The following is a 72,089-nucleotide window of genomic DNA, read 5'->3' on the forward strand; positions in this document are numbered from 1 at the left end:
TTATGATTATTTCCCCTTAACCATTAATGTTTAGAAGGAGATAGTATACATATTAATCTAGTTTTCGTAAATCTTCAGATTGATTTGTGTTTAATAACCTATAAAATCTCCTAATTCAGTACCATTAGAATTAAATAAATATTGCGTTCGTATATCATTATATTTACAACATATAAAGAATGCATGCTATTCACAGTCTAAAACAAAAATGTTAATATTATCTAGACAAAACCGGCAAACGCGTTCTTCTCTTGGGATATTATTTTGCCTACCAGTTTCAATTAACATTTTTTTATTTAAACATCTAAATTTGCTAAAAGCTAATTTGTGTTTGTAAGGTATGTCTAAAGATAAATAACGTTCCATATTAAGCAAAGTTTTGTATTCTTTATAATAAAAACACGGACTGGAACTGTTAATAGATCGTGCCAGTTTTGTTGAAACAATCAATAATTCTCCGTTTAAAAACACTGATAAATATAGATATATCGCCAACATCTTGAGATATCCAGATATAACCGAAGCCATACATTAAAAGCATATTCTTAATATAAGTTGCCCAGCAAGTGCGTCCAACTTCATCCAACGACTTGAGCATTAAGTAACATTGTTTAGGTATCTATTATTAGAAAGTTGTAATAATTTGCAATAATATCTTATACAATTAGAAAAATAATTTATACATAAAGGCAATCTTCCACATTCACCAAGAATCATACATGTATTAGTGCTTTTATTAACACCAATATGCTTCCTACAGAAATCGTTTTGTACATATTCAATCTTAGGACAGAATGTATAGCCCCATATCTGGGACTCATAACATAGAATAGGTTTTATCAGAGTGTCAAACATTTTAAACAGTTCTTTTGTTGGAAAATAACCAAAAGGTTTCTGGTTACGTTTAATAGCAAAAATAGCTTTTTGAGCTTGAGCTGCTAGTTTGTCTTGTGCTGGCGTCCCTGACAACTGTGGACTAAACAATATACCAATGTATTTATAAACAGATGTTGTTTTTATATTTACGTCACGAAAGAACCATTTCTCATTATTTCGTAAAGGGCCACCATTTCTAAAAACAATTATTTCAGTCTTATCAAGATTGACCTCCATACCGGTATTTTAACAAAAATATCTATTACGTTTATTTGTTGTTGCAATTTAAAAACCGTTTCCGCACAATAAGCTACGTCATCTGCAAACATTAGGCAAATAATATCTGGCATGTTATTAGTAATGAAAATCCCAGAACCACAATTTTCTCGTAAAAGGGCTGATAACTCATTAATGAATAGGACAAAAATTGTCGAACTTGACTTGTCTCCTTGTCTTGTACCGACATTACATGGGAACAAGTTTGTTGCACCATCTGGTGTTTTAACACATGAATTTAAATCATGATACATAGCTTTAAGAACTCTTAAAAAATTACCATGTATACCTATATTTTGGAGTGATTGGAACAGTTTAACGTGGTTTATTTGGTCAAAAGCCTTACGAAAGTCTACGTATAAACAGTAGAAGCGCCCTCCCTTTTTTGATAGATATTTTTGCACCATGGCTTGTAAACAGAATAGGTTATCGACTGTCGAGTAATTACGACGAAACCCAGCTTGACATTCATCAATTTTATGGTTGTCTTCAGCCCAATTATATAGCCTTTTATTAATGACACCTGAAAATATTTTGTACATTGTATTAGTTATAGATTTCCCCCCGGTAGTTCCCCGGTACAGTATTGGGTCCAGATTTGTACACAGGACATTTGATACTTTGCCCCCAAGACTCGGGAAAAATGCCAGTCGACAGAATGCTATCAAATAAGTGTAACAAAAAAGGTCCTATATCAGAACAAGTGTATTTATAAAACTCGGAAGGGATTCCATCTAATCCACAGCTTTTATAATTTACAAGATTAGAAGTAGCAAGTTCTATCTCATTTAAGGTAAACGGATCGTTAAGTGGGCTAGCACTATGATCAATTGAACTGTGAATATTTTCAGTATTGGGATCAACTAACACTGCGTTATCGTCATATAGTAAACTTTTGAAATAATCAAACCACTCATTTGGAGAGATACTACACACAGTCTTTGGTTTCTTTATACCAAGTTTCAGTTGTTTCTAAAAAGAGTTGGGATTAGGACTGTTTACAAGGTTCAATCTGTTTCTACGTTGATAGTCGTACTGTTTCACACAGCAACAGGTCTTAAACGCATTGCGTTTATCTTTGTATATTCTTAAGTCATACATATTATTTGAACAGTGAAATGAGCGTAAAGCAGAATTTTTGTGTTGTTTTAAGGTGTAACACTCGTCATCCCACCACGGAGGTTGATCTGACACATATTTTGTTCTAAATTTCATACATTCCTCAGCTTCATAATATAGTGCTGTTAACTTATTTATATATTGGTTAACACCCTCATTCAAAGACTGTAATATTTCATGTGTGTGCAATTGTAGTAAATGCCGGACATTGTTAGCAAAAATATCCTTAAACGAACTCCGCCAACAGTATGTTTCTGTTTTCGTTCTACAACTTCTACTACTTATATCATCTAACAGTTCTCCTCTAGTTAGTGCATTAAGGTATGCCATCCATTATTAGAAAGCAAAGATGTGTTAGTGCATATAGGTTAGCCATCCATCATAAGGATGCAAAGATGTGTTAGTGCATTAAGGGAAGCCATCCATCATAAGGATGCAAATATTTGCTAGTGCATTAAGGGAAGCCATCCATCATAAGGATGCAAAGATGTGTTCGTGCATTTATGTAAGCCATCCATCATAAGGCTGTAAAGATGTATTAGTGCATTAAGGTAACCTATCCATCATTGGGATGCAAAGATGTATTAGTACATTTTAGATTTTAACATCGAGATTATTTCTATGTTAAAAATTAAAGGGAGGTAATAAAATAAAAATTAAATATGACTATTCAGCAATTTTAAAATTTATTTCTTAAATAAGATCATCTCTATATTAAAATGCTCTAACTAAAAAATACTTAAACTTAACGTTTTGTAACTTTCAAACAAAGCTTTACCAGTAGCAGTTTGTTGCATTTATGTTGGATGGATTAGTTTAATGAACTTTGTATATAACATCTTGCTGTTTACTGAATCTATATTATACATTTTGAAACAGATTATAAGGTAACATGTGCCAAACATCACAAATATACTTGTATGCATCATGCTATTGCTTCAAGAAATCATTAAATTCAAACATTGCGGAATGTTGTTACAATTTATAAAATTCAGCAATTTACACTTTTCCAAAAAGTTCAACCTTATGTTATGGACAAAGGTTGACCGGCGTAGTGTTTGAGATGATATTTTGTCTATTTGCCCAGCCACTGTTTAAACCTACTGATTCACATGATTTAAATCAATAATAATCAAAATAAATGTATGGCAGATTTGAGGAATTATATCATCCCATTGGATAAAATATAATTTCAAACACTAATTGTTTGTTGTTACTTAAACATCAGTTATGAATAGATATTATATGCTGTGCGATGTGAAACTTACGATTTTTACGCAATGTGCTTTTTCAGAGAGGTGCTTTTATATGATGTTTTAGATATTTGTAGAATAATTTTATGGATTAAAATTAACTCACAGAATTGTTGTTTGAGATTTTTCAGAAATTACCATATTCAATTATTGGTATTTATAGTCTAGTCATATAGTTAACTGTCTGTATTGTTTAATTGTTGGATATGGTGTTATGTACATATTTACATGTTTTAATATTTTAAAAGATTGTAAAACTGAAAAAACAGTTTCAATGAGATGTTTAAAATATATAAGTCTGGTGATGTGTGGTTTAATTTCAGAGTTTTTAAAAATTATCCTGTATTGATTGATATTTTTAGCATTTCAAAACATTCTGGTCCGTTTCCTTGGATACGTCTTGTGTTTGTCAGTAACTAATTTGATATTGAATAAAACATCAAAATATTTGTAGAGTTGTGTTTAAAACTGCATGCATTTGTGGATAAGTGAAGTTCACATGTTACTTATCCAACGATACATAACATCAATCCTTATTATGAAGAAGAAACATAATCTATATTTCAGGAACATGTTCATTGTATATCACTGTTTGACGATTAAGAAACAGAATCTATAATTCTGGAACATGTTCACTGTATATCACTGGTAGATGATTAAGAAACAGAATCTATAATTCTGGAACATGTACATTGTAAATCACTGGTTGGTGATTAAGAAACAGAATCTATAATTCTGGAACATGTACATTGTATATCACTGGTTGATGATTAAGAAACAGAATCTATAATTCTGGAACATGTACATTGTATATCACTGGTTGATGATTAAGAAACAGAATCTATAATTCTGGAACATGTACATTGTATATCACTGGTTGATGATTAAGAAACAGAATCTATAATTCTGGAACATGTACTCTGTATATCACTGGTTGATGATTAAGAAACAGAAAGAATAATTCTGTAACATGTACATTGTATATCACTGGTTGATAATTTAGAAACAGAATCTATATTTCTGGAACATGTACACTGTATATCACTGGTTGATGATTAAGAAACATAATCTATAACTCTGTAACATGTACATTGAATATCACTGGTTGATGATTAAGAAACAGAATGAATAATTCTGTAACATGTACATTGTATATCACTGGTTGGTGATTAAGAAACAGAATCTATAATTCTGGAACATGTACACTGTATATCAGTGGTTGATGATTAAGGAACAGCACATTGAAAGGGGTACATTGGAGTCACCCTGTGGCCGCTTTGTCGCTTGGTCGGTCCGTTGCAATTGTCCTTGTGTGAAGATAACCCTGAAAACTACTATACTAGATATAATTTAATTAAACTTCGTACAATGATAGAACATACTGAAAGGAAGTGCGGTGTACAGGAACACTAGCTCTATTTCAGTTCATTACAGAGTTATTACCATTAGTTACTTTTTCTTGTGTTTTAACTGTTGAAATTGAGTAATGACACGTTCAAAGCAAATCTAACAGTCCATGAATCTCACGTGAATCGATGGTTTACCCCACCTTGCACGTCCAGCAGAATTAGGAAAGCTTGCTTAAAAGAAAACCAGCCAAGTTTATTTCCCGGGTGGCGATCACACAGGGTTTGTCAAAATTCTGCATGTCGGAAATCAACTGTTTAATATTCCCCATATGCAACCCCTCCATCCCTAACCATACCTCGGTACGTGCATTTTATCTAACCAGATTAGTTAATGGAATTAAACTTTGTAGTACCGCCTGTGTAGAACGGGACTGCAAATCGTATTTGGTCTAGATACGCCCCTGGTCACATCTGATATTAAACATCGCAGTAAATTATAATTATGGCAATCGCGCTAACTACGTATCAATGGTCAATATTCCATTCTTCAGCTATAAAACATTATAATAAAAAATCATGCATAAATATACTTAACAAAAATATAATTGTAAGGTGTTTCAAATACATTACATATAAATGTCAATTACGCTCTAACTCTTAATTCAAGTATCACAACAAAACTAAGACGTGTTTTAGTGCCATTGTATTCAAACAAAGCCTTTTAGCCCATTGACACATCCACATATAGGATTGAGCGACATACGACCAGCCATGTACGTTAATCGGTCAGCCCTGCATGTACATTGTTTAGTGGAAGGCGGGAAGAGAGACATGGACCTTTCAAAATGGCGGCCATCGAACCAACTTACCTTATGCATGTATGTTTTGTGTGTTTTACATTCATTAGCCCGGCTGATATTAAAATGAAATGTTTTGTGGGATTTCTCTAAAAGGACATGCGCAGTAGTTAAGTACCAACTTGAGTCATTTACAATTATATATATATAAGATATCCAACAGTTGATTTTTCTTATTATTTGCAAAGCTTATTTCTTAAGTTCACTTATGTTTGATGGGGGGGGGGGGGGTGCCCTTGTCACCTGAAGTGACGGTCCACCCATGAGCTGCCATGGTACGAAATAAACAAAAACAAGAGGAAAATAAACCGAAGGAAAATATCATTTATTGAAATAGCACTCTTGCTTTAATTTAATTGAAAAAAAAACACGAGAAATTTAAAAAAAATAAATATGATTAAAACTTAATGATTAAAATTATAATAATGATGATTAATATAGATGCTGAATATGGTTCTGGTGGTGATGATGCAGTTGTTGTTATTTTAAAGGATATTCCCAGGATCTAAGCTATCGTATGAGGCCATGATATAGTCGCTGATATCTCTTCCCCGACTACTTGACGTACTCCCACGCACCTGTATTTCTTCGCGCCAACTGCCGTCGACAAAACAACAACCAAACATAAGTTCCATTTCGCTTACTTCTGTGCAAAATAACGTATTTTAAGCAAATATATATATTTTGTATTTTTAGTTTTAACGGATGTTGATGGTTTTGCACTATGAGGATGCACTTTTGTTCGAAAGCCTGTCTGGTTAAAACGATTTATTTCTTTATAAATAAGTACTTTAAATTAAAAAAAAACCAAAAACACAACAATAACACATTTTAATCTCTTAAAACAGAAGTTTTAATTATCTAAACAATCCGAATTTAGGAAAAACACGAATATCGGCATTTTCTGTTGGTTTTAGAAATTTTACAGTGAGAGTGTAAAAGCTGCCAGCATTTTCCCCAAGATTTCTTTAACCAAACCCGGGTAGCAGAAAATGTTTATCTCATTTTCGTGTATACTAATATAAAATTATATAATATTGCACATTTGTGCAGACATTTGATGATAACGGTAGGTTGCTTCGTCTGTATTGGGATTAATGATAATATCTAGAATGGAAATAGTAAATGTCTTCACAAGTGGATAGTCTGATGAAGTACACGCATAGTTTACATGTTTCAGCGTCTATGGTACCGGAAGTGTCCCTCCATGCAACCGGAAGTGGCTGAAGTGATGCTGCGCCAGTGAGCAGCTATGGTATAAATTTAACAACACATAGCTGGATTCAATAGCTGGAATATCATTGATGCAACAAAGATGTAAGATACAATTATATTCGAAGTTCATGATTAATATTATAATTACGATTGAATAAGTGATAAAGATGAGGATAACGGTGGTACCTTTGCTGCTGCTGCTGCTGCTAATATTGTTGTTATTACATAGGATAATGATGGTGGTATATTAGGTTATCTGAATGTTAGCAGGGACATAATATTAAACATTAATAAAAGCCTTTTTTATTTGGCAGAAAACATCCCCACAGAGCCGTCTTCCCAACACAGCTATTATGGAGTTTGCCAGCAAGGAGTGACATCTCTCTTATGACACGATGGGCGTATCGTGGCGACGCCTCAACGATGACGACACCTCACCGATGACGACACCTCACCGATGACGACACCTCACCGATAAAGCAATGGGAGATACCTCACCGATGACGCAATGGGCGACTTCTCACCGATGACGACACTTCACCGATGACGCTATTGGCGACACCTCACCGATGACGCTATGGGTGATACCTCATTAATAACAGCCAATTTTATTTAGCAGAAAACGCCCCACAGACTCGTCTTCCCCACAGAGAGATTATGGAGTTTGCCAGCAACGAGTGATACATTTCTTCAGCACGATGGGAGACATCTCACCGATGAAGCAAATGGCGACACCTCACCAATGACGTAATGGGCGACACCTTACCGATGACGAAATGGGCGACACCTCACCGATGAAGGAAATTGCGACGCCTCACCAATGACGTAATGGGCGACACCTCATCGATGACGAAATGGGCGACACCTCACTGATGACGCAATGGGCGACACCTAACCGATGACGCAATGGGCGGCACCTCACCGATGACGAAATGGGAGACACCTCACCGATCCCGACACCTCACCGATGACGCAATTGGCGACGCCTCAACGATGACGATACCTCACCGATGACGCAATGGGCGACACCTCACCGATGACGCAATGGGCAATACCCCACCGATGACGAAATGGGCGACGCCTCAACGATGACGATACCTCACTGATGACGCTAGGGGCGACACCTCACCGATGATGCAATGGACAATGCCTCACCGATGACGGTACCTCACCGATAACGCAATTGGCGATACCTCACCGATGACGCAATGGGCGATACCTCACCGATGACGATACCTCAAAGATGACGCTATGGGTGACACCTCATCGATGCCGCTATTGCGGCACCTCACCGATGAACGCAATTGGTGACGCCTAACCGATGATGCTATGGGTGATACCTCAACGATGTCGCTATGGGCGCCTCATCAACGATGAGGCAATGGGCGACGCCGCACCGATGACTCTATGGACAAAACATCACGGATGACGCAATGGGTGATACCTCAACGATGACGCTATGGACAACACCTCACAGATGACTCAATGGGTAACACCTCACCGATGACAAAATGGGTGATACCTCAACGATGACGCTATGGACAACACCTCACCGATGACGCTATGGGTAACACCTCACCGATGACGCAATGGTTGAAACCTCACCGATGACACAATTGGTAACACCTCACCAATGGTGACACTTTACCGATGACGCAATGGGCGGCACATCAACGATGAACGCTTTGGGTGACACCTCACCGATGACGCAATGGGTGATACCTCACCGATGACGCTATGGGCAACACCTCACCGATGATGCAATTGGCGACGTCTCAGCGATGACGCCATTGGCGACGCCTCACCGATGACGCCATGGGCGACACCTAACCGATGACGTAATGGGCGACACCTCGCCGATGACGCTATGGGCGACACCTCACCGATGACGACGCCTCACTGATGACGCTATGGGCGACACCTCACCGATGACGCTATGGGCGACACCTCACTGATGACGACGCCTCACCGATGACGCTATGGGCGATTCCTCACCGATTACGACACCTCACCGAATGACTCACCGATGACGACGCCTCGACGATGACGCTATGGGCGACCCCTCACCGATGACGATACCTCGACGATTACGCTATGGGCGACGCCAAACCGATGACGATATGGGCGACGCCTCACTGATGACGACACCTCGACGATGACGCTATGGGCGACACCTCACTGATGACGACACCTCGACGATAACGCTATGGGCGACGCCTCACCGATGACGCTATGGGCGACGCCTCACTGATGACGACACCTCGACGATGACGCTATGGGCGACACCTCACCGATGACGCTATGGGCGACGCCTCACTGATGACGACACCTCGACGATGACGCTATGGGCGACGCCTCACTGATGACGACACCTCGACGATAACGCTATGGGCGACGCCTCACTGATGACGACACCTCGACGATGACGCTATGGGCAACGCCTCAATGATGACCAGATCTCGACGATGACGCTATTAGCGACGCCTCACCGATGACGATACCTCACCGATGACGCTATCGTGTTATCAGAAATTAATATTTTCCATATATGCATTATCTAAGAAGTCGTGAAGTGTTTATCACTCAAAATGTATCTGGATATACACGCGTATGTATTGGTTTTAAATACAAGTGTCATTTTAAATTTGTTTTCATTAAAAAAAAATCGGTGAATTGCTTTGTAGTGTTATGTTGATATTTTTTATTTATAAAATGGTCAAATTTAAAGAATCAAATGATAAAACAGTGTTTTATAATAAATGATAATAATTGACATGGAACAGTGTATAAGGTTCTTGAAGAACGTTGGCTGTGTCTGCAATTTGTTTGGTTTGACGCCTGGTCAATCGTTCCAACTCGGCCATCACCGGCAAGCTACGAGATAGACCTCGTAAATAGTAGTACGATGATAGATGTGACCGCCTTCTGGTAGTAAAATGGTCTGGTAGTAGATGTGTCCGACGGTCCCCAAAGTATTCATTCATGTAAACGTAATCAGATGCTTTTCGGAGCCTACTAGAATCTTCTCCCGTAAAGTGTGTATTTGTTGACAAAACATTTTTCCTGACTTTTGCTTAAATAAGAAATACTTTGCCTTGCATGATTATTTTGATATAACATACTTCTCTTGCCCAAATCATGAGTGTGATGTATGATTTTTACGTATCTTACTTCAAGATAAAGTCAACATTTAGTATCCAGCCTTAAATTTGACTTCTTAGTGATATACTATTAGCTCATCATCATCATCATCATCATCATCATCCCACCACCACCATCACCATCACCACAACCACCACCAACAATACCATCATCATCATCGACGTCGACGTCGTTGTAGTCGTCGTCGTCACCACCACCACAAGTATCATCATCATCATAATCATCATCATTATAATCATTATCATCATCGTCATCATAATCATCAACCATAACACCATCGCCGCCGCCGCCGTCGTCATCATCATCATCATCATCATCATCATCATCATCACTATCACATCATCATTATTAGCAACATCATTATCATCAGCGTCACAACCACCACCACCATAATCACCATCATCACTGACGTCTACATCGTTGTCGTCGTCATTATCATCATCATCATCATCATCATCATCGACGTCGTCGCCGTGTTTGTAATCGTCATTGTCACCACCACCACCATCATCATCATCATCATCATCATCATCATCATCATCATCATCATCATCATCATTCTTATACTCATCATTCTAACACATTTTCATCCTCATCATATTAAATACAAATCAAACAATATTTTCAACGTTTAATCATATCTTCTTCAATAATACTCCAATTGTGTGACATGTTATATTATAGGCCATTGTATATTATATCATTTAGGTAACTAAATGTGTTTATTGTTTGGGTATTTCCTTTGAAGCATTTGTCGATAACGCACCAGTCAATTATAACCACGCCTCTCCTCCAGGTCCGGAGAATAGCGGGGACTTTAACTTTTGTTCCAGCAAAGCCCGGGTAAAATCCCCGTTTTGCGGGGACGAATCGCTGGTAAGATCCCCGTTCAATGCCCCCGCACCCCAGGGACCCTAGGTAAGGTCCATTCATCGCTAGTTTGGGCGCGAAGACAAAACCACCGCATTCACCCGGCACTGCGGGGCCACCTGGAAGGTAAAAACACGGCCCATTTCCCCGGCTACCCCCGGACCTGGGGGCCGTGGTTACAATTGACTGGTGCATAAAAGATATCATAGTTTTGTAGATAGCATTATAATAATGTTAAATTTATGTAATAGATCATTAAAATAAAAAAAAATCAACGTGTTATGAGTATATTTCTCTAATACAGAATATAGAAAAAAATCTGAGCTAGAATGCCATTGTGAATTAAGAAAAAGCTAAATATTCCCCATCAATTAATAAATCCTAAGCATTTAACAATCCTTAACATTTATCAAATGATATCACATTAAACTAGGAAATGAGTTGATTTATTAAGATTCTTTTAAAAAAGTCGATCAGGTTAAACCGTCTGTTTCACGTGTTGATTACGGACTGTTGTGTTATAATTAAAAAAGAAAGTTTTCATCCAAGTTAGATACATTAAATAACACCTGCCCCAACGACATTGTTATGTACAGTTAAATCTATTTTAGGATGCATGGAAATACACAACATAAATCAAATTAATTGAATACACAGAAAGTGGTCGATGATAATTAGTTCGTGTAAAAGTAACACACACCATATATCTATAATTAGAATGACACTTTCATTGATTGCTTCACTGTTTTTCATCAAACATGAATTCCCATAATCGATGCTAACATTCAACTTATTGTTCACATTTTGGTGAATTCGAAATCAAGCCATTCACTCGTATATTTAAATTCGAGAACCTCGAATGACGGCGAACTGTTCATATGTTTACGGAGGTTTTTCATCTCACTGGCAGGTTTCACCGTGCAGGCCCACATCTGGCATGTAATGGTGTGTGGTATGTTCTTCATCGTCTCTATCAGACTCCGCACCGCCTCCGCTGTCATTGTCACAAACCAAAGTTCAATATGGATGATTGAGGCTGGAGGGCGGAAGTGGAGCTCACCTAGATTTGTATGATATATTTCAAGGCTTTGTAACGGAGGGAGACGTGGTAGTGTATCCACAAGTAACTGGATATTCTCAACGCAAGCTAAAACAACACGTTGTAGTTTACTCCACCTTTGATGGTGTTTAAAACATCTAAATATGTACATTTCAACATTCGATGATACACTATCTAAGTGACATGTTGTAATATTTGTTGGATCAACCTGCACACGTGTTGTATTGTTTCCCGCTATATGCAGATATTCCAGCCTGTGACACTGGGACAGGTCATACTGTCCATCACGGAACACCAGTCTCACTGCTTTGAGGGAGTCGGAGGAGGATGTGATCACCTCCTGCAGCTCTTCCCCATTAATGTGATCATTGCATTCACGGATGTATAGTGACTGAATACGTTCCTTGTTTATCATCATCAGCTTTTTAAACACTACGACATCCTCGTCACTATCCTCACTATCAATATAGAAGTGTGCGAGATAGAGCGGTATGTCACCATAGTTGTTCGCCCTGGCTTCACGGTACCCGGAGACAATCAGGTCCTGAAGTGGTTTAACATCCCTCTCGTCGATTTGTGTTTTTGTTATAGAACTATTGATCCATGAAGACATTTGTACACCGAGCTCGGGCTTCATTCCGCATATGAAAATAAATGTCTGAGAAACATCTCCCAAGATATTTTCCTTATTATCTTGTTCGTACTTGATTGATAGCTGACTGTAGTCGTTTTCATTTAAACATAAATGAAGAGCCGCTAAAAACTCTTGAAGTGTTTTATGAAAGAATGAAAAGTGAGATAATCTCTTGATCAATGAGTTGGATTTCTTCTCCGTGAGTAAGCCGGACTTCAATGCAAATTCAACCTGTTCCTTGCTTAACAAAGCGTTGACTGTTTTGTTGCTGAAAACAACAGACGAAGCTCTGCACTCGGAATACAAAGTTGTGTATGCTAACTTTGCCAGCGCAAGGTAAATCATGGGATTTTGCATGAAGCATTCATGTTCCTTTAATACAGATGGCAGTTCAATTTTCGGAATTTTACTCCCGCTTTGCATACAACTTAGTCTACATGATAGCATGTTTATCATGCCAGCATAAATGTCACACTTTGAATCGGTTAACGATTTTCCTTCGAACCACAGGCACACGAGCTGGGTGATACTGATAGGTGCTGACAATAATCCTTTAAGACCTTTCGCTGACACCATTTTCATGAAAGCCTCTGGTGTCCGTTTATCCTTATTTCCCTCATTAAGGATGGTGATGATATTTTCCACGAGTTGCTCTGGGTCTGCAGCTCCTTCTATTTCAAGATATTTGTCGATCTTTGAATCCTGCACTCTGAACTGTGACATTCGCCAGGGACGCGTTGTCGTGAGGAGTGTGGCCTTGTTGGCCGAATTTCGGAAATGGGTGACTTTTTCCTCAGTGTTGCAGGTACAGTTTACGTTTTCTGGTTGGGTCCATTCGTCAAGGCCGTCAGCTATGATTAAACATGTTTCACTTTCCAGCACCGTTTGTAATAGCCGGTAACCATCATCGGCATCCTTCTCGTGGTAGATTTTACGTATAAGTTGATCCATGATCATTTTTGGTAGATCAAACGTTTTACCTGAATCTCGTAGGGTGACACGAAACAAAAATGCAAACCTTTTGAAGAATTCTGGGTCGGCATAGCTTGTTTTTATACCAACGTTTTCCTCCGCTGGTAAATATTGGTGAGTCCATTCCAGGGCACACATTACGGAGAATGTGGATTTTCCCTGGCCCGGTTTACCAACGAGGAAAACATTTCTGAGCAACTGGTCTTCTTTCAAGAAAACATCTGAAAACTTTGCAACATTTTGACCTTTTTCTCCCTTGTCAATATTGCCGATTTGTCTATGATCTTTCTCCACAATTTTCGCTGTCACGTAGAATTTCCTGAGTTTGGCGTTCTTTTCTCCAAGAATGGGAGATATCGGCATGTCGGCCAAGGTGGTTCGGTAATGGTTTGTCAAACGTAGTCGCAGTCCTGTAGTAATGTAAAAATATATCTTTCAAAACATTAAAGTTAAGAACATATACGTATGCATTATCACAAAACACTTGGTGAGAAAACAGGAATCAGTTTTGTGACAAAACGCTTGGTACAAAAGATAAAAATCAGCAATATCACCACACGCTTGATCCAGACGATAAGTAAAAGCAATATCGCCATACGCTCAGTACAGAAGATAAGGAGCTGAGTTATCACAAGACGTTTGTTGCAAAAGATAAGTAGCATCCTTTAACAAGAGGCTTGGTAAAAATGATAAGAAGCAGCATTATCACACGACGCTTGTTGCAGAAGATAAAAAGCAGCCTTTACCAAGACGTTTGGTACAGAAAGTAATTAACAGCATTGTCACAAGACGCTTGGTAAAGAAGATAAGAAGAAGCATTATCATAAAACAAGTACAAGATCAGGAGCAGAATTATCACAAGACGCTTGTTGCAGAAGATAAGTAGCACCAGTGTCACAAGACGCTTGTTACAGACAATGAAAAGCTTGATGCAGAAGATCAGTAGCACCAGTGTCACAAGACGCTTGTTATAGACAACATAAACAGCATTGTCACAAGACGCTTGTTGCAGAAGATAAGAAGTAGCATTATCACAAGATGCTTAGTACAGATGATAAGTAGCAGAAAAATCACAAGACGCTTGTTGCAGAAAATAAGTAGCAGCAGTGCCACAAGACGCTTGTTGCAGAAGATAAGTAGCAGCAGTGCCCCACGACGCTTGTTGGTTGCAGAAAATAAGAAGCAGCAGTGCCACATGGCGCTTGTTGCAGAAGATAAGTAGCAGCAGTGTCACAAGCTGCTTAGTACAGTACATAAGTAGTAGAATTATAAGTAAATATCGTGTGTTTCCGGTACGTGTTAAAGGGGCTGTTTCACGTATTGGCACCAAAACAAGTTTTTTTCTGTAACGAATCTCAGGACAATTATCTAATGTGTTACGCTTTGATATCATAATTGTAAAAAAAAAGTACCAAAATGTAAAAAAAAATAGTGTCGGAGATCGGGCTATTTTATCATACGTGAAACAGCCCCTTTCATAATATCTGTCATGTGTTTCCGTTTCGATTAGAAAAATCCGACCCGAGGGAACCTGCGTTGCCAGGTAACGAGGCTTTCCGAGTTACCGACTACGCAGCGTGCCCGAGTTTTCTAACACACCGGATAGGCATTTCCTGTGAATAAAGCCGTGCTGGAAAACTCAATCTGGCATCCACCCCATGTCAGATGAGTCACGCGCTGTGACGAAATACTTTTAAATTTCTTTTATTTTACACTTTATGTAACCATAATTATGAGATTTCAATTATAGATGAGTTCCATAATCATTAACTTCGTAAAAATATACCTCCATAACTAAACAAAATAACCATTAAAAGACGTGATACTGAAGGAACTTCTCGACGAATGCAGTAACTACAAATTACTGCGCATCATGACGTCAAATCGTTTTTTATGTATTTTCTTCACAAAAAAATGTAATTTAAGGTATGCTAGAAAAATATATATCATGTGGGTCCGTTCCGGATAGAAAAATCCGACCCTCGGGCACGCTGCGTATCCGATAACTCGGCAAGCCTCGTAACATGCCAACGCAGGTGCCCTCGGGTCGGATTAATAATAATATCTGTCATGTGCTTGCCGAGTTACCTTTTAATACTTTTAATAAACCTTACAATTGAAGAAATAAAAGTGGCGCGTGGATGCGCGTGACTCATCTTACTTAGGGGGTGTAGCACGGTTTTTTCCAGCATTGGTCATATGACCGGAAACACGTCAAGTATGTAGGAATATCATAAGACGCTTGGTACAGAAGATAAGAAGATGCATTATCACAAGACGCTTGGTAAGCATCTCTTACCTTCCTTCAACATCTCCACTTCGTTCTCAGCACTGAGCTTGAAATCGTCTGTTTGCAACTGTCAACAAAACAGATGAAGACATTGAGCATCCAATAATTCAAAGGCTATTTTATAAAAATAATATAAAAACAAAGTTTTAACGGAAAACGGTTTTATTGCATTAGACTTTTTTATGTACGATGTCATAGACAGAGGCGTAGCCAGATTTAAATGAATGTTACGCACGAAAGGGGTAGGGGAATATCCCTGTAGCCATAGGGGGGGGGGGGGTCGGGGTGGCCGGGGGGGGGGGGGGTCCCCGGGGCAGCAAATAAAATGGAACGATCTAGTTGAGCACTGATATGTATTTGGCGGGATTAATAGGTTCGAGGCCGCGCCGTTTTTGTAGTTACCAAGTGATTGATTTAAGCTCAGTTAGCCGTATCTTGCACAGAGAAACAATGCTTTCTATAGCTGATCTTCCCTTTATTCTGATATCAATAACTAGCTTAGCCCTCTACTTTGATGCCACTTTTTGGTCATATATTTTTTTCATTTTTCAAATTGATGATTCGCACGTGTGTAAGTGCGTAACGCTGGCTACGCCCCTGATAGAGGTGACGTGTGTGAATAAATATCTCGTGATCACGACTTACTTACTCGTTCCCACGACTTGCATGTTGTTGACTTACTTAATAATCTCGAGGCCACCACTTCGTACGTTTTAGACGTGGTAGGGCTCAGACCAGTTAACAATTTGTGTCATGGGTCTGTCATGGGTCATGACCCATTGGTATGAAACCTAAGTTTGTCCTTGCATCTACTAAGTACAAATAGGGACCCCCCCCACACTGAAGTCCGGTGATCTAATTAGGTGCAAGGTCAAATATGGACCCCCACCTACACTAAAGCCCGGTGATCTAATTAGGTGCAAGATCAAATAGGGACCCCCACCTACACTAAAGTCCGGTGATCTAATTAGGTGCAAGGTCAAATAGGGACCCCCACCTACGCTCAAGTCCGGTGATCTAATTAGGTGCAAGATCAAATAGGGACCCCCACCTACACTAAAGTCCGGTGATCTAATTAGGTGCAAGGTCAAATAGGGACCCCCACCTACACTAAAGTCCGGTGATCTAATTAGGTGCAAGGTCAAATAGGGACCCCCACCTACACTAAAGCCCGGTGATCTAATTAGGTGCAAGATCAAATAGGGACCCCCACCTACACTAAAGTCCGGTGATCTAATTAGGTGCAAGATCAAATAGGGACGCCCACTTACACTAAAGTCCGGTGATCTAATTAGGTGCAAGATCAAATAGGGACGCCCGCCTACACTAAAGTCCGGTGATCTAATAAGGTGCAAGGTCAAATATGGACCTTATCTACACTAAAGTCCGGTGATCTAATTAGGTACATGGTCAAATAGGGAACCCCACCTACACTAAAGTCCGGTGATCTAATTAGGTGCAAGATAAAATAGGGACGCCCATTTACACTAAAGTCTGGTGATCTAATTAGGTGCAAGATCAAATAGGGACGCCCACTTACACTAAAGTCCGGTGATCTAATTAGGTGCAAGGTCAAATAGGGACCCCACCTACACTAAAGTCCGGTGATCAAATTAGGTGCAAGATCAAATAGGGATGCCCATTTACACTAAAGTCTGGTGATCTAATTAGGTGCAAGATCAAATAGGGACGCCCACTTACACTAAAGTCCGGTGATCTAATTAGGTGCAAGATCAAATAGGGACCTTACCTACACTAAAGTCCGGTGATCTAATAAGGTGCAAGGTCAAATATGGATACCTCCTTTTTAAGCTCTTCTACGGCGTGTTGAGTCTTTGGTCGGTATTCTAGTTCATATGGGTCCTCTAAGATATAAATTTATACCTGTTTAATCTGTTCCACGGCATGTTGCGCCTTGGGTCGGTATGCCATTTCAGTTGTGTCTACTATCATGTAAAGTTATACCTGTTTAATCTGTGCTAAGACGTGTGTTGCCTAAGGTCGGTTTGCTAGTTCAGCAAGTGTCTTCAATCATGTAAATTAGTACCTTCTTAAGCTGTTCCACGGCTTGTTGTGCCTTTGGCCAGTATGCTAGTTCAATTTTGCCATCTCTCTTGTAAAGGCATACCTGTATAATCTGTTTAGTCTGCTATCATGTAAATTCGCACCTCCTCAAGCTGTTCCACGGCGTGTTGTGCCTCGGGTCGGTTTGCTAGTTCAGCAAGTGTCATCAATCATGTAAATTAGTACCTTCTTAAGCTGTTCCAAGGCCTGTTGTGCCTCGGATCGGTTTGCTAGTTCAGTATTATCCTTCAGAAGGGTCCGAAGCTTAACCAGGAAGTCCACCAGATCCGTGTCCTCGACCTTATTGTTAGGGGAGTGACGTAATCGTCGTCCAATGTCTCGAACCTTAAATGTAATGTTTGAATTTGGTTTTACTAAAAAAGTTTGTTGTTGTAGTGAACATCGACTTAATTGAAAGGCAAACACTATGTAGAAATGTATACATGCAATTTAAGACTCGTTGGTTGATGGGCTAAGAGTAGCGAATGCACAATATAATCAATAAGGTACTGTATTTTTAATTGTTGTGATTGTATTAAATGAGTACACGAAGGAACTTCAAAAATAAGCTGAAAAGTTCTCCATTAATTATGAACATTCTTTTTTTAAATTTCATCGAAATCGATTAATCTTATCATAGTTACCTCTGTCAATAAATTTGGCTGTGTCGCAACGTTAAACGACAGCTTGTTCTGGAAATCCTCGCAATTTATCATGACGCTGATCACTCCGTTGAAGTCACTGTCTTTGATGGAGGACACGGTCTTGTAGCCATCAGGAGGCAGGAAACACTTGCCTATCTCCCAGGGTTCGGTTCTCCATTTGTCGGCATTCGTATTCTTCCATGATGGTCCCGAAAACCTGTGATGTCGAACTATTTCATCACGGACGCCTTCACAAATCCCGACTGGACAAGGAACATACTGTTTTGAAGGACCGTTATGAAATTTGCAGTTTTCAGTTCTTGTGCATATCTTAGGAGTGGAGCACTTCAAAACGTTCTCGGTGAAACAATGCGCACATTCTGCCCCGGATGGAAGACCCTTGGATGTTCTAACGGTGCTATAGATGTCCCGGTGAACGCATGTCAGCACGTCATCTACCAGACCCTTTAGACCCTCCTTGGTTAGGTTGAGGGCGAGGGCTGCCTTGACCCAGTTCTGGGCCCCCTTATCCGTCAATAATGCCCGATGAGAGGCCATTGTTTTGCCATGAGATTGTATTCAATACCTGGTAAAAGAAACAAGTCACTCAGTATTGCTAATAAATAATAATACAAAGGTCCCCTTCGGGTTCTTATACAGCATGATGACTATTTGAAATTACTAGCATAAATTTATAAACACACACAATATTAAATAGCAGCCACATTTTTGTACAACACAAACTTAAAATATTATTCACCTGCATAATCTCCCATTGCCCTCTATTTGCATACAACATAACATGAGGCAAACATCCAGTTAAGAGAATGGTATATGCACTGCTATAGCAGCCAAATATATTATAGGTGCTGTAAAAAGCAGCGTTATAGTCCTTTGATATTATTTTTGCTGTCACAATAGGACTCTATTCAAGTGTAGTGAATTTATTCTTTTTGTTGTCATATCAACCACATTTCGTCTGGCGCTTTCTACATATGAAGTTTCTAAACACTTTTTAGTTATGTAAAGATCGAATTTAAGTATGGTAACCACAATTTTGTCGAACAGTGAATAAAATTATGTGCATGATATTCGGACCGACATCCCCTACGGTAAAATTGGAAGGGGATTATAATTATTACATATTATACAGCATAAAATTATTGAAGTAAAAACCTTTTGTTATGGTTCACAGTTATTATATTGTTTACCAAAATAAACAATTTAATGAGATGCAGTCGCAGAGCTCTTTGGTTTGGTAAATCCATACTAAGAACCCTTAAACCAGCTTAGTATTGAAGACTATATTGTGTCTACTGGTCCAGCCCCTATAGCAGCTGACTGGTAATTTTCCTGAATTAATGTACTGCAAATTTTTACAAGAGCTGTCACAGAGACAGCGCGCTCGACTATTCCGCCGCTTTTCAGTGTAAGGATTGAAATGTTTTGGTGAAACATGCATGGATCACTATTAGATTAGATTTCAATAAAATATATGATGTGCTGAGATATTAACATAAATGTGGTTACATTTTAAAAGTCGCATAATAAAGGGGCACAAATTATATAATATAAGATATAGAGTAATCTTACTTGATTAAAGGAGAAGGTTAAATGGTTGGGAGCCTGTGTGTAAAGTTTTATTGCAATACATGATGTATTCGCTGAGGTATTGACTTAAAAGTGGTTACATGCAAAACCTTAACCAGAATATCAATGTCAAAAAAGGGGCCATTATTTGAATTTAATGCAAACTAGAGTTATCTAACTTGGTTAATTAAGTAGGTTGTATGGTTGAGTACCATTGTATCGAGTACAAAGTCTCAATGCAATACCTCAAGTAGTTGCTGAGATATTAACCTATGTGTGCTTACACACAAAACCTTAACCAGAATTTCTAAGTTGAATAATAAATGGCAATTATTTACATTCAATGCAAACAAGAGTTATTTAACTTGGCTAATTATAAAGTAGGTTGGATGGTTGAGTACCATTGTATCAAGTCTCAATGCAATACATCAAGCAGTTGCTGAGATATTAACCTATGTGTGCTTGCACGCAAAACCTTAACCAGGATTTCTAAGTCAAATAATAAAGGCCAATTTTTTGCATTAAATGCAAACAAGAGTTATCTAACTTGGTTAATTAAGTAGGGTGGATGGTTGAGTACCATTGTATAAAGTCTCAATGTATTACGTCAAGTAGTTGCTGAGATATTAACCTATATGTGCTTGCATGCAATCCCTTAACCAAGGTGTGACGCCGACGCCGACGCTTGGGTTAGTAGTATAGCTCTCCATAATTCTTCGAATAGTCGAGCTTAAATTACTGTTATCTCATTGGGCAAAAATAAAATTTCGAACACCAATTTGTTTCTGAATATAAACGTTTGCAAAACGTTCAGATCTTTTTTTTGCTGATAAAATATCCAGCTAGCTGTCTCCTTAATAATAATTATATATTAAATCCTTGATTATCCGTGGTCTAGTGGTAACACACTTGACTGTCAATCCAGGGGTCGCAGGTTCGACTCCCATGCAGGCCTTCAGCCTTTAGTATCCGGTATCACAAGATAAGCTAAATGAAATTATAAAACTATGTTTCATTCACTATATTTCATTTGTAGATGCATTGTTATAATACATTACCATACATTGACTTATTTATAGTTATCCTTCTGACCGGGTTTCTTTTGATGTATAAAATTTACATCAAGATTGTTCTATATATTTCTTTGTAAATGTTCTGATTATCATGTGTCATGTCTCTTCATAACGGAGGAAAAAAGAATCTTTCTCTCTACTTTTTGACATGACATGAAAATAATTAATGCGATTGTGTTAGAAAATGGACATAGCGTGTTAAATGTATGTAGTTTAATTTCACCAAATTAAAAGACCGTTTTTTCTCCCACCTCAGATAAGTAGATCTAATAATTTAACCATGCTAGATATTCTTATCTTGCCCACGGGCGAAGATAAAATGCCCGTATGGAACTCCTTTTTAACGGTCACCACATTATAATTACCTCCCTTGTTGAAGACTGGACCGTCAGTAGCATCAAGGAAATCTTGTCTTATGGTAATATTTAGAACGCTAATTAATTATTTCTCGCTTCAAATGTCACCATAAAACAGTTTTCACGCACCATTCAAGAAATAATGCTTCATTTTCCTTAGAACTATTTAAAAAGACCGATTTGACTATTAACATTAACTGGATCACTGCGCGCGTATACATGACAACCACGTGCTATCGCATATCCATACGCAATTATTTTCACTATGCACAAAAGAGTTCCAGCAAAAAATACATTTTTTAATTAATTTTGTTTAATTGAGGTGGGAGAAAAAGCATCTACCATAGCCGCTCGTGTAAGATAGGTTCATCCCGACCCTAGCGCAGGGTGTTTTGTGGAAACTCGGTAAACCTCGTTTCCGCAAAACACCTTACGCTCGGATCGGAATGAACCTGTCTTACATTCTCGGCCATGGAAGATACTTATAATCTAAAAACGTCCATACATCATAATGTAAATGTGAATTTGAAAGCATTTTTGTGCACAGGTGATCTAAAACAGGCAAATGACCCTTGTCACGCCTTCAGCCTTTTTTAGCTCTCAGAGTCAGTGTTAATATCTATTGATGATTATGTGTTACTATGATTCACAGCCTATAAATAGGTATACGCTGGGACACCAAGATGGTTTTTCACAAAGCTTAATAATAGAAACGCTGGTTTCCTACTATAAAAACATAAAACATAAATTGAACCGAAATGCAATACTTTTTTCATAAAGAATGGCAATATATATATGTATAACTACATGTAAGATAAACAAGTCTAATTTCATCTATTCATGACATTTGTGCAACCGTTATGGATGAATGAGTACAGTAGAATCTATGCGATATAATCAGAACGTATTTTGTTAATTCTAAGCCTTTTTCCCTTTAATAACTTATCTATTATTTTCCCCCTCTTTAACCAGTATGTATATACATATGTACTTGTTTATTTGAAGGTATCAATGGGAAAATGACTTTCAAGGTTTGAGCAGTAAACATACACGTAAAACGAAAGCAGTTAGAAGCGTAATAAACAGGTCTAACAGGATCATGAAAATATACGTGAAATGAAACATGATTTTCAAATATTAAACTCAATTAATATGGTTTTGCATTTCCCAATGTCTCTGATTACACATATTATGTGATGCTTATCTGAAAAGTTGTTAAATTGTGTTTAAAAAAAATCAAAATTCATATTCACGGCCGCCATCCAAGTATTAAAGCGAATACGTGACGAACATTTAACAAAGCGCATGTGCGAATACATTTGGGCATCAACCGTAACAACTCGGCCTTCTCCGGCAAGATTCAAGATAGCGGACCACTTCAATTGCAACAACATTCGGAGCTCCTCGGCCATTTTTATCGAAAACAACCTCGAATGTATTTGGACGGTTTACATACACAAAAAGAGGTTCGTTTAGTCCGCTGCAAGTAGATCGCGTAGTGATTTTATTTAGCAGTTAAACTTTATGACTTTACTCTTGGAAATCTTGATTATTTTTGCAATAATATACTTCACTGACAATCAATTTAAACTTAGATCACTGAATACCATTCTAAAACACTTCATTTCATAAATGATATAATTAAAAAAGGTTATTTTTGATAACAAGAGCCGTCGTAAGACTACGCCGCTTTGACTTAGAAGTGAATACAATAACAATGTAATATTACCAGGTTTGATCTGTTTATGTCAAACCTAACTAAAATTATTCGATACATAAGGTGACTTTGATGCTGCCCTCCCACCAGCCCGCCCGAACAATGACGCAAGTCATTCAAATAACTTGATTTCCCATTATGAAAATGTGGTTAAGATTATACAAATAAGCCTTTCAAAAGAAATTTAAAAAAGTGCCTTGAATGAACGGTATGTTTTTTTATTAAAATCCCAACTTGCCCTTTACTTAATTATTTTATTTGCCTAAAACTTTAACCTAAGTCAATCATGGGCCATAACTTGTATTAAGGATATGGAGTTATGTAACCTCATAGGGTGATGGTCCTGAACAATTGTGTGAAGTATTAAGTCAATTGAATGAAGGGTATAGAAGTTATCAACAAATATCCCAACCTGCTCTAAAACTTTAACCTAAGTTCCATAGTCAATCAGGGGCCATAATTTGTATTAAAGATAATATGGAGTTATCTAACCTCATTATGTAATGGCTCTGAACAACTGTGTGCAGTATTAAGTCAATTGAATGAATGGTATTGGAGTTTTAAGTGAAAATCTCAACTTGCCCTAAAACTTTAACCTGCCCTAAAACTTTAACCTAAGTCAATCAGGGGCCATAACTTGTATTAAGGATAATATGGAGTTATGTAACCTCATTGTGTGATGGTCCTGAACAACTGTGTGAAGTATTAAGTCAATTGAACAAAGGGTATGAAAGTTATTAATAAATAACCCAACCTGCCCTTAAACTTTAACCGGACGCCGACGCCGGGGCGAGTAGTATAGCCCACCTATTCTTCGAATAGTCGAGCTAAAAATGGCCGAGGAGTTTCGAATGTTGCAACAACCACAGCGATTTGGTGGGAATGAGCACCCGCTTTGGTGTCATTTGACCTGTACAAAATTTCGTGACATTTAACCTAAAATGTGTTGTTTTTTCTTCAGATTGACCCCTTTGATGAATCTGAGGATTTTTTTTATATTTTTGGTTAAATGTCACGAAATTTTGTACAGGTCAAATGACACCAAAGCAGGAGCTCATTCCCACCAAATCACTGTGATAAAATGAACAGAGTTCATGACATGCATGAAAAAATACATTACATTACAGGTACATTTTATCATGGACTTAATGTCGGCATTATCTCAATCAGCTTAGGATTACCCTAATGAAATGTAAGTTTTAATTAAGGCATAGGTTGATTATTTTTTCAACTTTCTTTAAAAAAACTAAACTATTCTGTAAAAAGCATTCCTTGCATTTTGCTGAACTTTGTGGGGTGCGGTGGTTGGTGGAATTATCGAATATCCGGAAACACCTTTAATTGTGTTTCTAGTTTAATCCTTCTATTAGTGACCCCCCCCCCCCCAAAAAAAAAAAAAAAAAAAAAAAAAAAACTGTGTAAAGTTAACAACCTCTGTGTATTAATCTTAATCTAATTGCCTAAGAAATGGACCCTAAATGGCCCTGAGCAAATAAACGAATACACAGGGTCATTTAGGGTCCATTTTAATAAAACTGCCAAAACGGCACAGCAGGATACATTAATCAAAAATCAGATAAGAGGGATCAATAAAAGTAGATTAAGATCAATAAACAGAGGTTGTGTACTGTACACAGTTGGGGCGGGGGGGGGGGGGGGGGTCTCTTAAGAAGGCTTAAATTAGGACTTTTAGTATATACAATAGAGTATGCGAGCTAATTTTCACGTCGGGGTTTAATATTTCAATGTGTTCATGGGTTGTGTGTCGTAGTTGTTGGGCGAGAGTATATTAGAAAACAGGCATCAAATCGGGTTGGGTATAAACACGGATGCGAAACAGTGGCTCCAGCTCTTTAAGAAGCTGTATATAAAAAAACGCTTTAAGCCATGAAACATTAACTTTCAAACGGAATGTAAACATCTGCGATCTGATCTTATATAGGCAGTATTTTATCACTGGCTTGCAGATATTTACACAAAAGTTTCCTGATTACAAGACATAAAATTAAAAAAATACGGCGTATCTAAGATCGATGTGTCGGCCCGGGCGTCTTGGAGTATGCCTAGGTACGTTCCCGGAAGTATTCGAAATGTTTCTTTTATAATGGTAAAATCATCCGACTTTTTAATTTGTAACCTTAGCGTCGTAAATCTATCAGATTACACGATATTTAAAATTGTTCTGAAACTGTCTTTTAATGTTAAGCGTTCATCACCTACACATCATACAACACTGAATATTGCTGTGCTGGTATTAAAAATCTGTTGCAGTTATGGAAGTAGCCTTTGACTGTTTTAATAAAGTCTCAACTTATTTCCGTGTCGACAGCATCGCCATCTTGGTTTTCATTAACGCATGGGATACAGACAAACAAACCAACAAAACAACAACACCATTTTAAATGCAGTAAACTGGAATTTCATCCAAAGCGTATTTCAATGTCAAAATCTAAACATGCTTAAATGACGAAGCATACATACAAGGTCTCGTTTCTGCCCCTATAAAATGTGAACGGGACCCCTTTTTCAGTATATAAAGTTAACTGTTTATTTTGAGGTCTTATGGAAAAACAGCGTTCATTTTTTGTACTGTATATGAAAGCAGTAAATAGCGATATAAGCAAGTCTAACAGATACATGGAAATGAACGTAAATTAATACCTGATTTAAAATGAATTAATAACATACTGTGAAATCATTAATGTTCGTGGTTTTCGTGGGTTGGGTGATCCACGAATTCAAGATCCCACGAAATATAAACCCTTTATTCATTTTTTCAATTGTCTTGTTACGTACGTACTCTAGTATATTATTTACAGAGGTCGCAGTATACAGTGTTAAAACCTGTCTCACTGTATAACTTACGATCATTATTCTGTCAATATATTATAAGTGCCTTTAACAAATAATGAACCGAATCAATTAAATGTGTTTTATGCAGCAAATGACAGTTATAAGCACGTGTTTAAACGTGTGCTGTTAATGAAAATCTCCAAGTTTACAAGATGTGCGTGATGAGTGTCTGTACTTGATTTTTTTATTTAATGAAATAATTAATCGATTACTAGTACATTAAAGGTTACTATGTACCGGACGTGACAATATACGCACCTTTTCGGTGTTTTCACAGTTTACAAAATTCCTAATTGGCATTCAATGGCTTCCCCTATCTGTATTTATGATCAGGGTACATCTTCTTTTATTACCTTTATTCCCAATTAAATCGATAAGTGACATGGGTATATGCACTAATTGGCATGTCGTACCACATTAGCAAAGTTTCAAGTTTCAAAGTTTATTGGCAGATCAGCATAGAATAGCCTTTGGCCATTAACAACATAAATATGGCAAAAACATAAATCAACTATAAAAAGTAACGGAATAATAATAAATATACATCATGTAATTAAATATGAAAACATAAATTGTTAAACACTTAGAAGGAAAAAGCAGAAATTAACAAAAGTTAACATAAGGAGGATTACTATTGTACAAGGAAAGTATTTCTTAAATTCATGGCTTCTTTAATGTAGATTGCTATCTTAGTTTGTCTTTTGCTTAACATGAGTCGTTTAAACATATTTAAATTTGGCCATGATATATTTCCTAGGTATTTTAAGCGTAAGAGTCTAAATTTACTACAACATAATACAAAATGGTATTCATTTTCTATAACATTAGCGTTACAGCATTTGCAAAGTCTGTTTTCTCTTGCAATACCGGTATATCTGCCGACTTCAATTTCTAACTTGTGAGCAGACAATCTCATGGAAGAAACATGTTTGCGTAAATTATCGTTTTCAATTCTATCCAGATATTCTTCGTATTCAAAATTTGTTTTCAGTGAGCAATATGTTTCTAATTTAGTCATGCTATTTATCGATCCACGCCAATCTTGGATAAACTGGTCACGGAGTCTAGCTTTTAACAAAGGAAAGTATTCGGCATTTACATCAAAATTATCAGTAAGAAAATTTAATCCTAAATGGTTTATAATAGATTTCATCTTAGTCGCCCAGCATGGGCCATTAATATTATTACACTGATCGAGATACATATAATTCATCGGAGAGTCACCATTTTTCATAATCTTTAACCAGAATTTGATTGCCCTTTCCTTGCAAACGACAGATAATGGTATTTCCCCAAATTCACCGTATACAGCATAGTTAGGAGTAAATGCTTTAAAAATCGAACTTGCAGTTTATCAACTTCTTTAAAATTATAAACTCCCCAGACTTCTGACCCGTATACAAGAATAGGCACAATCATAGTATTGAACAACGATAACTTGGTCTTGACATCTAATTTGACTCGATCGAACAAAATCAGGAGATTAATCAGGATTATATGCCCTAAGGGCTTGATCATGTAATATCTTAACAGCACAAGACATATTGCCTGAATACATAAAATTAATACCTAAGTACGTAAAATTATCAACAACTTCAATAATCGCATTATTTATAAAGAACTCAATATTTCTATATTGCTTCCTTTTTTCAAATATACAAACTTTTGTTTTGTTAACATTAATTTTCAAACCCCATTTGATAGAGTAATGAAAAATAGAGTTAATTTGAGCTTGGAGACTGGCTGCATCAGTAGTAAAAAGCACAATATCATCAGCAAATAGTATTCTATACATAGATAACAGTTCAAGGTCTTTAGTACAGAGTGAGTTGAAATCAATATTTTCATATATATCATTTATAAATAATATAAATAAAAGGGGAGATAAAGGCTCCCCCTGTTTCAAACCGATTGTAACATCAAACATTTGAGAATAGCTATTGTCTTTAGCTATTTTTATACAGGATTGGATGTCGCTATATATACACTTGATCATGTTGGTCATTTTACAGCTGATACCTGATTTAATCAATTTTACCCATAATGCATCTCTATTAACTGTGTCAAAAGCTCTTTGGTAATCTATGAATGCGCACCACAGTTTGGAACCTTTGTTAAGGACTTTTTGTATAGAAGCGTGAAGAAGGAAAATTGCATCAGCTGTAGAGTGACCATCTCTAAAACCAAATTGACCATCATAATATTTATTGTTATTTTCACACCATTTGTTAATTCGATTTCTTAATATTAGTGAATATATTTTGGCAGCAACATTTACTAGAGTAATGCCTCTATAATTTGCCGGATTAGTATTATCTCCCTTTTTAAAAATAGGGACAATTACGCCTTTAGTCCAGCATTTCGGATAAACACAATTATCATATATATAGTTAAACAGAGTACAAAGATAAGGCGAAATAAAATCGTTACTGTCAATGAAAAAATCCGCAACGTTTCTATCAAAATCACAGGCTTTGTGCCGCTTCAGCGACTTTATGGCTTTGACAATTTCTTCTATTGATATTTCGCAGTCGAGAAAATCAATGGAGAGAGTTTCGTCTCTCGATATATTATGGTCTCTAATGTTAAATTGACCCTCAGCTTCATTTGAAATGTTTGAAAAATGATCAAAAAACGAATTTTCAGATACATTAGTGGATGACTTAGCAGAATTGCTGAACTTTTTGATGTATTTCCAAAATTTACGAGGTGCTGTTCTACTTAAAGATGATATCTTTTTCTTTTCTGCCCCATAAAATATATGTTTAGCTTTGCGTTTTGTTTTAGAAAATATACTCCTAGCGTTTAAAAACTGTAATTTATTAACATCAGTATGATTATGATCATAAGTGCGTTTCGCAGTCAAGAAATCACGTTTCGCGCTTTTACAGCTTTCATCAAACCAAGACGCTTTTTTGGTATTTCTGTTTCCGGTAGATTTGCGGCTACGAAAAGTCTTCCCGAAACAATTTAAAGAGATGTCATACATCAGATTTGAAAAGTTTTGCAGACAATCGTCAATCGAGGATTGATTGGATAATAATTTTGTATTTATATTATCAAACAGCTCAGACTTATTTGTAAGTGATTGCAAGAAAATGTTTCTTCGGGAAGTATCCCACACAATTTTGTCATATTCATGACAAGTATCATTTATTTCAAGTTCAGTGCAATTTAAAGAAAAATAAACTGGACAGTGATCCGAGAATTCTGTCAAGTCCATAACATACATTTTATTTATAATTTCATAACTATTGTGATTGCAGATAATATAATCCACAAGACTTGAAGTTGGTTTATTTCGCCACGATCCGTGAAAAGTACAGTTACCTGCCTCTAAACGGCCATTGAGAATACAAAGATCATTCTCTTTACAAAGTGATAAAAGTCGTGTGCCAAATTGATTGCATATTTTATAATTATTACGTCTATGTGGTAGGTTATTTGCATTTTGACTATACCCTGGTAAATCAATATATCGGTCAAGGTGTATTTTAGGTATATAGTCCGGGAGCTCACCCGTGCGTGAATTTAGGTCACCTGTCAAATACACATCGCCGAGAATCGTGTATTTACGAATACATGAGTTAAGCTGATCGAAAAAATCACATTCAAACAATGTGGAGTTAACATTTCTATAAACATAAGAATCATGCGGAGGAATGTAACATACACAAAAGTAAGCATCACGGATTGATTTTATCAATTCTTTTTTACATTTAAACCAAATATAACCTTAATCACATAGTTCGATTAGTTCAATGTAATTTTTGTAGCATTCTTTAATATAAATAATAACACCACCACTGTGGCGCTTAGCTTTTGAATTAAATTTAGGTCTTGGGCAGTTAAAGTAATCAAAACCTTCAATAGATACATTAGTTATTTTAGAGTTCCAAGTCTCAGTAAGTAATAGTAGGTCGTAATTAGACACAAAGTTTAAAAAATCTGAATCGTCAAGTTTTGCTTTAATGCCTTGGACATTCCAAACTAAAAAAGATAGTTGTGATTGGCCAAGATCCTAGCTAAAGCCCGAAGTACGGATAGTTTCAACCGTGTACATTTTGTTGTTAATAAAAAGTTTGTCATATGACAGGTGTACCGTTTTGCCGTCCTGACGGGCCTTGATCATCGCAGGGATGAGGAACTTCCGGCGCTCTTGGATTTCTGAAGGAAACTGTTCACTACAGCGGATCCGAGTAGAGTTATCACCGCCGACTGTGGCATTGAAACCATTTTGTGCATCCATGTCACGGAATTTCTGTTTTACAAGGACCTTGTCCGGGAAATGATTGAACATTGCGACAATTGGTCGTTTTTTGGAAGTGTCATATTTACCAATTCGGTGGGCTCGTTCGATTTTGATGTTCTCATGAGCATCGGCAATATGAAGTGTGTCGCGGAAATAATCGAGCAGGAGCTTGACACATTCTTCCGGACGCCTATCATCAGGAGATGCGCGCTCCTGGAAACCAAAGAATAACAGATTGTTCCCCATAGAGCGAGATTTGAGGTCGGTAACGTCCTCGTTAACTTGTTTAACTTTAGCAAATTCACGTTCAAGTTTGGAGATTCGATCTTGTTCGGACTTTAGTGACTTGTCGAACTCGGACTGCTTTTTTGTAATGTCGTCGCACAGAGAGGATTCGTATGCACGTGTAGCTTCAATTTCCTTAATACGTGTTCCTTGATCGCGAGAGCATTTTTCAAGAGACGAGACACGGTTGTCAACTGAGGACAGTTTTGAAGAGAGATCGGAGAGCTGCTTTTCTATCACATTTAGTTTTGATAGACGTTTGTCGAGAGAGTTAAACTGCTCAAATATCAGTTTGAAATTGTCATTGTCACTGGCTACTGGAGATTACAGATATGTAGGCTGGCAATGCGGCGGTACAGCGGGTAGTTGTTGCATATTGTACTGGGGGGGGGGGGGCGGTGTAAAAAAAGCCGCTGTTTGAGATTGATAAGCATTCATTGCATTTGAGTTTGACATGTTCAGAGGCTGTACGAGTGCCATAAACCGAGTGACGTAGAAGACGGAAATCACGGGCCAGCGCGTGGATATTATGCAGACGATCAAGGACGATCGCATCTTCGATTTTTTTTTTTCAAAAATGAAAATCCACGAATTCAAGTACCCACGAAATTGTTTTTTTTCGGCAAACCACGAAATTTTATGCCCACGAACATTAATGATTTCACAGTAATTCATGGTACCGCATTCGTTGGTATCGCCACTAACATCTATAATGTGATATTGTTTAAATTAATGTTGAATTATCTTAAAACTCATCAGCCAAAATCAAATACACACAGTTTCGGCCGGTGGTATCCAAGTAAACAAATATGACAAACATTCACAAAGCGCATGCGCTAATTAATACACACCCAATCGCTTACAGATGATATCATATTTCTTGCCTGCTTTTCAAATAGCACAATAGCAGTTGTAAGGTAGAATATGTTATAGTTGTTAGGTCGAATACGCTATCATTTACCATAGGTGGTAGTTGTTAGGTCGAATACGCCATCCTTACCATATGTGGTATTTGTTGTTAGGTCGAATACGCTACGCTATCCTTTACCATAGGTGGTAGTTGTTGGGTCGAATACGCTATCCTTTACCATAGGTGGTAATTGTTGGGTCGAATGCGCTATCCTTTACCATATGTGGTAGTTGTTAGGTCGAATACGCTATCCTTTACCATATGTGGTAGTTGTTAGGTCGAATACGCTATCATTTACCATAGGTGGTAGTTGTTAGGTCGAATACGCCATCCTTTACCATATGTGGTAGTTGTTAGGTCGAATACGCTATCCTTTACCATATGTGGTAGTTGTTAGGTCGAATACGCTATCATTTACCATAGGTGGTAGTTGTTAGGTCGAATACGCCATCCTTTACCATATGTGGTAGTTGTTAGGTCGAATACGCCATCCTTTACCATATGTGGTAGTTGTAAGGTCGAATACGCTATCCTTTACCATATGTGGTAGTTGTAAGGTCGAATACGCTATCCTTTACCATAATTATGTGGTAGTTGTAAGGTCGAATACGCTATCCTTTCACCAACTGTACATTTTCTTAAAGATTGACACTAACTCTACAAGGAAAGTCCAAACATGTAGAGTTTGGTTAAGATTTGATAAAGTTATGGCTTCTTAAACAGGTCATGTCGGCAAATATATGGAAATTCAGGGTCAAGTCGTCACCCATTACAAAGATAATATAATAAAAATAAAGAAAAATAATAAATTGCCAAATTTCACAAGTTACAGTGACCACATCATATTCTTACTAAAAATTGATAAAAAAAAATGATAAAAAAACCCCAACGGTGGCGTGGTGTGTCAAAACAACGCAACCTGCCCCTGTGCACTAAACCGGGTTTATGTTTAAATTTTTTGCTACTGAGCTTTTTTCTGTAGCTTTTTGCATAAATATTTTAAATGCACATTACTGTCACATGTGACCTTCTAGCTGTACACATCTCCCAGGTTGCCTAAAATAGCATAGGAATGACTGCAAAATATAGGACATGAATGAGTTCAAATGTACAGTGGAAGTAAGAATATATAAATGCAATAAGTTTTCACCACAATACCACTGATTAATTTCGTAAGATGGGATTTGGTTCGATCTGTTCAGCTAAAGGCTGAGTAGTCCATATTTTGGTAACTGTTTGATGCCGTCATTATACGTCTAAGGGATTGCCTTTTATCCAGTTTGTATTGCATTGTTCTTAACACTAGTTACATACATAAACTGCATACTTCAAATCGTGCACGTTCATACAAAACCGTTAAAAAACATGTATGCATTATAGCACAATCTTTGCTAAGGGTTTTCTAGATATGCACACTTAATATACAACAGTGCCATTCATGGGATTGAATCGAAGCAAGTATATATTCTGGTCATAAATTCATCAGACCAATGCGCAGAACTATTTAAAATGGCACTACGCTAATCTAATCGTTTTGTTTCTGAAGTCATAGTATATGAATATATAGTCAGTGGAAGTGAATTTCATATCATTTGATTCTTCTTCATTGCAATGCATCGATACACAATATTGTGCAAGCATGTTTGAACTCAAGTATGCCTTTGTATAGGTTTTCAAAGAAGGTTCAATTGATTATGTTTAATTGCATGCCTTATTATATGATTTTGCTTTGACGCAGATGGAAATATCGAATTTCGTTTTTGACTGATTTTCCAACAGTGGTATAGAAATATTCTGTTTGTTCTGCTTTTGATGTATTTGAGGAAAATAAAATTCGGTCTACTATTTACTTTATTCTTCAACCTCGTTTTTGATCGATAGTTAAATAATTTGAATGGGTAATTGAACTCGCTTTTGACAGTAAGCGGCGTTTTGTCAGCCAAAAAACTTAATTGGAGTCCGTATGTTAACAAAATGTTTTTTGTTAGTTTTAGATTTCAAGACCTGATATGTTCATCGACAGAATAGACAAATGTATGGGGTTTTCCCTGATAATGAACATAAATATAGAGCCGGATTAGTTAAAAGAAGTTTGATGGAAACAATGAACATGGAAAGCCAAATATCGAAACCAGCCCCACGGTCCACAATGAAAAATGTTCAGTATCCAAATTATTCGAACATGTAAAGCCTCATACAGAAAGTAGTCCTTAGTCCAAAATGAAAAGTATCCAACTTAAACAAACATGTAAAGCCTCATTCAAAAAATAGTCCTTAGTCCAAAATGGAAAGCGTCCAAATAATATGAACATGGATTGCTTCATACAGAAAATAGTCCTTCGTCCAGAATGAAAAGCGTCCAAATCCTATGAACATGGATAGCTTCATACAGGAAATAGTCCTTCGTCCAAAATGAAAAGCAATCAAAATAATATCAATATGGAAAGCCTCATACAGAAAATAGTTCTTCGTCCAAAAATAAAAAGCGTCCAAATAATATAAACATTGATAGCTTCTTACAGCAAATAGTCCTTCGTCCAAAATGAAAAGTATTCAAATTATACGAACTTGGAAAGCCTGATACAGAGATTACCCTCCCCCCCCCCCCTCCCCCCGCCCCATCAAAATGAAAAGTATCCAAAGTATATGAATATATTTGTAACCTTATATATATAAAATAGCTACTTGTCCAGAATGAAAATTATCTGAATAATATAAACAGTCTCATATAGAAATTAGCCTCTCGTCCACAATTAAAATTATCCGAATGATATTAACATTGATGGCCTCATATAGTAATTAGACCATCGGCCACAACTGAAATTATCCAAACTATATGAACATCAATATCTTCAAAGAGAAAGAAGACACTCATCCGGAAAAGTACTCAAAATTTAATTTATTAACATGGATAGCCTCATGTAGAAACTGGACGGTTGTTTTGAGAACTAAATCTGGGGTGATTGTGACATGCGCAGTGCACTTGGTCTCAATATGGTGAGTAATTTTAAAGGCATTCAAGGGGTTCAAGACAAGCCAACAAATAAACAAACAAACAAAACGACAATACAATCCAAAGCGAATTTCAATGTCAAAATTTAGACATGCTTAAATGACGAAGCATACATACAAGTTATCGTATTAACACGATCTTAATAAACTGGAAGTCTTTTTTCGCCCTGCTACGCAAGACTTGAACGTCTAGTTTTTATAAAACCTCAAAATAAACAATAAGTTGCTTCAGATGAGCTATTTTCTTTTCTTTTATGAACACAGAACAAAGCAGACACTGAACAGAAAACAGAGGCGGTTCCATGATTCGAAATTAGAGGGGGTGTAATTTAGGGGCATGACATTAAGACTTGCATCCCTCCCTTAAAACCGAAATTTATTTTGTTTTAAGGTTTGCTAGAAAAAATATCCATCACGTGTTTTCGTTCCGGAATAATAATATCTGTCATGTGTTCCCGTTCCGGATAGAAAAATCCGACCCGAGGGCACCTGCGTTGCCAGGTAACGAGGCTTGCCGAGTTACCGGCTACGCAGCGTGCCCGAGGGTCGGATTTTTATATCCGGAACGGACACACATGATAGATATTTTTTCTAGAATACCTTAAATTATATTTTTTGTGAAGAAAATACATAAGAAAGCGCGTTTTTGTACATTTCACCAAAAAGCGCGTGCGATGATGTTTACTGACGTCATGACGCGCAGTAATTTGTATTCATTGCATACGTCAATAAGTTCTTTCGCTATCACGTCTGTTTTCTTTTGTTTTTAAGGAATATTTTTTTGTAAATTTAATGTTGATGAAACTCATCTATTGAAATCTCGTAACTATGGATACATTTAGTGTTTAATAAAAGAAATTGAAAGTATTACGTCACAGCGCGTGACTCATCTGGCATGGGGGGATGCCAGACGGAGTTTTCCAGCACGACTGAAATCACCGGAAAATGCCTATCCGGTGTGCTAGAATAATAATATATGTCATGTGTTTCCGTTCAGGATAGAAAAATCCGACCCGAGGGCACCTGCGTTGCCAAGTAACGAGGCTTGCCGAGTTACCTGCTTGAAAGCGTGCCCGAGGGTAGGATGTTTCCATCACGAACGGACACGCATGGTAGATTTATTTTCTAGCATACCTTGAATTGCATTTTTTTGTGAAAAAAATACATAGACAAGCTCACTTTGTACATTACACCAAAAAGCGCGTGCGATAATGTTTACTGACGTCATGACGCGTAGTAACTTTATTCAATGCACACGTCAAGAATTTCCTTTACTATCACATCTTTGAAGAGTTATTTTGTTTTGTTTTGAAGATATATTTTTGTTAAGGTAATGTTTGTGGAACTAATCTATTGAGATACCCTAATTATGGTTTCATAAAGCGTATTATAAAATAGCACTACGTCACAGCGCGTGCCTCATCTGGCATGGGGGGGGGGTGCCAGATTAATAATTTCTAGCACACCGGATAGGCATTTCCGGGTGAATTCAGCCGTGCCAGGTTATTTTGTTTTGTTTTGAAGATACGTTTTTGTCAAGTTAATGTTTATGAAACTTATCTATTGAATTCGCATAATAATGGTTACATAAAGTGGATTATAAAATAAATAAATAGAGGATATTTGTTTATTTCAGTGTAAGATCGTATTTTATTTCACGAGTGTAGAAAAACATATTTTCACGAGTGGCGAAGCCACTCGTGAAAATGTAGATTTTTTATGATCACTGTCAGAGACCAGTCTGTTCCGCTTTAAAATGTTTATTTTCCAGATAAAGAGTAAATGCCACGCTAGTTTGTTGACACATTTATGTTCGAACAGTTGATTTTGACTGTAATTTGTTTGGTATGAAAGCAAATGTTCGAACATTCAGCTTCAAAAATCAGTAAAATGTTTGATAAACGGGATAACCGGTAATAAACGGTAAGTTGTTAATTTCAAATTATATATTTATTTAAATTTATAAAACATTTCTTTATTTTTTTTAACATTTTTTTTACATAATACATGTTCTGTTTTGATCAAGGCAAGTACATGTAACAACAAAGGAATTTAAAAGTAGTTCTGAAAGTTGATATTTTCACCCCTTATTTTGCAGTGAAAATATCAAATTGATATTTTCACTGTTGTTATTTCACTGTTAAAACCCCATATTTCATCGTAAAGCATGAAAGAAAAAGTATTACGTCACAGCGCGTGACTCATCTGGCATGGGGGGGGGGGTGCCGGATGGAATTTTCCAGCACGGCTAAATTTACCGGAAATGCCTGGTGTGCTAGAAAGAAATTATAAGCACGGCTTAATTCACCGGAAATGTCTATCCGGTGTGCTAGAAAAAACCCCGACCCTCGGGCACGATTCGTAGCCGGTTACTCGGCAAGCCTCGTTTCATGGCAACGCATGTGCCCTCGAGTCGGAGTTTTCTATCCGGAACGGAAACACACGACATATATTATTCCGGTCATGTGACTAGCGCTGGAAAACCTTTCTTGCATACCGGACGTGTGTTTCCGTTCATGTGACCAGTGCTGTAAAAACCCATCTTACACCACCATGTAAGGTAAGTCACGCGCAACAACGCACCACTTCTTATTTATTGTATTGCATGGTTTACGAAAAGTAGATTATGCCATTTCAATAAAGCACAATGAAATATATATGTATGCAAGACTTTTAATTAAAAAGTGAAAATAATCGTAAAAAACGCAATTTTTATGTGTTTTTTTTTTAAATAACTACACTTTATGATTACAGTAGACAACGTCGCACGTGCTTTTTGGTGTAATTGTTCAATTACAAACGTCATTTTTTTCCACAAATTGATAATATCAGATATGCAAGAAAAAATATTAATCATGCGTTTCCGGTATGGATAGATAAATCCGACCCTCTGGCACGCTGCGTGGCCGGTAGCTCGGCAAGCCTCGTTACCGGCTTACACGGTTGCTCTCGGGTCGGATTTTTATATCCGTACCGGAAACACATGATAAATACTTATAGTGTTACACTGCCTTATAAGATGAGTCAAAATGATGAGTAAAAATGCACCACTTCTTATTTCGTTTAGTGTATGGTTTTTGAAAATTATATTATGCCATTTCAATAAAGCGCGATCAAAGATATAATTATGCAAGACTTATAATTGTAATTGAAAATAAATCATCGTAAAAACGCGATATTAGAGGAACTATTTGACGTCAATGGTGATTTAAAATTACTGCTTTTTATGACGTCAGTAAACGGCGTCGCATGCGCTTTTAGGTGAAATGTACAAAAGTGCGTTTTTCTAGATCATTTTTTTCACAAATTGATAATTTAAGATATGTGAGATAAATATAAGTCATGTTTTTCAGATCTGGGTAGAAAAATCCGAACCTTGGAAACGCTTGGAAAGACTCGTTACCGGCTTCGCGCGTGCCCTTGGGTTGGATTTTTCTATCCGTACCGGAAACACATGATAGATACTTAAAGTATCCTTTATTGAAACAAAAATTTAAGTGCGCCCTCCATTCTGAATCCACTAGAACGAAATATAAATTTCATAAATAAAGAAATAAATAGTTTCGCATTTTTATGTCGCTGATTACACATAGCATGTGATTTTGTAAACATTAAAGTTGAATTATGCCAAAATCACACAAAAGCCAAAATCAACTACTCACATTTACGGCCGGTGGTATCCAGGTAAACAAATATGACAAGTATTTAACAAAGCGCATGCGCTAATACACAACGATAGTATTACATTTCCTATAACACGTTGATAATAAAAGCGCCGAATGCGTTGAAAGGCTGTTGGTGCGACAAGCGTGATTTTTACTGTTTTAACGTTTCTGTTTACATGCAACCAAAATGGAATGAGTGGCCAAAACCTGTTCCTGATAGGTGTCGGTCATTACTAAATAATAGGTTATGTGAATTGATGAATTCTTACTACAATTCGAAAGTTTTATAACTAATACTGTTCCCCTCGGTGTCTCAACAAGATGATGATGATGATGATGATGATGATGATGATGATGATGATGATGATGATGATGATGATGATGATGATGATGATGATGATGGAGTACCAGTGAGCTTATAAGTACATGTTTAAGATTAAATCACTTTTATTTTCAACTACATGTACACCTTTTACATCTACATGTACATGTACGTATAGTTTCCTGCAACCTCTCTATTGTAGGTAAATTATTGTAATTCATCTAAGATGCATTAATTTCTGATGAATTACTATGGCTCTTGTTTGTGCTCTGGATAAAGTTTGATATGAATCCTGGCTCAGGTGTTGAGTTACCAGTTACTAACCCGTAAGTTAAGACGTAAATGTTTTTCACCTACAAATATGTACGGACCAATCAAACGTTAATATTGCCTGATGACTTTTGGCATCTATTTCAAACACAAATAAATATGCAATACATATCTTACTCAATGACTATTTCGAGTTTGGGAAATTAATAATACAAATTTTATGCGCAGTTTTTTGTTAGGAAATTGCAATTGCATCAACGTTTTTACCGTTATGTACGTGAACGTCGGATTTTCCGGGTAACGACAACACGTCAGCATGTTTTGTTTTGGTGTTATTTTTTTTATAAAGTATCACTCGGTAAATCGGACCCGTTGTAGTACTGTGATTTATATTGACTGTATTCAGGTATTTCGGGCTTTGGTGATAGCCAGGTTATTTAGCTTTCCAGCAATGCATACCAGACCTTTTTTCAATAATACTTAACAAAAGACCTCTATTGAATAATAACTTATCAGTGGTCAAAGCTTTTTGAACACTGTGCACACGTTATGACTATTTTAATGTCAGACTCCGTAAAATGATCAACATTTCCCTTGATTTTGTTTTTAATATTAGTCAAGCAATAACTGAGCCATCTGTTTGCAATTCAATGTAATTTTGAGTATAATTTTGAATTTGCTGCCATTTTTAAATTTCATTTCTGTGCCAAGCCCTTCTCAAGTGGATTGGGTAATTTGGGAGAGTTCACAACCTTTATGATGTTTAACCCACATTCATGGCCATTTGGTTGATAATACAAAATTAAATCTTCAATATAAAAACTTGAACTGAATGTACCAATCTTAACCGTAAGTTCCCAATAAAGGACTAAATCATAACTATAAGTCAGAGTTATAGATTTTAATCATGCATGTTTTGTCTAAATATATTTAATTAGATATAATTATTGACTTGTATTTTTATTTTGAAACTAATAATTAATTCAGAGGCTGCATGCTAATTAACTACTAGTAGTTTAAATACTTTGTGATATGTAAGGCTAATCATAACAAGGCGGTTACCCCAAAATTAAATATCAAGGCTTTTCTTGCTACCAGTCTATGTGTTGTTATTGCTATTAGTCGTTAGTTCACAATGTATCTTTTGCAATGGCCTTGTGCCTCTTTGAGTACTTGGATTGACATTATGGTTTCTATTATTACATTGTTTGAATGGTTGATTTGCACACAACAATGATAATGATGACACTCTTGCTATGCCAAAACCTCAACACATTTACCTCAAACATAAACAAGGAAATTCAGAATAGCTTTTATTACATCAATGGAGAAATAAAGCCAAAACCAATGAAATAAAAATGTATATATGTTTGATAAATTCAACTTAAAAAAGACACTTTTTGCAGTAAGTAATGCACATCACTTTTAATAAATATTACAGGTTGTTAAAAACACATTGTATCGGGCCATAAAAAACTTAATTATTATCAAATTAATCAGTGGATTTGTAATCTTTTACTTTTAGTAGAACCCTATTAATTGAACTATAACAGGCGACAAGACCACGGAGATACGGTACTGCCACGTGCTGAACAGGAACCTACCACGGGACATCAGGGTGCTCGCCTGGGCGCCAATAGACCCAGACTTTAGTGCGAGGTAAGGGGGGTGGAGTTGAAATTGATACAAAATCAGAATTGATCATGGGAAATAATCGTTCAAACCCTTTCGATCAATTTTCCATATGCAACTGAAATTGAAACTCATAAAGAGGATTAAACTTTATGGTACAAAACAATAACAAGCTGCTGTTTGATGATTACTTTTGGTTAAAACATGCAAACGCAAAATCTTTCTGTTGTGTTTTGTTTGAAAATAAGTATACTTTCAAGACCAGTAATATTTTAGCTTAATACCAAATTATTAATACAGTTGTTGTACAATATTTTGCCTTGTTTAAGAGAAAACGCCACATTTGATGATAGATTCAGAGATTACGCCACATTTGATGATAGATTCAGAGATTTTGCAATTGTTTATCCACGATACTTGATCATCATTTTACCCTGATCAATAACACTTATGGCTTTAAGTTATCAGTTGAATGAAATCCATGCTCCGTAGGTGGAAACTCAACGGTAGTGCTTTAAAAACTCAATAGCAAGACCATATAATTGCAACATACAAGTATTTCTTCCCCAAAGGAGTCCTTAATATACTGGTAAGTAATGAACCATATGAGAAGTAAGGAGTTGACTTAATATGATTTATGAAGATCAGCCCAGGATATTATATATAGTATATATGCATGTACCGTATAGTTTGTTGTGTCCTGACTGTATTTTTGTTAATTTTAAAATGACTTTGCACATGTGTTCGGAACATAAAGACGATGTGTTGAGTGTAAGACCCACATCCCTACCTCAAAGATAAAGCATGTCCGGTTAGCCATTGGTTAGTACACTCCCTTCTGACCTTGGCAATCTGGGTTCGTTTAACAGCATGTACGGTTAGCCATTAGTTAGTACACTCCCTTCTGACCTTGGCAATCTGGGTTGGTTTAACAGCATGCCCGGTTAGCCATTGGTCAGTACACTCCCTTCTCACCTAGGCAATCTGGGTTGGTTTAACAGCATGTCCGGTTAGCCATTGGTTAGTACACTCCCTTCTGACCTAGGCAATCTGGGTTGGTTTAACAGCATGTCCGGTTAGCCATTGGTTAGTACACTCCCTTCTGACCTAGGCAATCTGGGTTGGTTTAACAGCTTGTCCGGTTAGCCATTGGTTAGTACACTCCCTTCTGACCTTGGCAATCTGGGTTGGTTTAACAGCATGTCCGGTTAGCCATTGGTTAGTACACTCCCTTCTGACCTAGGCAATCTGGGTTGGTTTAACAGCATGTACGGTTATCCATTGGTTAGTACACTCCCTTCTCACCTAGGCAATCTGGGTTGGTTTAACAGCATGTGAGTTTAATTTATGGTTACCATGGTTACCAACCAAGTGGGTTTTCTCCAAGTACTCTGTTTTACCCCTCAACAAGACCACATACTCGCAAAACCATGTGCCAACAAGAGTGATTAATTTTGTGTTATAATAACTTGTGTCAAAGTTGTTGCAAAATTACCTCTTAAGTTTTAGCTAAATATAAAGCAGAATCCAATGTCCATATTTTCTCTTTTTCTGTATTGCTTCATTCATTTTACATACAAATTGTATGTGTCATGCGAAAGACACATGTTCTTTATACCTCCTACATAGTTCCTACCCCACACACTTGATGTCAATCATCATGGGGGCAGGCATATGTCTATAGTTTATGATAGCTCTTCCTCAATGTATGTGTATTAGTAATTGCATAATTCATTGAACCTGGAGGCACCTTAGGCTATTTGTCACTTAGTGTGACAGTTTTTGTTAAAGGCAACAGCGCTTAAAATTCTCGGGAAGCAAACTCCTAAGGAAACTAAAAAGATGAACTTCTACTCCCAAATAAGATGTACTATACCTATTCAATTGTTTTAATTTACCCAAAAAGGAAAAATATATACAACACAATTTTTCTTATGAAGGATACTGTGTTTTATTTGTAAGAAAGGTGCAGAAAACACTGTATTTCTACCTAATGAACCGATAGCTGCTCACTATAAATCTTTTAGGACTCACCAGTCATTTAAAATTTTGCGTTTTAATCTTTCTAATACACAATTACAATCTTGTTATCAGTAATATATTTCCCATCAATTGCAATCAATTGAACTCACGATCGTCGGGAGGGCGTTCCTGTGGCATCAGATCCGCAGCATCTTCTCTGTGCTGTTATTCTTGGGCAAAGGGAAAGAATCGGTTGAAGTATGCATTTGGTTTTTGTCTAGTTATCTCCCTTACATTGTGTTTAGTTTATAGAAAACATCTTAAAATTTGCTAATTGATGCAAGCAGACAAAGTAAGGTCAATACAAATAATTTTAATAATTGCAATTCAATACGAGTAATTCTACTTTAGTGTTCATAGTTTATATTCTTATTTGAATGAAGGGAACAAGGAATAATTGCATTAAATTACAAATCAATAGATGCAACAGATTTGCCATATATTTAGCATTTACCATCGCAAAGTTAAGGTGTATTAAACAGTTTTTGCTTTAAATAATGGAATTCCCACAAAATGTTTTATACTTGTTGCAATCGGGACACTAATTTTGAAAGAGCGATTTCGGATTGTTGAGGAAAATTTCGATTAAACAAAGAAGAATTTAAATCGGGACCAGAAATTGGAAATATCGATAATTTTGTATAAACTGTGTTCGGATTAATGATGATTAAATGTAAAAAGACTTTTAAAATAGCAATCCATGTACTAATTTTCAAGGTGGTTGATGAACTTCTGAACATTGAGAAAAATCCGCGTAAGCCGCAATATAACATGTCATCTGACGCGCCTTTGTGCTTGTATGACGCTGACTTTGGAGAATTTGAGTGGATTTACGAAGCTGGTTAGTTCATATAACACATATCTTATTTCACATTATTAGTTACGGGCATGGGTTATTAAATGTTTTGCAGGATACTGGATTCTCATTTTGACATTTTTTGCATGCCATCTTTTTTATGAAAAAAGGTTAATGTATTGTCATAGTATTGGTGTCGTTGTTGGCATTCCCAGAGATTATTGTTTACTTGGCCATAACCAAAAATACTGTTCAAGATATCATTCAAAGGAAACTTGGTACACATGTTGCCATAGTCAAAACGCTTGTGAGTTACACTTTAACAAGGCCCATAACTCTGGCTTGAATGCTTTGAAATAGCTGACTGCTTTATCGACGCTTTTGAAAAAAAACTGTTGATTATCGCTAATAGCTTCAGTGTTCATTTGTGCATTCAAACAGTTAATATGTTATTGTTTTAGAAGAGAATGCATGTATACATGCTTTGAAATAGGAAACCATTTTAGGCCGCTAGGCCGCAAGGTCGCTAACTTCACGCCGCTAGGCCGCTAGGCCGCTAGGCCGCTATAGCGGCTAGGCCGCTAGGCCACTGAAGTGCTCGATCGACTTTTTTGGAAAAAAAAAATAAAAACGCTTCAGAGTGATAATTTGTGCATAAAAACAGTAAGTATATCATTGTTTTAGAAGATCAGGCATGTTTAATGCTTTGACATAGCTGACTGCTCAATCGACTTTTTTGGAAAAAAAATATGTTGATTATCGCTAAAAGCTTCAAAGTGTTAATTTGTGCATTCAAACAGTTTATATGTCATTGTTTTAGAAGAAAATGCATGTATACATGCTTTGAAATAGGAAACCATTTTAGGCCGCTAGGCCGCTAGGCCGCCAAGCCGCTAACTTCACGCCGCTAGGCCGCTGAAGTGCTCGATCGACATTTTTGGAAAAGAATTTTAAAACGCTTCAGAGTGATAATTTGTGCATAAAAACAGTAAATACATCATTGTTTTAGAAGAACAGGCATCTTTAATGCTTTGAATTAGCTGACTGCTTTATCGACGTCTTTGAAAAAAAAATGTTGATAATCGCTTCAAAGTGTTATTTGTGCATTCAAACAGTTAAAATGTCATTGTTTTAGAAGAACATGCATGTATACATGCTTTGAAATAGGAAACCATTTTAGGCCGCTAGGCCGCAAGGCCGCTAATTTCACGCCGTCAGGCCGCTAGGTCGCTGAAGTGCTTGATCGACTTTTTTGAAAAAAAGTTGAAAACGCTTCAGAGTGATAATTTGTACATAAAACAGTTAATTTAAAATTGTTTTAGAATAAAAGGTAAAGAAAAATATTCGGAATAGATAACAATTTAAGGCCGCTATGTAACTATATGAATAAAAAACTTTGATTTATAATTGTTTTTTAAAAAAAACGCATTAACAATTGCTTGAAAATAGAAAAAAATAATTAGGCCGCCAGGCCGCTAGACCGCCAACTTCACGCCGCTAGGCCGCTAGGCCGCTAACTTCACGCCGCTAGGCCGCTAACTTCACGCCGCTAGGCCGCTAGGCCGCTAACTTCACGCCGCTAGGCCGCTAACTTCACGTACATTATTTTCTTCGTATTTTGAATTGTTTATGTTAAGTTGCAGTCGATAAAAGGATGCGAACAATTCAAGCAAGCATTTGCAATGGTCACTTCAAAGAAATGAGATAGTACAATAGCCCTTTTGTTGGTTCTTGAAAACATTTTGTTCATATTGTTGTGAAAGTTAACAATGTGACTAAGTTATTGATGTTAACTTGTAAAAGTAAAATTGATGGTGATGTGCTCATATATTTTAATAAGACAAGTAAAGCTGAAACTGCTGTCTTAAAATTTGTTACAAATACTACAGTGTGAACAAGTGAATCCATTAATCTTCCAGAGAAGTTAAGACTTGAAAATTAACAATTACGAGATTAATACATTGTTTACTTTACCAAATTTCTAAACAATCGGTCCAGTATTTTCATACCATTTTGAAGACTTCCCCCATTCATGTTTCAGAATGCAATGAAGACAACCTCACCTCCCTCCAGCAGCTCTGGGCTGAGCATTCCATCAAGTAAGCAAGGAGTTTGACTTGCCTTATTAGAATATTTTAATTTCGCTGGTCTAATAGAGGGAGCGAGTGTGCTAGTTCTAATGCATGTGAAGTGATGTTTAAATGAATGACAGCGTTCAATTGATTTATTTATCTTTATTTATATTTATCTTTATTATTTTACAATATTGAAGAAAGTAATATTCAATTATGCTTAGTCACACTCGATGTCATGTTGCACGAGATTGTAGTCTTGTGTTGTGGGGGAAACGGGAGAACTCTGAGAAAAGCCACTTATCCAGCTTGGTGATGACCCCTGACTGATAAAACTTTTATTGATTACATCTCTTCTTATTTTTTTCACAGAGCGACAATGGTGAAGAGTATGCTGAATGACCTTGAGAAATCTCTGCTTCAGGCTGGAATCCTCATACATGTGTTGTATATAAATATAAACATTCACGACTAATTTCATCCCTGGCTTAACCTTCATGCATTATGCTTCTGAATAACTTGTCTTCAGTTACAGTTAATCATATCTTGGGCGGTACAATAGTACATTTTGCAATCGTATAATATACCAGTACATGTTCAGTTGTGTTGGGAACTGGTTCAAAAATAAACGTTTACGACTGATTTCATCCCTGGCTTAGAACTTCATGCTTTATGCTTCTGAAGAACTTGTCTTCAGTTACAGTTAATCATATCTTGGCCGGTACAATAGTACTTATGCAATTGTATAATACACCAGTATGTGTTCTGTCTGCAAAATAATTAGTGTTGGTATTCAGTTCTAGTTTGAATATCGATAAAATTGACTGATTATCGATAGTACAATAGGTTCTTGACAAGACCTTAATTGTAGTTTTAATATTCCTGTGCAATAATTCGTAATCCTTAAATATGTGTATGGTAAATGTATGTTTGAAGCTGTCTAAAGTTGCTGCTTTCGACCATATTGATAACAAAAACAACTGAACACTTTCAAATGTATAAATGAACTCAGAGGAGAAAATTGACAGACTTTAACCGAAAGCAAATAATGAGAGGAAAGAAGAAAAAACTCGCCTGTTGAATATATGATCGATTATGACCAAATACAATTGATTGTCACCGATTTCAGACCCAACCAATCATTTTTTTATTATAATCGATCATCAGAACATCACTGAAAATAATCAGTAGTTGGGGACTATAATAAGTATATAGAGGTCACTTTGGCAGTCTGTCAACCTTCTCTGTCTGTACGTTAATATAATTTTAAGACCTAAACTACTTCCAAATCTACAGTTTTTCATTGAAAGACTTCTCATTTGGTAAAACCCACACCCATGATGAAAAGTAGTGCCAAACGAAGTTTTTATTGACTTTGATTAAGTCAGCTTTATAGTGTCATTGCCCTTGTAATCATCATATACCACATACTACCTATTGTAACAAGATTGGTTTTTATTAATCACAAACTTGAAGAATATTCATTTGCCCAGACTTGTATTTGTATTCAGATGACCTACCATTGCAGGAGTCCAAATGACTTAATGGCGCACAATATAGGCTGATGCCAAAAGTATTTATTTTAAGTATTAAAGCATTTTCATGTCTAACTCATTTGACTCAAATGATAAAAAAGCATATAATTTTTCAACAGATAAAAATACTAACCTTTAAAATTGGGTTTGTGGAAATAATAGCTACGTGGCCACAATTTCCGGATTTTAAAAAAATGCAAAAATATCACTATATCTTTATCTCTTCCTAAATGATTTTTTTTGGTTTTGATCATTAAATCAAATGAGATAAACATGATAATATTTTTATTTTTATTATTTCAACCTGTATTGTGCGCCTTTAAGCCTTTATAGAGCCCACATTATTTAAACTAACGCATTTGATAAAGCGTATACATGGTAACTAACAGAAGCGTCTCTGTTGCTTTGTTTGTGAATGGTGTAGGGATGTGTTTTGTGTTGACATGTGTATATTTATGTGTGTAAAAAGACATGATGCCGATATTATATTATATATATTTGAATATTCTGAATAGATAACAATTTAAGGCCGCTATGTAACTATATGAATAAACAACTTTGATTTATCATTGTTTTAAAAAAAACCGCATTAACAATTGCTTGAAAAAAGAAAAAATAATTAGGCCGCCAGGCCGCTAGACCGCCAACTTCACGCCGCTAGGCCTCTAGGCCGCTAACTTCACGCCGCTAGGCCGCTAACTTCACGCCGCTAGGCCGCTAACTTCACGCCGCTAGGCCGCTAGGCCGCTAACTTCACGCCGCTAGGCCGCTAACTTCACGTACATTATTTTCTTCGTATTTTGAATTGTTTATGTTAAGTTGCAGTCGATAAAAGGATGCGAACAATTCAAGCAAGCATTTGCAATGGTCACTTTAAAGAAATGAGATAGTACAATAGCCCTGTTGTTGGTTCTTGAAAACATTTTGTTCATATTGTTGTGAAAGTTAACAATGTGACTAAGTTATTGATGTTAACTTGTAAAAGTAAAATTGATGGTGATGTGCTCATATATTTTAATAAGACAAGTAAAGCTGAAACTGCTGTCTTAAAATTTGTTACAAATACTACAGTGTGAACAAGTGAATCCATTAATCTTCCAGAGAAGTTAAGACTTGAAAATTAACAATTACGAGATTAATACATTGTTTACTTTACCAAATTTCTAAACAATCGGTCCAGTATTTTCATACCATTTTGAAGACTTCCCCCATTCATGTTTCAGAATGCAATGAAGACAACCTCACCTCCCTCCAGCAGCTCTGGGCTGAGCATTCCATCAAGTAAGCAAGGAGTTTGACTTGCCTTATTAGAATATTCTAATTTCGCTGGTCTAATAGAGGGAGCGAGTGTGCTAGTTCTAATGCATGTGAAGTGATGATTAAATGAATGACAGCGTTCAATTGATTTATTTATCTTTATTTATATTTATCTTTATTATTTTACAATATTGAAGAAAGTAATATTCAATTATGCTTAGTCACACTCGATGTCATGTTGCACGAGATTGTAGTCTTGTGTTGTGGGGGAAACGGGAGAACTCTGAGAAAAGCCACTTATCCAGCTTGGTGATGACCCCTGACTGATAAAACTTTTATTGATTACATCTCTTCTTATTTTTTCACAGAGCGACAATGGTGAAGAGTATGCTGAATGACCTTGAGAAATCTCTGCTTCAGGCTGGAATCCTCATACATGTGTTGTATATAAATATAAACATTCACGACTAATGTCATCCCTGGCTTAACCTTCATGCATTATGCTTCTGAAGATCTTGTCTTCAGTTACAGTTAATCATATCTTGGGCGGTACAATAGTACATTTTGCAATCGTACAATACACTAGTACATGTTCAGTTGTGTTGGGAACTGGTTCAAAAATTAACATTTACGACTGATTTCATCCCTGGCTTAGAACTTCATGCTTTATGCTTCTGAAGAATTTGTCTTCAGTTACAGTTAATCATATCTTGGCCGGTACTATAGTACTTTTGCAATTGTATAATACACCAGTATGTGTTCCGTCTGCAAAATAATTAGTGTTGGTATTCAGTTCTAGTTTGAATATCGATAAAAGTAACTGATTATCGATAGTACAGGAGGTTCTTGACAAGACCTTAATTGTAGTTTTAATATTCCTGTGCAATCATTCGTAATCCTTAACTATGTGTATGGTAAATGTATGTTTGAAGCTGTCTAAAGTTGCTGCTTTCGGCCATATTGATAACAAAAACAACTGAACACTTTCAAATGTATAAATGAACTCAGAGGAGAAAATTGACAGACATTTACCGAAAGCAAATAATGAGAGGAAAGAAGAAAAAACTCGCCTGTTGAATATATGATCGATTATGACCAAATACAATTGATTTTCACCGATTTCAGACCCAACCAATCATTTTTTTATTATAATCGATCATCAGAACATCACTGAAAATAATCAGTAGTTGGGGACTATAATAAGTATATAGAGGTCACTTTGGCAGTCTGTCAGCCTTCATGTCTGTACGTTAATATAATTTTAAGACCTAAACTACTTCCAAATCTACAGTTTTTCATGGAAAGACTTCTCACTTGGTAGAACCCACACCCATGATGAAAAGTAGTGCCAAACGTAGTTTTTATTGACTTTGATTAAGTCAGCTTTATAGTGTCATTGCCCTTGTAATCATCATATATCACACACTACCAACTGTAAAACGATTGATGTTTATTAATCACAAACTTGAAGAATATTCATTTGCGCAGACTTGTATTTATATTCAGATGACCTACCATTGCAGGAGTCCAAATGACTTAAAGACGCACAATATAGGCTGTTGCCAAAATTATTTATTTTAAGTATTTTCATGTCTAACTCATTTGACTCAAATGATAAAAAAGCATATAATTTTTCAACAGATAAAAACTACTAACCTTAAAAATTGGGTTTGTGGAAATAATAGCTACGTGGCCACAATTTTCGGATTTTAAAAAAATGCAAAAATATCACTATATCTTTATCTCTTCCTAAATGCTATTTTTTTTTTTGGTTTTGATCATTAAATCAAATGAGATAAACATGATAATATTTTTATTTTTATTATTTCAACCTGTATTGTGCGCCTTTAAGCCTTTATAGAGCCCACATTATTAAAACTAACGCATTTGATAAAGCGTATACATGGTAACTAACAGAAGCGTCTCTGTTGCTTTGTTTGTGAATGGTGTAGGGATGTGTTTTGTGTTGACATGTGTATATTTATGTGCGTAAAAAGACATGATGTCGATATTTTATTACAGTGAACCTTGACGAGATGATAGCTTCACACGAGTCCAGAAAACAGCTATGGAGAGAAAATGCTGAAATTGAAGCGCAGGACGATAGCAGTGAGGAGGAGATGACATCACGGAAACGTCAACGGCTTGAAACTTATAAGCTCAGCCACATAGATGATAAGCCATTTGAAATATCAGATAAACCCAAGTCCGGAGGGATTAGTGATCCTCACGTGATTTATTGAAAAAAAAACAAAGGAGATGATGACACTGTAAGGGACATAGATGGAGAAACTACTGATATGAAGGCTGATAAAGATATCTTAGCGGTTCTAAAACCTCTCTTCAAGATAATGAGGAAGTAAACTTGGAGACATCAGAAAATGGTATGGAAGGAGAAGAGAAAGGGGGAAGAAGTACAAAAGAAGAGATTTGGGAAAGCTCAGTTATAAGTCAAACTTGGGAATGAGTCATTATATTGATAATTGTCATGAGAAATTCTCTGTCCAATGATAAATTTGAAACTTAAGACTTATATCAGGATTTTGTTGTAGAATACATTGGAATTTATTTGCAAAGATAAATGTTATTGAGATTTTTTAAACATAGAAATAATGGATTGGTGTTGATATATCAAACAGATTGAGAAAAGTTATTTTTAAATTTACTGTGCATCAGGTAACGATACTGACCAATTTGACAGAGAATATCTCACGACAAACACAGAGGTTAATAATGACACACATTACTGTATGGAGCGGTATTTGGGTCAAAAATGAAATTGGCAATGTGTTAACATTTAAAAGCTTTATTAGTAATCTCTTACAATACATTCCATTTATGTATTGTTTAATTCGTTGTTATAAAGTGCTATATCGTTCTTTTCATTATAGTTTCCATGTTTCACGATGTTGCAAACCGCTATGTGTCTAATGCTTAACGCCAAACCGCTATGTGGCTAACGCTAAACGCCAAACCGCATTCTGTAAATAGAACGACCCGACTGTAACCGGAAACATTTTGACAAACGACTTCACAATAACGCGGGAAAAGATCAGCCACTTGAAATCACTTTTAAACGTATAATTCAAACACTAACGGCAACAATTTATTTATTTTTTAAAAAAAATAATACTTTTTTAAATTGTTTATTTATATTTTACGGGACCTGCTGACACAAAACAAACATTAACAATATCAATATTTTTCATGTATATTGTTATGCAATGAATTGCGATCCGAACATATCCGAAGATGTTGCGTTCATCGATTGATAAACGCAATTGCCGAAAGGGAGTTCATTTTAGGAATGGAAGTTGAGGTGTATATATTGTCTGTTTATCATTGTCCGTCCATCGATGTCTGTTTATCATTGTCCGTTCATCACTGTCCGTTCATCACTGTCCGTTCATCATTATCTGCTTATCATTGTCCGTCCATCATTGTCTGTTCATCATTGTTCGTTCATCATTGTCTGTTCATCATTGTCCGTTCATCATTGTCTGTTTATCATTGTCCGTCCATCATTGTATGTTCATCATTGTCCGTTCATCATTGTCTGTTTATCATTGTCCGTCCATCATTGTCTGTTCATCATTGTCCGTTCATCATTGTCTGTTTATCATTGTCCGTTCATCACTGTCTGTTCATCACTCTCCGTTCATCACTGTCCGTTCATCATTGTCCGTCCATCAATGTCTGTTCATCATTGTCTGTTCATCATTGTCTGTTTATCATCGTTCATCACTGTCCGTTCACGTTCATCACTGTCCGTCCATCATTGTCTGTTCATCATTGTCTGTTCAACATTGTCCGTTCATCATTGTTTGTTCACCATTGTCTGTTCACCATTGTCTGTTTATCATTGTCCGTTTATCATTGTCTATTCACCATTGTCTGTTTATCATTGTCCGTTTATCATTGTCTGTTCACCATTGTCTGTTTATCATTGTCCGTTTATCATTGTCTGTTCACAATTGTCTGTTTATCATTGTCCGTTTATCATTGTCTGTTCACCATTGTCTGTTTATCATTGTCCGTTTATCATTGTCTGTTCACCATTGTCCGTTCATCATTGTCTGTTCACCATTGTCTGTTCACCATTGTCCGTTTATCATTGTCCGTTCATCACTGTCCGTTCATCATTGTCTGTTCACCATTGTCTGTTTATCATTGTCCGTTCATCACTGTCCGTTCATCATTGTCTGTTCACCATTGTCTGTTTATCATTGTCTGTTCATCACTGTCCGTTCATCATTGTCTGTTCACCATTGTCTGTTTATCATTGTCCGTTTATCATTGTCTATTCACCATTGTCTGTTTATCATTGTCCGTTTATCATTGTCTGTTCACCATTGTCTGTTTATCATTGTCTGTTTATCATTGTCTGTTCACAATTGTCTGTTTATCATTGTCCGTTTATCATTGTCTGTTCACCATTGTCTGTTTATCATTGTCCGTTTATCATTGTCTGTTCACCATTGTCCGTTCATCATTGTCTGTTCACCATTGTCTGTTCACCATTGTCCGTTTATCATTGTCCGTTCATCACTGTCCGTTCATCATTGTCTGTTCACCATTGTCTGTTTATCATTGTCCGTTCATCACTGTCCGTTCATCATTGTCTGTTCACCATTGTCTGTTTATCATTGTCTGTTCATCACTGTCCGTTCATCATTGTCTGTTCACCATTGTCTGTTTATCATTGTCTGTTCATCATTGTCTGTTCACCATTGTCTGTTTATCATTGTCTGTTTATCATTGTCTGTTCACCATTGTCTGTTCACCATTGTCTGTTCACCATTGTCTGTTTATCATTGTCTGTTCATCACTGTCCGTTTATCATTGTCTGTTCATCACTGTCCGTTCATCATTGTCTGTTCACCATTGTCTGTTCATCATTGTCTGTTCACCATTGTCTGTTTATCATTGTCTGTTCACCATTGTCTGTTCATCATTCTCTGTTCACCATTGTCTGTTATCATTGTCTGTTCACCATTGTCTATTCATCATTGTCTGTTCACCATTGTCTGTTCACCATTGTCTGTTCATCATTGGCCCGATTGTTCAGAACTTTGTTAAAGTTAACAACGTTGTAACGGCTCATTTTGTCCATTTTTAGTAATGACACCTCGGATCAAAGCCAATTATGATCTACATGAATAACAACAAGTCTCTGCTTGATAAAAATGCTCCGGCCTGTGCTATTTTTAATTGTACGCTGTGAAGACCAAAGAAGTTTATGGAACTTTAAAAATCTGCTCATTTAAAGCCAACTGTGTTATGAGCCAGAGGTCCACTACAAAATATGTTTAATTATGTTCATTGTTTGGGTCATAACAAACTGGAAAGTTTATTTTCTATAATGCAATATTGAGTTGAGATACATCGTGCTTCCAACGGTTGACTTTGGTGCCAGCGGTATGATTCATACTGCGCCGTGCGTATTCAAGAAAGGTTCCAGAACCGGCGTGCCAAGAGGTGAAAGGCACGTAAGACTTTGGAAAAGAGAAGCATCATGGCGGAGAACGGGCTGTATGGCGCCATGGTCCCTCATGCTCTTCCGCTACTAGACTCCGTCGTGAAGAGTGCAGCTAGAGGCATTGATTAGCCGTCTGCGCTGTGGCTGCTAGAGAGGGAGGGATTGAAGGCGTGCCAATTGGTCAAAGACGTGAAATACCACGGGCAGCATGGCGCTATGGTCCCCTATTCACTTCCGCTGCTTGACTCCACCGTGAAGAGCGCAGATAGGGGCATGCATCACTCGTCTGCGCTGTGGCTGCTAGGTAGGAGTAACTTTGGTCTTTTGACCATACCTATCACGACTGGTACTATGCAAAGTTCACACTCATTTAACATCGCTACTTCGCTCCTATAATATCATGTTTTTCAATAAAATTAAAACTTAGCTTTTCTGAGACTGATTCTCAAACTCGCATTCCAACATTTGTGGATACGGGCCCAGCTTGTCAACTGTGCAAAGTAATGAACGAATTGAAGACATACATGTCGGTTCATCATTTATGTCAACGATTGGCTATCTATTCTCTATTGAAATCTTATTTTTTTTAACCTTTTTCATTTACTTTCAGGAATGCTCAAAAAGTCATAGTAGCAGCCAGCAAAATGGCGAAAGAAGAAAAATAAACATATGATTATGACGTAGACAGAAAACGCGGGCCCGGTGGTGACGTCACAACCGAGCAAATTGTGGCAATGGACAGACGTGTTAGGAAAGGGAGACACTACTGGATAAGGAAAGAATAGCTCCATGAATAATGTCACAAGATGGCCCCGAGCGATACGGGAATATCTAATTAAATCAGAATGAGTTTGCGAAGTGCCTTTTGTTCAATTGCGTACAGGCGCGTAGCTGCCTATACGCGAGTACACGGCGGAATACACACCATTCTAACAAAACAATGCAGAAATCAGCAAAAGTTGCAGTATGCATACTTGACTACATCTTATAACTGTCCGTTTCCAGTACTAAATAAAGCGGCTCGGTTCGCCCAGAATGCACCAGATTGCACCATTTTTCCGAGGGGGGGGGGGGGGGCTTGCCCCGAAAACCCCGACCACAATTATGAATCTAAATTAATAAAGTGCTAGCTACGCCCGTGGCGTATAATTATTCTGTGTTTGCAGGTTAAAATCAAGACAAAGGGACCATACTAACTTAATATCATTAAATTACTGAACTGACTGAATTACCACATGTAGTCAGATGAACTTGAACAATTAGCATTTAAGATAAACATATAAAGTAAAGTACAGTAATAGAGTGTATTCTTCGGAAATCGTGGCATAGTTTAAATAGTTTAAACAGGAACAATATAATGGCACAAATATTGAGAGGGTGAGAGAGAGAGAGAGAGAGAGAGAGAGAGATCCGACGTAGTATTTATTTAAGAAATGAATTGCGGGGTTGATGCAATTATCGGGGTATGAACGCAATTGGGCTGGTCTAAGTGTGTGGAGTCTGAACGACTCCACGCGTACTTTGACCAGCCCAATTGCGTTCATATCCCCGATAATGACATCAACCCCGCAATTCATTCCTTATATTTACACCAATAGTTCATTATTTCATTCAAGAATGAAAAAAAAATCTTACTTTCATTTAAGATTTTTTTTTAGTTATCCTTTCTTACCCATTCTGTATATAGAACAACCCGTCTGTAACCGGAAACATTTTTTCAAATGACGTCACAATAACGCGGGAAAAGATCAACCACTTAAAATCACTTTCAAACGTAAAATTGAAACACTTATGGCAACAAAACATTTAAAATATAATAAATTAACACTTTCTATAATGTTGATTTATATTTTACGGGACCTGCTGACACAATACAAACAATAACAAGATCAATAGTTTGCATGTATATTGTTATGCGATGAATTGCGATCCGAACATATCCGAAGATGTTGCGTTCATCGATTGATGAACGAATTTGCCGAAAGGCAGTTCATTTAAGGAATGGAAGTTGAGGTGTAAATATGACGCAATATATCACGTGGTTTACACACACTGTGCATGGCAATCTTGCGGATGAAGATATGAATTTTGTTTTAAAGTATGTGTTTTTTTTATATTATCTGAACATGTGCTTATATAAAACTTCATTAACAGGGGCGTAGCCAGTGTTACGCGTTTACGCATGTGCGTAACAACAATTTGAAAAATGAAAAAAATGAATATGGCCCAAAATGGCATCAAAGTCTAGGGCTTAGCTAAAAATGATATCAGAACAAAAGGAAGATCAGCTAAAGTAAGCATTGCTTCTGCGTGCTAGATAGCTTACTGAGCCTAAATCAATCTCTTGATAACTGTAAAGTGGGCGAACCTATAAATCCCTCCAAATACACCTCAGAGGTCAACATGGTAGTTCCATTTTACATTTTTCCCTGGGGAGGCCCCCCGAACCCCCAACCGGTTACAGGGAAATTCCCCCTCCCACACCCGCCCCCGTTCGTGCGTAACATTCACTTAAGCCTGGCTACCCTCCTGATTAAGAATATTGAGAATACGTATAGTAGTCATACATATTGTCTTTGTCACAAAACTGAATATATTTCAAATGCAACATATATATATATATATATTCACTCGAGTCTGATTCTGTGTAGAAATATGTGCTGGTTTTCTTTTTGAGATGCAAATACGGTGTTCCGTTAGGGAAATATTTTCCTTACATAGGGTAACTCATGTTATTTCTCCTTCTCCTTCGTGCGTTTGTACCATTCACATTTCATTCGCGCGGAAAATACGTTAAAATACACACTTTTTGCATGTTATATTTTTATAATATATAATTTGTGTCACTTTTATATGGTTTGATTAATATAGTGATGCTGATGCGAAATTCAATTTATTAAGGTAGTATGTACTCACTCAATTCACCACTGTACACTGTACCGTAGACTTGTTCATATGACGTTTTTTAACTGTTTACATCTTATCTGATTTAAATGATGTTTCATAGCCCAATATTAAGTCATTGTTTTAAGCTTAACTCCCTTAAAGTGTATTCTCGGAGTCCTATTTTTCACTCTTGCCCCTCCTGGCTTTGGAAACTTACGCAGAAATTCTGTATTTTGATATATGGTTCTCAACGTGAATTATCCTGCCTCTCCAAATAACTATGACTCCTTAAAGGTCAAGCATATGTTTCTGTCCAAAAACACAACAGCATTGATAGAGCTATGTTTAATAAGACAATGAAAAGCCTCTTCGTAGCATGCTCCAGACACCTGACATAAACTATACATATCAATACAATCCGTTCGTCATGATTTACTACCCTGAAATGTCTGGAAAGTAATAAAACTAATTGAGATAAGAAATTCAATGCATTAAACCAAGACCCTTCATCCAACAAAAAAAATCAGATATTTTGACAACTTATACACAAAAAATAAGAAGTATTTCCTCCGCACAGTGAAAGTTATATCAATTAACATCATCATTAATTATTGAGTTATTAAGCTCATGAATGTACAACACTAATTGTATTTTCCGATGGATGCGAACTTATCATAACACTGACATAACCATTAATAACCATTATCAACTATCTGAGTTAATCATATTTGGAAAGGAGGTGAAAATGGTCCATTGATTGCTTTTTGTTTGTATTTATACATTTTGCATTTTTATGGTGCCCTCATTTCGGCTTAACAAGAACGTAATGAAAAAAAAATAATCTCGACATTATATAACTACTACCGTCGTTTAGGTTGATTGTGAAGACAGTTGTTGGAAGATGATATAAGAATCACCAACGTATCCGTTGCTGCACGAGTAGAAATACATGCTGGTGTTCTTTATAAGAGCAAGAACCCATGACGTATAAAATGAAAGGCCGATACTTATACCACTTGCCAACTTTCCGCATCATGCATGCTATGATTCTTTCAACGAAAGGAGAGAAAATCATTATGATGAACGAAGGGGAAACATCCATTCTTCCTCCTGGTAAATCCAAATAAATCATATTATTGAATCAAAGGCCAGACCTTCTGGAGTTTGATAATGCGTTGTCAGAGACAGAGGACACTAATAATATGGGATGTATCTCTTAAAAGTCGTTGATTTACAATGCAACAAGACACGAGGTTGTCCTTGAACTTGGTTTTACTGACCGTTCCAAGGCGGTACCTAACAATCCTTGATAAACTTTCCTAGTTTTTTTTATAACTAGTATGTATGCACTGTGCTGTTTGTGGAATTTTGTGCTGTTCTTTCATGTTTCTTGTTTGTGTGTTTGTGTTTGTTTGTTTTATGTTAACCTAGTGCCATTATACCGGGTTTATGTTTAAACTTTTTACTCCTGAGCTTGTTTTTGCATAAATATTGGTTATAAAGACACCATTTAAGTAAGCTTTTATTATAGAGGCACGAGAATAAAAGTAGCTTTGAATAGTTTACCCTTGATGTTCCCTTAAAATAATTAGGCATCATTATTTGAATATTCCTTTTGCATTTCCGATCATGTTGATAATACCTCCCTTTTGAAATTGCATTGCTGATTAAAATACGTACAATAACATCTTTCAATGCTCAATAAAGTAATTATATTTGATTGATACGTTCATGTGTCAATATTCACATCTTTTTCTTCAAGGATAGTATTGAAACAATATCTGACGAGCCTCCATCGAATTTTGGAAATTTTGTTATATGTTTCTTGCTGGGAGAATAAGAATACAGTTGATTCACTGTCATAGCTGGAAGAATTCAAGACACTTGCTTGACCGCCATTGTTGGGGGAATTGCAAGTCACCTGCTTGACTGTCATTGCTGGGGGAATTCCAGGTCACTTGCTTGACTGTCATTGCTGGGGGAATTTCAGGTCACTTGCTTGACTGTCATTGCTGGTAGAATTCCAGGTTACTTGCTTGACTGTCTATGGGAATTCCAGGTCACTTGCTTGACTGTTATTGCTGGGGGAATTCCAGGTCACTTGCTTGACTGTCATAGCTGGGGGAATTTCAGGTCACTTGCTTGACTGTCATTGCTGGTAGAATTCCAGGTTACTTGCTTGACTGTCTATGGGAATTCCAGGTCACTTGCTTGACTGTTATTGCTGGGGAATTCCAGGTCACTTGCTTGACTGTCATTGCAGGGGGAATTCCAGGTCATTGCTCGACTGTTTTTTACTGGGGGATTTCCAGGGTATTTGCTTGACTGTCATTGCTGGGGGAAGTCCAGGTCATTTGCTTGGCTGTCATTGCTGGGGAAATTCCAGGTCACTTGCTTGACTGTCATTGCTGGGGGAACTCCAGGTCACTTGCGGCATTGTCATTGAATCGATAATTCTAGGCCACCTAATTCACTTGCACAAATTAAACGACGATAAAAATGCTATATTTATTGATTATGTGCATTGGAATTTTCTACGGATGAAAGGTAATCCAAATACTGAACATTCTAATTGAAATTACGATAAAACAGAACCCTTTGCACTAGTGCAAAAATATTCATGGCTCTGTTTTGGTTATTTGTTTAAACACTGAATGAAAGTTATCTGTGGATTAAAACTCCGTCTGGTAAAACGAGGCGTACAATTGGTTTACATGTAGACTTTGAATGTTTATAACGAATCGCTCAAATGCTTTTATTGAACTGTTCGAATCAGAGATGAATATCTAAATATTCATACATAATTGTATATCAGCCTATTGCCTTTTTTCGCAATGAACAACAATGACATACTTTAAGACCTTTCAATATTTGCCATAGTTACTGTAACATTTTCGCTTTGAATGAATAGTGCTACAACTCTATGTACGCCTTTGCTGAAAATATCGGGCATCATCGAAACATGAAATTTTCCTTAAGGCAATAGTCTTTTTACTTTTATAAAAAAAATGAAATATATCGGTAACTTTAGAAATGGTCCAATCGACGAAAATCTTAATTACACTTTTTGTAATGTGATGGTTAATGTCTTTTTCATGAACATCGGTTTCATAAACATTAAGTCTTCCTGGACGTCCGTACTACAACTTTACCCAAATAACAGATATCGGTAGCAATAAAACAGGTTATACTCGACGGCAATCTTAATTACCCTTTTTGTTATATGCCAGTTAATGTCTTCTTTTTGTCAGAACATCAGTTTCTTAAAGATCTCGTAGTTAATAGAGTGAAGGTGTTACTTATTGGACAGTTTTGTATCATGGAAGTTGGGTATAAAAATTATATTTACCGGAGACCTTAGGTACGGCTTTTTGTTAAATACAGATACGTGCTCCTTTTAATACATGCAAATTGAAACACTAAGTAGATAATCACTTCGAAAACACATATAATAAGTATGGTTTTAGAAATGCCATATAACAAAGGTGAACACAGGTATAATATTGTATTGAGTAAGTTCTAGTTTTATTGTTAAACAACCCAAAAACACATCATTTTGTACGTCGGAAGGCTTAATTGCTTTTTTGTAACTTGTCGCAGGTCAAGATCTTAAGCATGGCAAAGGTAATACACATTTTCAACGGAATTCCGGCAGTTTGCTTAAATCTTATTTTCTTTGGTTTGCTGTCAGGTTATGTGCGTAAAGTACAAAACTGTCTAATTCCACAGAAAGAATTTAAACTAGATATTGTTATATAAGCAAAGTTATTGAAACTATGTCATGCTGTTAATTTGATGATTTTGTTGCTTTTTAACTTAGTAGAAATAAAACAATTTGGGCTACAGTCAATACATAAACACAAATAATGTTCATATTGTTTTCTCAGTTCGAACTATAATAAAAGTTACATAATGCTTTGATTTTATATAACAGTAATATATTCAGTCAACTTGCACGCGAGGAATATTTATTTAAATATATTCATAAATATCCTGTCAGCAAGTTATACATTGCTTCGTTCCGTTCTGCTGTCTTCTCTTTTTTAAGAACCTGATGTTATTAATTTCCGTTTCACTCATTTTTGGTTTAAAGTCACATCCATCTATAGTTTGTTTCTGTGATAATAAACCCAATGGTTTATATGATAGGCAGAGCATACAGACATACTCATTTTAAAAATATTTATCCTGTACAATGTGTTTTGAATCAATTTGCATAATAAAACATTAATCATGCAGCCCATGAATATACAAAACTAAATTATATTTCACCCTGGATGCATATTTACTATGCATGCATTAGCACTTACGCAAACGATTTATGAAGATTATATCTTGATTTGAGTGAATCTTGGGGTAAAAAGGGGACGACGGTTGTCCATTGATTGTTTTTCTTTGTATTTGTACATTTTTCATATGTAATAATATGTGTGTCTCAGCTGACTTCATACCGACTATATTAGTGATGCGTAAAGAAAACATCATGAAGATAACTGAAAAGAGAAGTTTCGACATCTTTGTTTATTTTTGTATATTTTAATTCATTTGTGAACACAGCTATACGCTTATTTGAAACGAGTAAATAAATATACAGAAGAACTAGTTTTCTTTCTTTTTAAGAGGCTAATTATATGTCATTGATGGAGCCCTTTGTGATGTCCCCTTACTTAAAGACGAACAGTAGTATCACTTGATCATTCCCAGCATCGTTCATTACATGGTTATTTCAGACTGGAGGCTGAAATATTTACATCTTGCTCCAAGAAATTACCATATGAATCCTAAAATGGAATCAAAGCCCAGACAAACACGATTATATTTATGCACAGTCAGAGAAAGAGAACGCAAACGTCACGTTTATTTATGTAGGAAAATCACAATTGACAGTATATTTGAGATTTAAGCAGTGGCTTAAAATAAACTATACATATTTACCAAAAATATCACCTTTAAATGTTGATAATATCGTCGAATGTTTGCAAATGAATATTGGGGTCTTTAAAGTATTTGTTTGAATAGAAGCGAGCTTGTTATGATAATACTACACAGTGCATTGGATGCATTCACTTCAGAAAGGTCTGAGTCATTGGAAAGGTTAGAAATATCGTTTATGACCTTCAACCTGTAAAAACGCCATCATTGACAGTTCAATATAAATGGACTTTGTTTAAAATCTAGTTTTGAGAAATTAACATTGCCTTTGGTAGTACCAGTTCAGAACCGTTTGTGTCCTTGGGAAATTTAAGAATCATTTATGACTGTTCAACTGTCAACCGATCATTACTTAAACGTATTGAATTTCATTTGAAACAAAATTGTTCTAAGGGTTTGTTTGACGTTACATTATAAAGGTTGTTACCCGACATGTAAAGTCATAGACGAGTTGAAATAAATACAATGATGTACATGTTTATGCTTGAATCCTCGATGCATTAAAACTTATACAATTAAAACATTTATTTAAATTAATGATAAATATAGCGACAAGCTCGGGTCTATTTAACACCATTATCAAAATGCAAATTTCTTACATTCTTTTAGAGTACAATAAAGTCTGTATTTTGGAATGTATAATTTTACATACATAATTCATACATGTATTTTATTGTGTATTTAGCATATTCAAGTACCAATGTGGTAAAACATATGTTTCATTTCAACATTTATTATTCAAACATGCTTCTTTTATTTCATTTTTAGCGGAACATTAAAATGTCCTCTAACAATACGTTAAAATATCTGAGCTCGGTTATCTGACAAAAAGGTATTGGATTGGTATTGTAAAGTACTCATTTACGCATTTGAAATTCTATTAAATTAACAATAGGCTTTAAAAACATTTGTTTGCTTAACAAATCAAAATTGAAATATATTTTGAATCCTAACATCATGGCAAACAATGCAGAATGTTATTAAAACTCTGATTCGACAATGCTTTTTCATGAACAAAACATTAATGTACCGTTGTACCAATGCAAGCAAAAAATAATGAAAATAGCTCATTGGAATTGGCCAAACCTCTGGCGAAAGTATGTATATGTATTTATTTTAAATGAAGAGGTAAAAGTGCAATACTCCACATTTGGGCAACAGAAACAGTCCTTGTGTGGTAGCCATAGCGGTTTTGCCATTAGCATTGTTTTATTACTTGGCTTAGTTGTTCAAACAATAGTGCGCATGAAATCAATGTTTCTCATGGTAGTTCATCCTTCACTTGCTTCAGTGTTATTGCCGGGAGAATTCCGCACCACTTGCTTCATTGTCATCGCTGGGAAAAAATCCAGGACACTTGCTTCGATGTCATTGCTGGGAGATATCCAGGGAATATTCCAGGCCCTTTGTTTCAATGTCATCGCTGGGAAAATATCCAAGCCTTTTGTTTCAATGTCACCGCTGGGAGAAATACAAGCCACTTGTTTCAATGTCATCGCGGGGAGGAATACAAGCCACGTGTTTCAATGTCCTTCCTGGGAAAAATACCAGCCTATTGTTTTAATATCATCATTGGACGAATTCCTGGACTCTTGCTTCAATGTTATTGCTGGGGGAATTCCAGGGAAAATTCCAGGCTACTTGTTTCAATGTCATCGCTGGGATAAATACAAACCACTTGTTTCAATGTTATCATTGGAAGACACCCAGGGGGTCTCTTGATTCAATATCATTGCTGGGGGAATTCTAGGGAAAATTTCAGGCCACCTGTTTTAATGTCATCGCTAGGAAAATGTCCAGGCCATTTGGTTCAATGTCATCGCTGGTCGAAATACAGGCAACTGTTTCCATTGTCATCGTTGGGATAATTTCCAGGCCACTTGTTTCAATGTCATTGCAGGGAGAAATACAAGCCACTTGTTTTAATGTCTTTGCTGTGAGAAATACCAGCCTCTTGTTTTAATGTCTTTGCTAGGAGGAATACAAACCTTGTTTTAATGTCTTTTCTAAGAGAAATACAAGCCACTTGTTTTAACTTCATCATTGGGAGAATCCCAGGACGCTGGCTTCAATGTCATTGCTGGGGGACTTCCAGGGAAAATTCCAGGTCACTTGTTTCAATGTCATCTCTGGGAGAAATACAAGCCACTTGTTTCAATGTCATCTCTGGGAGAAATATAGGTCACTTGTTTCAATGTCATCGCTGGGAAAATTTCTAGGCCCCTTGTTTCAATATCATCGTTGGGAAAAATTCCAGGCCATTTATTTCAATATCAACGCTGGTAAAATTTCCAGGCAACTTGTTTCAATGTCATCGCTAGGAAAATTTCGAGGCCACTTGTTTCAATGTCATCGCTAGAAAAAAACCCAGGTCACTTGCATCAATGTCATCGCTGGGGAGAATACAGGTCTTTTGTTTTAATGGCATCGCTGGAAGAAATACAGGTCACTTGTTTCAATGTCAGCGCTGGGAAAATTTCCAGGCCACTTGTTTCAATGTCATCGCTGAAAGAAATAAAGGCCATATGTTCCAATGTCATTGCTGGCAGAAATACAAGCCACTTGTTTCAATATCATCGCTGGGAAAATTTCCAGGCCACTTGTTTCAATGTCATCGCTGGAAGAAATACAGGCCACTTGTTTCAATGTCATCGCTGGAAGAAATACAGGCCATTTGTTTCAATGTCATCGTTGGGAGAAATACAAGCCACTTGTTTCAATGTCATCGCTGGGAGAAATACAAGCCACTTGTTTCAATGTCATCGCTGGGAGAAATACAGGCCACTTGTTTCAATGTCATCGCTGGAAGAAATACAGGTCATTTGATTCAATGTCATCGCTGGAAGAAATACAGGCCATTTGTTTCAATGTCATCGCTGGGAGAAATACAAGCCACTTGTTTCAATGTCATCGCTGGGAGAAATACAGGCCACTTGTTTCAATGTCATCGCTGGGAGAAATACAGGTCATTTGTTTCAATGTCATCGCTGGAAGACATACAGGTCATTTGTTTCAATGTCATCGCTGGGAGAAATACATGCCACTTGTTTCAATGTCATCGCTGGAAGAAATACAGGCCATTTGTTTCAATGTCATCGCTGGGAGAAATACAAGCCACTTGTTTCAATGTCATCGCTGGGAGAACTACAGGCCACTTGTTTCAATGTCATCGCTGGAAGATTTCCAATCAACATGCTTCAATGTCGCTGAGGGGAGAATTCCAGGACCTTTTCTTTAGTGTTATCGCTGTGAGAAATTCATACCACTTGTTTCTCCGGTATAACTATAAGGGAGATGAACATAAAGTTGTCGGTTTTAGCTAATGATTTAGAAAAAAACGATGTTTATTTGGCTGAAATTCATGTCAAGAGAGTGTGATGTGTTTGCATTGAAGATTTTTGCAGATGATTATATAAAGTGAATCCGGAGACGAAAAATAGTTATGAAAATGCTGTGAAAAAAAGAATTCTAGACTGAGTGTTGAAGCATTGTGGTCTTTGAAGTATTGATCGGTTGAAATATGAGTGAAAATACATCTGTGCAGATCAATCATTCAGGTTAGAGAATGGTTGCCATGATTACGTTTTAGATATCAAACTTTCTTGCGATATGTTTCATAATGTTCGATATGTTTCAAATGTGGTAAGTGGTAGAACCTCGTGGACAATAAAGTGTTGTTTTTTCTAAAATAGCACTTTAGCTTTTTTTCTATTTCAAGTGAATAAAACCATTTGATTAGCAAACATATACTGTTTTATGAATCAAACTAATATCTGAATATATCATTGAGTACGTCTGCGGGCCTACTTTACCTTGCACCAGGTCAAGGTTATAAGAATGGCAAAGGAACAAATGATTACCGACAAAATTCTGGTAGTTTTCAATTTTTAAATGTTTTCGTGCAAACTGAGGTTAAAAGATAATCAAATATAAATTTTGTTCAAAAAGTCAATCCCGAGCAAAACGGACGGTTAGCAGTTTAGTCATTGTTTTCTTTTTGGAACTGTTAAACAAACTATAAAAGTTCAGACCAATTGATGCCGAAAACGATAAGTTGCTTCAAATTTATTTCGCAGTAATAATTTCACACAGAAATAACACTTATATTCATACGTATTATGGCAACAAGTACTACATGGTAACGTTCGTTAATTAATGTCTTTCTAGAGATTAATAAATTTCATTAAAATTCCGAGGAAATATTTGTATTCTGATCGCGAATATTTCTCACCAAATGAAGCATGCTCACCTGTTAATTGTGATATTAATTAGATATTAGTTTGATAGGAATGAAAACATGTTATCGTCACAGAATTTATCATGAAATATTGATCAAGTTATGTTGATGCATTTGTAGTTTGTTTCTCAAGTGTTTGTATGTTGTTTTTTGTCTTTCGTCTTTTGAGCCCTTTACATGAATTAATGCCTACTTTGCTTATCACCTTAGTTTTTATTTATTGTATTAAATGTTCTATACAGAACGTCTTATAGCACACATATAAGTTATTGAATTGAAATGAAAATATTTCCATTCACCTAGGCATTTGTTCAGATGAAACTTGACATTCATGTTGTATAGCAAGGCGTTATGACGTCATTGTTCATTTCAATATTGCGCTCCGATTGGAAAAGTGAGACGCCATTTAACCAATGATATACGACGTAACAAAAATCAGCTGTTAGTTTATACAAACGTGTGTTGTCGGTTGCATTTTATACACAAACAAATACTAAATTGCATAAGATACTGCGAAATTTTAATTGTAATTAATAATTATTTTAAATGTGAAGATAAGGTAGAGCTTAGTAATTTGCCTGTTTGCTCTACTGTGTTCATAAAGCATAAATGCAAGAAAAAAAATCGATCAATCCTTAAATACGTATAAAAAATACTGAAGAGCAGTTATAAATATATACTGTCTCAGTTATCTAACCTTTTAGTACATACACTTAAAACAGATAAAATTCAACATGCTAAAAACGACAAAATTGCAAGAATGCTCAACAGTTACTTATTATATTTCTGGGGCTGCCGCGTAAATGTGTTTTGTCATCAATCAGGAATTTGATTGATAGCAATAAATAGTTATCTTATTTTTAGGATAATTGTGAATCAAATTAACCAAAAGTAATATATTATAAAAAAAAAACACACAATTTCATTCCATGGAATATATCTGTAAAATATATAAAGCAATTGCTTTTCAATCACTGTACTAGAAACCGTTTTTACCCGATCATAGCGTTTCTAAACACATTTCATAAAATTAGTACAGTACTGGTTACAATGGTTACAATGGCATACAGTAAACAAACAAAATATAGAAACAAAACAATCTCCGACTATTTTAACCAAATGAAATACATTGCGAAATAGTTTGGCATATGCGATGTTTATATTCCCATGAACACAACACTTCTGAAATAAATGTTTTGCCCATATTTTATTGTAAGATAATGAACTGCCATTGGATGTAGTGGAACATTAACTCATTATAGTTAGATGTTGGCGCGTAGGCAGTGATGAACTTGCCAGAGAACAATTTCAATAAAACCGAAAGTAATGTTGTTTTGTTGTTGTTGTTTTTTATATTTTAGATGTAGTTGCCAGAATGTGTTTATCTTCTGTTTAGGATCGATGCTCAAAATGCGATTGAAAGAACACGTTACGCAGCTTGATTTAGCTACGTGAACTGATGGGTTCGGTGATGGGATAAGTATTGAGTATAGAAATGATATCGATGTGAGTCGGAGACTAAAATTGTTCTCGTTCTACATTTATAAAGGTTTCTGTGATATTTTATCGATGGTAAGGCGAATACAAATAATGAAATAACTATTACTTTCAAGGGCGTATCGTTTCTGTCATACAATAATTCTCCGAATTATTTCTTTCGAGTTCGTTGTACAGGTTTGATTTATTGTCTGTACTTGAGATATCTGCAAATATATGAGAAAATTGGATTCTTTGATCATGTTAAAACCGTATGAATTGTTGAAGAAATTGATTCTGCTTGAATATTTATGGCAGGTCTAGCGCACTCCCCTGCGTCTGTATAAACATCAGAAAATAAGTGACAGATTTCTACCAATCCTCGTAGCCCATATCGTGACATTTAAATATGTTTTGTATGTCTGTGTCGTTTAAATTAGCAATTCTATAAGTAAGTTTTGATACTTCAAAACCTGTTATCAAAAGTCATATTTTTAACACTACTCGTATGCTGACAAAAAATCTGGTATCATTGAATAACAATAGTTTTACTTTGGACAGCTGACTGAGGGTTCATGAACTGTGCGTTTGCCAAGTAACCAACATGGCCTATGATGTACTCTTTGTGTTGATTCTAAGATTCTCATTAAAAGGCAACTATACACATATGAGTGTTTAATTTAACAATCTTTCTACATGACACACATTCAACCTGAGCACAAACATATATAAAAGTGGCCATCAAATTTTCATTTTCTTTCAATAGACAAAGGCAGCCCACAGACGATTGGAATTGTACTTTTTTTGACGTGTCTCTTTATGTCCGTTTAACTGTCAGAACACATATGTCGCTAATGGAGTCTACTACATTAGGTCCAGCTACTTGTCTCATGGAAAACATATTATTGATATGTTTATAAGTGTTTTCAAAGGCGTAAAGCAATTAGTGTGGTGTCTCTCTCTGTGATTGAGGTTTTTTTTGCTGTGTATGTTGTTGTTTCATTAGGCATTTTTTGCAAACGTTTGGATATTTTGCTTGACAATTTCTTCAATGGGTACGTAAGAACATGTACTGTTAATGTCGATGATTTTCACATTTCTTAGGCTAAACCTGTTTCTATACTTCCAGAAATAATTATATGTTGTTTTAACAAAAACAATGAATTTTCGATAACTTTAAACCTAAGCTGACTGTTGGTGCATCTCCTATTTAAAAATCAAACATGTAATCTCAGCAACACAAAGACTGATCATTTTGCGTTACATAATTTTATATCTTTTAAGTCAATGCCAAGAGGATATTGGTAGGATTCCAAAGAAAACAAACATGTGTGTGTTTGGCTTGAAGACTTGAACTATTCGACAAGTACATATGGGTTGACCAAATTCAAGCCTATTGACATATCTATGAAATGACATTAGACCATGCAAGCTGCTCCATGAGACACATTCTTACTGTCAATAACAGACAGAAAGGTGTGATTTACTACTTTACATTTTTCATAACTGTGTTCTGCCCGAATAAATCGTTGTTTCTGACACAAGGTGTGATTTAATTGCTATTACGCAGAGTACGGCCTGGGTTTCATCACGTTTTACTGTATACGTTGTATTACTTTGATTAATTTTAATTGTCGTTACATCATATTTTTCTTTAAATGTTCGCATCTCAAAAGTCGGCTTAATAAAATAGTCGACAATGTCCGTATTGGTTCGGAAATTGTCATCCAAACTAGTATCCAAAATGTTCAACACTTTAATGCCATTTAATTTAATTGAGATATTATCCTTGATCAACGTGATTCGATTAAATAGTTCACATACAAGCGGTGCAAACATTTATAAATCATTATACACGAAACCGGCAGGATGTTAATGTTGTGAAAGCGGGCTTTGAGGTGGCCGAAATATGTCTCGTATTCCTTCCAACATAGCGCCCAATATATTATATTTTCCGTGGTCTACTTTTGAAATAATAGAAGTGGGTGATCCGTATATTTCTTTAAGTTACCATTAACGTTTGTTTAGGATTCCATTTGTGTTTTAAATAACCAAAATATCCAATTTTAACTTTGTCAAAAGTCAGTTTCATAGTTCAAAGTAAAGGGACTTTGTTTTAAAAAGGATTTTCACATAACCATGGTTTAATAACGCATTATCGCATTTCCGCATAGCCTGCAGTATACAAACAATTGTGTGTAAAACGGCTTTAATTCAATAGAATCCATTGGGAATACAACCACATCGAAGTTAATAACTAAAAATCCTTTCCAGAGCACTTAGTTGTATGTTTTTGTTAAAGTAAATATGCATGCTTCAATTATCGTTTCTTTTTTTCTTTTAAGTTAATGTTCTTCCTGGCATAGGATCCTCACGTGGAAATGCTGTGTTTTGAAATATGCTTTTTAACGTGGTGTTAACCTGCCTTGGGTATTTGGTATTTGACATATTTGTGCAATGTTATTGTTGTATCGTAATGTTGTTTGTCTTTTGTTTAGTTTGAGTTTAGCCTTTATCTATGTACATTTTACTTTAAGAATATTTGGCATATACATGTAGTTTTCACTGACTTTTTTTAAGGAAAATCAAAGATCACTAGATTAGAATGTGTCCCGAAAGGGAAGTTACTGTCATAGTGATTCATTTTTACGTAGGTTGCAGTTCAAAGACTATTAGACATCTGTGCTATATAACTATGGTAATTAAGGCATTAAAAGTATTATCTATGTCTCATGCAGCTGCACATTTCTAAATAAAATATTGTGTATGCGTTTTTTTGCCTCTTATCTTTAAAGAGAAAAACTGTAATTTAATACTTTTTTCTAACAAAGGATTGGTCTTGCCTCTGTAGTGAACACGGAATCCTATTGTATCAAACATAACATATGTTTCTGTCCACCCAGAATAACAATGAATACAGCTATGTTTGTTAATACAATTCCAAATCTCTTTAATGCAGGTGCAAGATTCCTAAAATTGTATGTACTTTCTTACATATAAATACAATCCGTTCCTTTCAGTTTACTGTCCTGAAATGTCTGCGAATTGATATTGATCAAACGAAATTGAATAAACGGAATAATGGCATATAACCGAGCCAATCTTTCAAACAAAATATCAAATATTTTACAACATTTTGGAAATTATTGCAAATACTTAAAAGTCCGTCCGATCAATGAGAGTTGTATCAATTTGCATTTCAATAAAGGATCATGAATGCAAACAAACAACACCTTTATTTATATTAATTTATTTTAAATCAATCGTGAAGACAGCTTTATGCTGATATGAAACGCGTCAAGCAATATTATAAGGAGGCTAAACTTATATCACTGATGGATGTCTATTCAATTACCTCTTTCTGAGAAGCGTACAAGAATGTCACTTGACCACCCCAGAATCGTTTATAACACGTCTATTCCAATTGAAATGAGGGAAATAAATTGTGTATGCTAGACTATAAACATCTTGTTCCTGGTAAAATCCAATAAAACCTATTATGGGATCAAAGCTTGTATTTATGCAATGTCAGCGAAAGTGGACGCAAATATGCGTGTATGAATAAAGTAAAATCACATTTCACAGTATATACGAGATATAAATAGTACTACTACTAGCATGAAAATGACTGTACATTTTTACATATAAGGACCACTTTATTGATATCTTCGTAACTTTGAAAATGGTTATGGAGGTATTCGCTTTTAATGTCTAATGGATGTTTATTTTGGACATCTTACAATTCGTTTGGTGAAAAGAAAACAAGAAAATTTGTCTTATCAGGGAAAATAATACACATATATTTTAACATTTTAATGTGTGTTTATGTAGCAATGTGGTAATTAATTATTTTTAAGATATTACCAAATTTGCACCGTTTATTTCCTTAATTGTAAGATTTTTTTTACTGCATTTCGGTTAATCTAGCTTCCAGTTCGAAATGTAAACATCAAGATGTCTCTTAAACCGGACAAACCATATATTCACATATCTTAGTTCGGTTATCCAACAACATTTTTATTGTTATGTACTCCTTTATCACCTTTTTAGTTTTGATTGAACGAAACCAAGGTCTTCATAACAGATGTTTGCTAAACAATACAGAAAAAAAAATATCAAAACCTTGATTCTACAATAATTATATGTGAACTAAACACTTGTATATAGGTAAACCAAAGAAGGCAAAAAGCCACAAAACAGCTCTCGTGGACCACTTTCTGATTTAATCACATATCAAAAAAGATTTAATAGTGAATTAGTTAGCATTTTGGCGGAGGTAACAATCCCGTTGCGGAATACATACCGTTTATGCCAATATCATTTTTTTCACGACTGAGCTAGCTCAATCACTCTTACAATAGTGCTTTTGAAATCAATATATCTCTTGATAGATTCTCCTTCACCGTAATTGGTGTGATAATTCCAGAGCAGTTTCTTCACTGTAACAAATATGAAAGAAGATAAACATACGGTAGTTTGATTCTGTTAATTATGTAGAAAACATCCGTTGACATGTGTGGCAATTGTCTATTAAGAGCTTTTGTTTTACAGGTTGATAAGTTGTGTGCATCGGACTTATTGCATAATATTATTGAAAGTTTATCTAAATAGATATTTAGAATAGATATACTACAAAATCCTTTTTAAATTTGCAATAAAGAACGAATTTGAGACTTTTGATAAACAGTTATAAACCTCGAAACACATATACAAGACCTAGAAAGAAAACTGCAGATTTTTGTTTTTCATATATTAGATATTTCGTAACAATAGCGCCTTCATATATTGTCTAAACATCAGACATAAACAAACTCGAATA

At 36.2% G+C, this 72,089-nt stretch overlaps 1 protein-coding gene across 1 annotated transcript; it reads right to left on the reverse strand.

Annotated features, from left to right (window-relative positions):
- Positions 1–10,725: 10,725 nt before the first annotated feature.
- Positions 10,726–38,388, reverse strand: LOC128245683 (uncharacterized). The gene is made up of 5 exons (XM_052963909.1): positions 38,352–38,388; positions 18,642–19,227; positions 18,184–18,342; positions 15,943–16,000; positions 10,726–14,053 (listed from the first exon to the last, which is right to left on the reverse strand). Exons 2-5 carry the CDS (start codon positions 19,197–19,199, stop codon positions 11,775–11,777), a joined length of 3,054 nt encoding a protein of 1,017 aa, XP_052819869.1. The 5' UTR covers positions 19,200–19,227; positions 38,352–38,388; the 3' UTR covers positions 10,726–11,774.
- Between the last annotated feature and the right edge of the window lie 33,701 nt (positions 38,389–72,089).

This window comes from Mya arenaria, chromosome 9 (assembly GCF_026914265.1).
Source record: "Mya arenaria isolate MELC-2E11 chromosome 9, ASM2691426v1".
Taxonomy (NCBI): Eukaryota; Metazoa; Mollusca; class Bivalvia; order Myida; family Myidae; genus Mya; species Mya arenaria.

Coding starts and splice junctions, on each gene's coding strand:
- LOC128245683 (XM_052963909.1), bottom strand. CDS start 19,199: ATGGCCTCTCATCGGGCATTATTGACGGATAAGGGGGCCCAGAACTGG. Junction 18,343..18,641: donor AGCCAAATTTATTGACAGAG/GTAACTATGATA, acceptor ATTACATTTAAG/GTTCGAGACATTGGACGACG. Junction 16,001..18,183: donor CCTTGGAACAGCTTAAGAAG/GTACTAATTTAC, acceptor TTTTGTTGACAG/TTGCAAACAGACGATTTCAA.